Consider the following 72,089-nt stretch of genomic DNA (forward strand, 5'->3'; position numbering starts at 1 on the left):
CCAGATCTAAGGATTGCCTCATTTTATGTCCAGGGTGACTGACATGCCATTTAGCAGAAACTCCAATGGATACATTGCAGATATTAATTAATGTAATTCACTGGACATATAAATAAGCTAGTTCAAGGTGTCATATCTCTGAAATATTTTTCAACAAATGATTTTTAAAATTATTTTAAAAATATTTCAAACAGCCCTATGTCCCAAACTTTAGTCCCTACAGTATATTCTAAATTAGGCCATTCACAAGTATCTGTTATCATTTTATTTGCTGTGTGCTTATTTATTTCTATGCCAACCCTCAATCAAATGTGAACTTTATGAGACCGGAGACCTAGCTGACCTACACAACAGACCTGCCCTCTATTGTGTACTCAAGCCTAGGACAGTGCCAGATACCTAAAGTGTGTTCAATAAATATGTGTTAAGTGTACAAATCACCTCCAGTCCATAACAATCTTGAAGTTTGGATAGTATTATCTTTTCTCTTAAGTTGGGACAATTGAGTTTCAGAGAAGTGACATCTCTAAAGTAGTGAAACTGAGATATAACTTTAAATCTTGTATTATTTTTATCCTAGGTAATCACATTGTACCCATCTCTCTACCAAAACTTGGTGACCATTCAATGATTGCAAAATTTTATTTCTTTGGCTATTTTCTCACAGGGATTAGACATATAACATTTTAGGGTGAAAAAATCATGCTTACTTTTTTAGGGCGCAAGACTTCAGGCAGTAGGGAGGAAATTCAAGCAATGGGTAGATGGTGGGTGATATAAACAAGAAACACTGAAACAAGAAATATTGGAAGAAAAAGTAGAACACAGACTATTTAAGTTAAATTACTATGGATACCTAACGAACAGAAGGATATGGTATTTCCTCACATTTATAGCTAGTTTCTTTTGATTTGTAGTGTGGTCTCTAAAAAGAGATTCTAGGCCTACATTCTCATAACACTGTAGACAGGAATTATGTTTAAAAAGAGGATGTTAAATATTAGAAGACGTTTCTATGGAGATCTGTCAGGAAAACGGAATTTGAAGACATGTCTTCTATCCAAGTTTATCAAGACTATTGGTATAGCCCTGTTTTAATCAATGGAACTCTAAGCTGAAAAACAGAAGTTTTCTCAAATGTGCACTCTGGAATATATTCCATATGCTATGTGATTTTAGAGACACTCTTTTTGGTACCTCAGCTGTTACATCAGCAAAAGGAAGCCAACATATAAAGAAAATTTCTGAATAGGAGTAAACCATACTATCAAAATTAGGTCTATGCCTATTAAGAGCCTAAAACTTCAACAGATTGAAAGCAGATTGCATATGAACCACGTAATGTAATGATGTCAAAGAGGAAGATTTTTCTGAAAAGAATAGACCAACTTTTTCTTGTAACTATAAAATTTAAAGCCAAGACACAGATGGCAAATTTTGGTTTTATTTATTCCCAGCAGATATGTTGGCACATTTGTTCAAAATTGTTAAGAAATGTTGGTATGTCTGACTAAAGGTGATTACTTCACCATTTAGCTATTTTTCTAAAACACAGTTAGGTTTTATGGTCTTTGGGGTCTAAAATTCTTTGATCTTGTGACTTGGGTTCTTGTAGTTGGTGAAAAAGCTTCCATAGAGTTCAAAAAGGAAGTCAAATATGGTGGATATTAAAGCAAACTGCAAGGAGATGACTAATGAAACTTCTATGATCCTTTTCTTTGTTCTAGCCAAGAATCTCAAAGTCCTTATTTCTTCATAGATGGTGTGGGCAGGAAGTATGGGTTTAAATGTTTGTGCTATGGAAGTAAGAATGAAAAGTATGACTATCCCACTTCCTGGAAGACATGAACACATGATGAGAATACATTCATGCCAACATATCATCTCCCTGGCAAGATGGGTTCTCCAGAGCTATACTGGATCAGGAGGCAATTTAGACATGAACAGTGAAAGAAAGAATTCCATGGGCGTGGGCACTTAAAATAAAATTCATCTTTGTGGATGTGAATGTTTAGCTGTGTTTCTATGAATCCAAGTGTGAGTAGGTCTTTAATTGATTAGAATTCACTGCCATGGCTGCAAGGTAGACTTTTTCTTATAAATAAAGAGGTGATATAAAGCCTTTCGTTGTGGCAGTGCCATTCAGTTCTTACTACAAATGTCCTCCTGATTTAAATTTATTAATCCAATATTCACTGAGGGCCCACAATGTAATGAGCAGCCTTCTAAGAGCTGAGAAGTCATAGATTAATACAATATAGTCTCTGACCTCAAAGAACATTCAACCTGATGCGAGAAACAGAAAGAGAACAGATTACTAAAGCATTTGAGCAATGCAATGGTAGAGGTAAAAGTTGAATGCCAAGGGCCTGGAGGAGGAAGTTCTCTTAAAAGCCATAAGAAGCCCGGCCGTTGTGGTTCAGCAGTTGAGAATTGACCTATGATCCAGGAGATCATGGTTTGATTCTCAGTAAGGGCACGTGCCCGGGGTTTGGGCTCAATCACCAGTGGAAGGCATGCAGGAGGCAATTGATCTATGGCACTCTCTTGTCACTGATGTTTCTATCGCTCCCTCTCCCTCTCCCTTCCTCTCTCTGAAATCAATAAAAAAATATTTTTTTAAAAAAACCATACGAAGCTTTAAGAAGTTTGGAGGAGTCTGAGCAAAGTCTAGAGGAAGAATGGGTGTTAGCTAAAGAAGAAAGGCAGATGATCCCAAAGGAAGTGGCAGGTAAAGGTCCAGAATGTCATAAGAGTGTGGTATAGTGAGACATCCATTAGCCACAGGAATGTCGTGATTCGTCATGGTCTGTTTCCAGAGCATGGACAAGAGTATGGGCAGAGAATTTAATTTCACCAAAGTAGGGTTTTGTTACATAAGTGCTGTGGTAGGCAGAATAATGGCCCTACAAAGATGTCTTTGCCCTAATCTCAGTAGCCTGTGATTAGGTTAGGTTATATGGCAAAGGGGAAATTAAGATTGCAGATGAAATTGTGTTTCAATTAGGTAACCTTGAGTTGGAGATTATTGTGGATTACCCAGGTGGACCAATATCATCAAAAGGATTCTTATATTTAAATGAGAGTGACAGAAGAATGTAAATATCAGAGTGATGTGGTATGAGAAGGGCTTGATCAGCCATTGCTGACTGCAGAGGTTGAGGCTTGCCCCAAGTACAAAACTGGACTCTAGAAGCTGGAACTGATTCTCCCATAGGACTCCTTAAAATAAACACAGCCCCATGACACCTTGATTTTAGCCTGTGAGACCCACTTCTTATTTTTTACTGCTAATCTACAGAACTGTAAGATAATGAATTTATGTTGTTTCAAGACACTGAATTTGTGGTAATTTGTTACAGCGGGTATAGGAAACTGATGTAAGTACCCTGGTAAATGAGAGGCAAGTGTGTGATTATAATGACGCAACATGGAATATAAATGGTATATGAAGGGAGATGAAACTAGAAGAATGATGAAAGAAGAAGAGTGAGGGATAGGGTCTCCACCTACCACACAGCAGAGCTCTCAGGGAGGTGAAAGCACTCTTAGAAAAGGGGCTTAGAGAGAGAAGAGGAGAGAGAGGGAAAAAGAAAGAAACATAGGAGGTGCTGGCCAGAGAAGAAGAGGCTTAGAGTTGGGCTTTTGGGAGGCAGGCAATTAGTATTGATGGTCGGGTTTAACCTATGACAATGGGGCTGGGTGAGCTGAGGTGATGAGGATTATGAGAGCATGAAAAGAAGACATGTTTTCTTCTATATGAAAATCACCAACAGGGATGACAACAGTAGCTGTGGAGGGAAAATTCATGAGGCAGGTGCTAAAAGATGCCATAAGTGAGGGAGGGAAAAGCCCAGGAGCACTGTATTTGAGGTGTAAAGTAACAGACGATGTAGTCTGGTGGTGACTTTTTCAAAAGATGTGGGGTATTTTACAGAGAAAGGATGAAGAGTTGGGAAGTGCCAAAACAGAGGAAGGAGTACATCTACCCCACCTATAGACCCGCAGACAAGGTGGGAAGTAAGATCATCTCCAACTGACAGAGCTTCCGGGGAAGCAATATCCTCAGGTTTAGTTTATAGGGGGTTTGCTAATGCAGACTGTGAGGTCTTTGGTACATTTTGTAAGAGTTTGGGGATCAGAGGTGGTGTCAGATTAGGGAAAATACGTTCTGATGGGGCTGATGTGTCGTTCTTTCAAATTAGTCTATATACTCAATGACATTCCAACCAATGTACCAATAGCATTTTTTTTTTTTTTTTGTATTTTGACAAAATGGTACTGATAATTTACATGAAAGATTTGTTGTCCAAGAATAGCTAAGTCTGCCAAAGAACAAAGATGTTATACTTGCCTTAGCAAATGTAAAGATTTACTCTTAAACCAGACTAATGAAAACAGTTTAAGATTGATCAGCAGAGCTAAATGCACTATCTGGAGACAGACCCTTGGATAAAAGGGAATTGTTGAGGAGACATTACCAATTAATGGGGAAAATGGGCTTTTCAAAAATGAGAGTGTGGGCAGTGAGATTTACATATTTGAGAGAAAAAAATCACAAACTCATGCCATATTAAAAATGTATTCTAGGTGACTTGAAAATTGAAGACACAAATAATTGACAAAAATGGAAAGCTTTTGGAAAAGAATGAGCATATGAAGTGGTGGGTGGGTGTATGTGTATTTTATTATTAGAAGTAATTCTTAAATAAGACACAACATCTTGCCTTTTCAATAAGGTGATCCTGCTCAGCAGAGGGATAAAGGCACAATTTTCTGGTCGATCAAAACCCTGGCTCCTTGACAAGGAAATAGCTCTGTGCCTGGGAGGGGTGCAGCAAAGCATGTCCCCCTCTCCTTTTAACCAGTGGGTCTCCTCCATTTCACAGAACAAGGAATGTGACAGCCACACTTGCAATTCTTCACTGAATTTCTAAAGTACAATAACATGTGAAATTTCGTCTCAAATTCTTGCAAGAGTTTGAGAGTGCGGATTTCACTGTTAGGAGCTTTGGATTTTTGTCTCATTATGCATCATCAGGATAATCTCAGGAGAAGATCGAGGAAAATATGTCGAGGTCTCATATCATGATATTATTTTAAAGCAGATGTTCACTGAATTGAATATCAAGATGATCTAGGGATACCTAGGTGAAGCAGGGGACTTAGGTGGGATAAAGGTATCTGTGACTTGTCCACCTGAAAAGGAATGTGACGCAATGGGGAGGGGCTGGCCCTCAGACACAGTCCATTACTTCTCTTGGCCTCTGGTAATTAAGTGTCAATATTTCTTGCTTTATCCAGCACACAAGGTTGTTTGGGGAATCAAAATCATTTTGGAAAACACTTCTTAAATCCTACTTATTGTTTGCAAAATTAGGCACTGGGGAAGAAACCCTGATGCACAAGATCTACCTCTTCCTTCAGCAGTGGTCCAGTAGGAAAGCCAGACCTGATAAATGCAGCCAGGTAGCAATAGGTGAAGGAAGAAACGAGGGTGGGGGTAAGAGCACCAGTAATTTGAATAATGAATCTGGAAGGTCTTTTAAAACCACAATTATTTTCCAGATTAAGAGACGGCTCTGTGTCAAGCAGCCGTGACATGGATAGAATCTATAGCCACTTTCTGTATTCCAAAATGTCAAAAGTCAGTTTCTTTGGTAGGCTATAGGACATCTTGTCTGTTACCTTTGGAAGAATCAGACTCCTTGCCCAATAAAGCAGTTTACTAAGCCCCCATGAAGAGAAGGGTGCTGAGATGCTCCCATGCAGGTCTACTTTACCAAATTTTCCTCTTGAGACACTGCACTACTAGAGACAGTGGTCCCACTTGATTGAAAGCACATTTGCAAATTTACAAGCCAAAACAATAGTTCTTTAAAATGCCTCAGTCATCCTATTCAAACCACTGACGTTGAAGTGAAAATATCATGTCTGTGTGCTTCAGACATGTTTCTTACCCAGCAGTCAGTGTCTCACCACCTTCCACTAGGGCCAAAGGGAAAATCTGTTCTCACCAGCATGAGAAGCCTCTTTGTGATTTTGCAAACTTGCAACAACAAAAAATAGACACCAAGTGGTTGGCTTTGCAGGAAAAAATGATTATGGCAAAAATTTTCACACATGTTCCTCTCCTTGCCTGAGTTTTCAGTGTTGCACTCTCCCAGGGCGGGGTGGGAATTTGAGTTGAAACTCTGGTTCTTTATTGGCTTGGTAATTCGAGCCAGATTACCTACCTTCGTTTGGTTTTAGTTTATTATAAACTCAACATGTCTATGAAACACTGTTTCAAGTGTTACACCTTCCCAACCTGACTGGTAACCTTTTAAAGGGAAAATTCTGTAGTTTTTACTTATTTGTGTTCCTCTCATTGCTCTTGCAAATTATCTACGTGTTCATTGCATTCATTGGCAGCATTTAACAAAGTCAATGGGCTGGTAGATTTGTGCAATGTGATTCAAACAATAGGGCATATCACCTAATTCGATACTGGGTCTGACCCCCTCTAAGATAAGTTGACTTGATAACTCCATATAGTAAATGAGAAAACTGAGGCTATCCCCTGTCTAGCAAGCAGTTTTCAACCTTTTTCAACTCATGGCACACATAAACTAATTACTACAATTCTACAGGCAACACAAAAGTATATATTTTTGCTGCTCTGACACTGGACAGCTATTGTGTTGGCTTTTGTCTTTTTTTTATTGGACAATCTAAGGGAAAAGTGGTCAGTGCTCCTGACTAAATAGTCAAGTATTGCATGTTTCACAAATTCCTGTGGCTCACTGGTTGGAAATCGCTGGTCTAGAGTCTTGTCTATGACCAGTTGCCCAGGTTGAGACACAGATCTAGTTTCCTTCCTGGTCATCTTTTTGCTTTACTTATCCAAATCCTGAACATCAAGGACAAACATATTTCATTAACTCATAGACTAATCTTATTTGCTACCCTTGATTTTCTTTCAATTCCTTTGATCTCCTTTGGTACATAGCTTCTTTTTTTGAATTTTAATAATGCATTTAATTTAACACAATATATTTAGAATATTATCGTTTGAATACTTGATCAATATAAAAATTATTCGTAAGATATTTTATATCCTATCATTCATACTAAGACTTCAAAGTCAAATATGCATTTTTATTGAAACTATCTGATCTGTATTTTTAAAAAATTTATCTTGATTGTTGAAAGTATTACATATTTTTGTAGAAATTGTACGGTAACGAATCACGCTCTGCCTTTCAGACCTTTTGTAGTATTGCCTTGACATTATTCAAGAACTTTTAAAGTGTTAATTCCTATCTACCCCTTGAAGGAATTATGCTTTTCTTTTTTTTATTCTATAGAATTTTGCAAAGTGGTGGGCACGCAATAAATGTTCAAAAGTATTTATTGCTTAATAGTCCTTTTCTTACTAATTTGTGCTAAAAATATAAGTATTCAGAGATCAGAAGGGCCTTCGAGATGGTGTTTCAGGGGACGAGACTGAGGCCCAGAGGAACCAAGCAGCTTTCTGCAACTCTCTCCGCCATGGGTAACAACATATAAGGACTGGAACCTCCCTTTCCACTGTCGATCCCACGCTTTTGCCATTGCTTTCTATTGCCTCTGCTGTGAATGAACTCACTAAGGGTAAAGAACACTTGCAATTCTCCACTCATTTTCTGTACCTTCTGTCTTATTCAACAAACATGAGAGATTTTTGATCAATGGACTTGTCATCAGGAATGTAGCTCTGACAACACCCATCAAAAAGCTAAAGAAAATTGTCTGTGTCTCAAGACGGCTCTTAGTGTCAGAGAGCTGATCCCCTTGTCTGTCTGAACGCTTAGAGGAGACTGATGGGCTCAACTAGGGGCTCGTCATTAGCTCGTGATGGTGTCTGGCAAGGCCTTCTCTCTCTTTTTCAGCAACTCTGGTCCCAGAACTGCCATACACAAGAAGGGCAAGAAGAGACGGAACAGTCAGAGCTGGGGAATCAGCAGCCAGTGGGCCATATGGAAATGTTTGGGGCTTAGGAACAGGACCACATGTGTTCAGCTCATTCTGGGTGAGGCATTTATCCCCCGCAGTGAAGAGGAAATCACTTGCAGTGACTCACTTGGGAGGAAGCAAGCATGGCCTGAGTCAAACCAGCCCCATCTCCATCACTTTCTGGAAGTGGGCCATTGTGACCACTCATGACCCATTAACCATGAAGCACATATCAAACACCATTTCTTCTAATAAAGCTGCTTTGGGTGGAAGGGAGAGAAGTTACCCTAAGTCAATAAAGAACAAGGCACTTTCTTTCCTCCATCATGATTGACCATCTGCTACGAGCTAGGTGCTATGCATATTTATTTGGTCCTCACAACAACCCTATAAGGTAGGCATTCTCCTTGTGTTATGAGATAACCTGAGGCTCGTCAAGATGAGAATCTACATGGAAGTTTGAAAACAAGGAGTGGCAAGAGTGACATTTGAACTCAGTGAATCTCTCTGCTTCAAAGCTCATGCTCTTTGCATTCTGTTGAAAATGTATGGGTCGATCTGTGTTCAATCAGAGAAGCAGAACCACTAGGCAGTGTAAATATATGTATAAAATAAGGAATTTGTTAGAGGGATTTATCCTTGCTCAATTGTGAGGCTGGTTAAATAATTTCTGTAAGGCTACTGTCTTTGTATTTTATACTGGACCTTGAAGTCCACAGGCAGAAAATGTGGCTGTAAAATGAATTTGAAGTTGGGGAGAACAAGGGCAAGCTGACAGCCAATAGCACCAGTTGGAACCCAAGAAAAATGGGTTGAAATCCATGTCAGTTCTTGCTGCCTCTAACTTGGCAGTTGTAGATGTCCTGCAGAAAATACTGGCATATTTCATCACAGAGCTAAACATGCACAACTGGCCTAGGAGATAGATAGATGAGTTTAGGAAGGAATCGGAGAACCCTGAAGCAATGGTCAGCCCAACCACTGCGTCATGTTGACATGGTGAGCCTGCAGATAAGGGACATCTGTAATCTACACTATAGCTCTGGCTCCCTTAGAATCTTGCACAAGAATCTCTGCTGGGCCCACACTGACCAGAAACATTCTGGAAAAGGAATTCTGGGAAAACTCAGTTTAGCCTAGCCAAGTTAACAGACTATAAAGCCACCATAATGTTTTCTGTGGTGACAGGGCTCTTGACCTAAATATCTTAACCAGACCACATTGGAATCCAATAAACTTGACCTCCTGGTAGCCGTTTCTGAATCCTGAAATAGGTCCTGATTCTTTTTCTTTTTGTTACAACCCTTTGCTTTCCAGCCCTGTCTGTTTTCAATGTCCCTGCCTCCTGTCTACTGCCTAGAACATTGCCCTTAAAATGCCCTGTTGTGCCTCTGGTGTTATGACTCATTCTCCCAAGTCCCCATTTGCTCTTACCTCTTGGATGACAGCTGCTTTGGGATGTTATTATTACTGTCATTATTGTTATTTTTTATTGTTAGAGGGCTTTTATTGTTATGACCAACTTGTATTGGGCTGTTGGGTTTCTCTTCCCATCCCACCAAATAGAGAAGCCCTCAAGGAGCAGAATATAATGTGGCTCCGGGGGACCAATTTACACAGAGCAGCACAAATCCCTCTTGTATCTCACAGAGGAGCAAGTTTAAGATACAGTTTTTGTAAACAGACCCTTGGATCTCAGTGAGAGGATTTGAAAAGTCAAACATGCTGGGGCCATGACGATAAACTTAAAATTACAAGGCTCAGGAACCTTTCCAGAGACAGGCTGGTTTCAAACATTGCTATCTCACAGGTGTTATTCTTAGCAGAGCGCAGGCTCATGTTGGCTCTCATTTCCACACCCAGCTGGGGCGGAGTCAAGCAGGAGTTTCATTAGCTGCTGAGGAGTTTATTACAATACAACCCTGGCTTTCCCTTGAGTCTTATCAGGACTTGTGGGCCCACCCCCTTCGTCTCCCTAAAGGGCCCTCCTTCATTTCTTCGTGGATTTGTTTATTCAATCAGTAGAAATAGATCAGGTGCTTATACCGTGCCAGGTACTGTGCTGGGTCGGGGAAAATACAAACACAGATAAGATAGAGTCCCCACCCTCAAGGACTTGGTGGTAAGATAGAGTATGCAATCTGACACACTTAATAATGTGCTAGGGAGGCTGTCACAGAAGTCCGGGCAAGGGAGCAATGGGAACAGGCATCAGAGAGAGAGAAATTCACCAGGGATGAGAAGGGGGGTAGGTCAGCCTTCATTGGGAAAGTGAACATTAGGCAAATGCTCGAGGGTGGCGCAACCTGACTGAATCAGGCACATCTCCCACTCCAAGGCCTCTGACGAGGAGCTGGGGCCCTGTGCCCAGTTCTCAGACCTGTGGAGCTGTTATCCACCCACACATTCACATCAGCCCTTTCTCATGACCTCTACTACTCTTCTACCTGACCTTGAGAAGGTCTGAGAGGCAGTACAGCAAAGTGTCCGTGTTCAAATCCCAGCTCTGCCGTGCCACCCTGAGAAAGGTAGCTAACCTATGTGGGCTTTGATCTTTGAGGCAGCAAATGTAAACGTGAAGCGCTCAGAATGTTGGTGGCATGTGGCAGGCACTATAGAAATGGTCATCATTAAAAAGATGCTTTCTTATTTAATTTGATGGTGACAAGAACAGTATTTTAGCATGAAATGCTCTACCATTCCCTCACTTCCAAGATCGGAAGATTTCCAAGAAGCAGTGTGACTTTGGACAAGTCCCTTAATCTTCTGAGCCTCAGTTTGCCCATCTATAGAAAGTTTAAGCTTAAAGAATTCCAACTAAGTGTCAGGCACTCTTTAATCTCTTCATAAGCATGATTTCATTTTATCCTTGCAATAGCCCAGTGGGTTGTGTTTTGTTTTTTACCCATTATTTTTGCAAATAAAGAAAATGAGATACAAGCGTCTGTCTTCAGAGCCATTAGCTTGACCCCTTGAGTACACTCTCTCCATGAAGACTAGACCTTGCATTCATTCTTATTTTACTTGGGGGGCTCTGGGCACAATGATTTATATCTATCAACTCTCTCTATTCTCAGAGCAACAGCCCCCAACATGTTGGTATTATTTTTGTCCCATTTTATAGGTGTGAACACTAAGAGTGAGTAAGCAACATGCTCTATGAAGCAGAGTTAATAGCCAGAAGATCTCTATTTGCACCCCAGTCTATCTGAGTCCAACTCTGGTGTCTTCACTCACTGAGTTATGCTGTTTCTCTTCAGGTGGGACCAAGTAGGGGAGTGATCACACACATGCACATCTCCAAATGATTCTGCAAATAATCACGGGAGACCTACAGGTTTTCTGAAGGTTACTCATCTAACCATGGAGGCTCCTTACAATGTGCTTTCATTCCAACCTTTACATAACTCTTCTTCCAAGAACATTCATTAGTTTTTACTTTGTTGCTTCTTCTAGGAAAGCAGACTTTTTCAAAGTTCACCCATTTTCTCTAAGAGATGTTGACTTAAGTCCTATGGCCCCATCACCTTCAGCCCTTCCTGAATATATGTGGTCTTCAGTCCATCTAGAGTTCTCAGACTAGATGAATTCTAAGGTTCTTTCTAGATCTAAATTACTGTCTCTTAGACTATACGATCCCTAATTCACTAACTCATCACTTTAGCTATTCAATTTTTACACCTAAAGAGCTCCTTCCTGTACTTTTTATTCTAAATCAGGGGATGGCAGGCTAAAGCTCACAGGGCAGATGTGGTCTGCTGCCTACTTTTTTTCATAATTAAAGTTTTATTGGAACACAGCCACACTCATTTGTTTATATATTGTCTATGGGTGTTTTCACAATCCCATGGCAAAGTATCCATGACACTCACTGCCTGGCCCACAAAACCCAAAATATTTCCTGTGGCCCCTCATAGAAAAAATTTGCTAACCCACCCCTGCCTTAGTTTTGTGTGGCCTAGATATGTACCTCACCTCACTTTGCATGGAATTTGGGAGGCAACGTGATAAAATGGTTAAGAACCAAAAATCGGGAATCACAGTACTTTGAATTTAAACTACAAAGCCATACTTTGCCAATCCTATCAGCTGGGCAATCATAGTAACATCCCGGAGTGGATGTTTTCATCTATAAAGTGGGACTTGATGACGACCCGGTGTGGGGACAGTGACAGTGACAGTGACTGATGTGCCCTAGAGGACACACGTGGGGCAATTATCACGGAACCTGGTGCATAAAAGTCTTCCCTTTTGTCTTAGCTGCTGTCATGGTAACTGAATCATTGCTGAGACAGGCCTCGCGTTGGCGTCATTAGGGTCAGTCGTGTCCTTTTCAGATCCTTCTTCCCTCCTACCCATGGGTCCAATCCACTCCGCAAGCCAGGGAGTGTCACTCTTAAAGTGCAACCGGTCGTTCTACTTCTGGTGTCAGCACCTTCCTCCATGGCCTGGAGGACAGGCTGCATGGTCCTCAATGCACAGAACCCCCAGCAGCTCCCCCGGGCTGCTCCCTCTCCCCCCCTCTGTGCACAGCTCCCCCCCTCCAACCACGCAAAGCGCTCACCATTCCCCACCTCGGGCCTGTCTGGGTCTGGGAGCCCCCTTCCCTGCCTGGAGTGCCCTGCTCAACCCCTCTGGACAGTCCCAGTACTGGTCATATGTGGAGGAGAGCAGAAGATCGATGTGTGAAATTCAGTAAAAACTCAATTTGCATACAGTTAGGGTCTAAGGCATGTTTTATATATACAATTTGAGATGAAAAAAACCATCGTAAAATTCAGGGACCCAGGATTCCCTGGGAATCTCCTCCTGGGTGAAAACCATCATCCCCTGTCTTTTCCCACTAAGTTTCCATGATTCCGTCAAAGTGGGCACTGCCTTTTTTACTTCTGGAAATTCTTTCCACTGCCTGAGTCCCTCTCCTCCCCAAACCCTTGCAGGGCAGCGTGGAAGGTCCTGCCCCCCTGCAGGATGCTGGGAGCCGGGAGCAAGTTTCTTGCAGCAAAGATAAGAACTGAATTGTCCACGGGTCTCCTCAGAAAAGACCCTGCGAGGAGAAGGTGAGGTGGGACCGGGCCCTGTGCTCAGCGGGTGGACATCTGGGCGAAGGAGAGGGGAATAATCATCTTTGTTGGAAAATCAAAATAGGGGGAATGGGTCAAAGGTGCGGAGCCCCTGGTCTGTTGCCTGAGTCTCGAGCCTCCCCCCTCTTTCGCCTATCAGAGCTAGGGGATCTGCCTGGCAAGTAATCGCTACCCATCCACCAGCTGCTGCCTTGGCCAGAGGCGCATCGCCATTGCCATGGCAACGCACAGGCTGGCAAAGGGCAGGCAGCCCTGGCTCCAGGCCAAGGCAATCCGATGGCACCGGGCTTTGTTAATAGAAAGAGGAAAGCGGGCCAGAGCCGCTCGCCTGGCCTTGGCCGGCGTAGGCTGGACGGAGCAGAGTGCAGGCTAATTAACCGCCGGACCAGCTGTTGGCCACCGCTTGCCAAATCCGACAAGTGGCCCGGGCTTTCTCTATCCCAAACCCTTGTCATAGTCGAGGGAGGCTGGGTCCTGGGGGAACAAGGGCTTTTTCTCGATGACTTCATCTGAGTATTTGTAGAATTTCCTCTTTGTGGGAAAGTTCTCTGGCAAAGTAGAAAGGGGTTTGACTTTCTTCTGAAAGCAGCTTGGCCTTTTGAATTTTGAAGGAAGATTTTTGTAGATGAGAAAGGAGTCTGGGGCTAAGGAGGAGGCAGGGTGGAGAGGGGATGGGTTAGTTGTATTTTAGGTCATGCGTTAGGTGTTTAATCTGAAGCAGCTTTCAGGGAAGAACATTAACATGCAAACTCCTTCATCAAATGGAACAAGGCAAGAATTACCTTCAGTTAGAAAGCATGGATGGTCTTGGAGGGACTCGTTGTGGAGGGAGGGGAGCTAACATATTGAGTACCTGGTACATGACAGATGGCTCATGTATACAAAATGCCTGCAAGGTAGGTTCTACTGTCACAATTGTGTGGGCGAGGAAACTAAATGTGCAAAAGCTTGCCAAGGTCCCGCAGGTGACCTTGTAGCCATGTATTACCACATGGCCAAGCTGGGCTTACACCTAGGATGGTCCAAGGCGCACATCCTATATTTCAGTCCACACTGCAGTACCACAGCTACCTTCACAGGATTACTGACACCCTGAAGAATATGAGCGTTTGTAGAAATACATAATGTGACAAAGGATTTTAAAAACCTATTAATATTTGCATAGCAAAAACTTGACAAAGATAAACAACAATGTAGCTTTTCACGACCATTATTTAAGGTAATAACAATTCCTACCTTGAGTGTCTGTGTACTAGGCATTTTATGTACATTATCGGTATGCTCCAAAAAAGGGATTCTAAACTCATTTTACAGATGAAGGTACTAAGGCTTAGAGAGCCTGGGGGAGAAGGGAAAAATATTCCATGAGAACAGGGTTGATCAGAGTGGAGAATCTGGGAAATTTGGTGGCTCTATATGCCTGGTGCCTTGAAATCTCAACAAGCAGTTACCTGGAGTAAAGCTAGGAGGGAAGGGAAAGGTTCCCGTGATGGAGGGCTGGAGGCGGGATGTGAGGGAGGTTGGCTTTTGCCCCAGATGCATGATCTATATCCAGAAAACTTCCAGGACTGATCTCTCTGAAGTTGGCTAATTTTTTCCCCAAATAGAAATAGCACTTCCAGTGGGAAGGAAGTCAGGGCAGACCAGGGGAAGAGGTCATGGCCAAGAGGGAGTGATATTCTAGTCCTTCTCAAGGCCTCTGCTTGAAGTATTTACAGCCAGAGTCATGCAATGTCAGAGCTGAGGAATGGGCGGGGGGAGACTAGCACTCATCGAGTACTCCAGTGTGCCAATCACTCTGTCTTCCTCCTCTCACTTAACACTTATGCTGTTATTAGATATTAGATATTACATTTATATATTATTTACGTCATATTATAATAATGTATGTATTAGGTGATATTATACTCCCATACCACAAATGGTAGACTGGGCTGCAGAAAATGGTAACTTGACTTACGTTAAGGTAGAGCTGGAGCAAGAGGGACAGATCTCTGCATCCTTAATCAGTCTTCTTTCTGGCTTTCCAGGTGGCCACATGCAGATCTCATACAGTTCCAAACTCAGGAATGGGGCCCAGTGAAACTGGGCATGAATTAACCTGGGCACAGGGAGCCAGAAGCCAAGAATAAACAGGAGCCAAAGAAAGGATGCTGAGCAGTGAAGTGGAAATGCTGGTTGCCTATATGGTCCAAGGTTATGTTGCATTTGGCAACTGAAGATGACACAGAGTCAGGAGCAGGGTACAGATGCAGCAGGAGGCGAGGAACAAAATTCTAAATGATTTGCGAAGTAGGCATCAAAAATAAGACGCTTATCATAGACATTCCAGAACACACTTTCAAACAAATACTCTCACTTTCCCTTCTCTGTCTTCTGCCTTTCGTCCCACTGCCTCACAAAGTTGCAGGAAGGTAATACACGCCCCTGCCTGTCTTCCAACCTGCCTTGAAGCTGTTCCCCTACAGCATGACCAAGGCACCTGCCACTGTCCTGGGTAAAAGTCTTGGACAAAGTTTGGCACCTGTAGAAACTTTTGCCCACCACCGCTCTGCTGCAGACATTGTGTTTTGTTGTTTCCCTAGAGTGAAAACAGTTGGTGTTTAGTATTTTTCTGTTGCCCAGGCCTCCACACTCTTCTGTTAGAGGGAGGAAAGAAAATCTCTAGGCTGTAGAGAGAAACATCCTGTGAGGTGATACAGGTGACAAAACCAGAGTAATACTATTTTTAGTATCTGCACTGGGAATTGGGACAATAGAGTTGAAAATGAAAGCATGCAGCTCCAGGCTCCACAGAGGACATTATTGCTTAGCTTCTATCTCATGCCTAATAGTGACAAGACCCCTGGATTCCAGTCCTGGTTCTTAAGTCACTAGTTCAGGACATGGCTTTGAGTAAAACTTCTTCCCTCCCCGGGAATCAGTTTCCTGATCTATCAGGTAGGAGGCTTTACTTGCTCTCTGAGCATCCCAGGATTGGGCTGCGAGATCGATTCTTTCTTTGCATCTGTCACTGACTTTTCAGTGCAAAATGTAACCGTAGAAAAATCCTGTGAATCTGCACCCCGAGCTCTTCGAAATGTGGCAAAGCCCAGCCATTTCCTGTGAAGTTTCCCTGGAAGCATAAAAAAGCAGAGACTGTGACTTCTCAGCTAAGTACATTTTTCCCCAGACCGACTTGAGAGAGGATGGGATGGGAACACTGTGTCAGGCAGAATCAAAACGTACCACACAAGTGGAGCGCCTGGCTAATCCAAACAAAATGATGGGGGCGGATGGTCAGAGCCCGAGCAGTTTAACGCAGGCATGAAGATAGGCCACACAGTTAGATCAGAATTCAAATAACCTCACTTCACATGCTGCATTTTAAAGCCCTCCCCACCCCCCCACCCCCAAGCACTCAAAAAACTTCCAAATGTTTCACTTTGGGAAGCAGATGCCCCTGGAAATGAAGACCATTCCTCCATTGTCTCCTCCTTTCTCCCTTCCGCAGAGTTAACTGCTTGCTCCCCAGGACTGGGAATCCCGGCAGCCGGGGCTTCCTCTGCAGAGAGGCACAGGGGCTCCTTGACTTGGCCTGGCTCTCACAGGATACAGGCTTGGTAAGCGACATGCTGCTGGGAGGGGCTGAGACACAGTGTCCCAAGTAGAGGACAGAAGACGCACATGTTTGCTGGCAGCTGCCTGAGGGGCCGCCCAATCTGCCACAGCTCGCTGACCATCCCCTTGGTGTCTGACACCAGGCACCAGGCATCTCCTGGTGTCTGTCTGTCCTAGGCACCAGGGAGGAAGTGCTGAGTCAAGCAGTGTAGTCCCTGCCCTCATGGCACTTTTTCTCTCTTAAGTAATATAACCAGAGGGAAGATGAAATTACCCGTGAGGAAAGTGAAATGGGGCCAGTTCGCTTGTCCAGAGGGCGAGGTGAGATCATCAGTGGACAAGGAGTCTGAAGATCAGAAGTGAGCATCTTGATGTGAGAGAGGATAATACAGGAGAGCGAGCTGCCCAGGACCAGGATCCAGAAGAGGCTGAGCGTACCGGAGGCCGGCTTCCTGCGGAGCGAGCCGAGCCGTGAAAACCAGGCCGTGTCCTTGGAAGGGCCCCGTGGGCTAGAAGAGTGGGCAGGCAACGAAGACGCCCTCCTTGCTTCGTCTATTATTCTGCCAAACCAGGTATCCTGGAATCTTAAAAGTATGCACTTGTTAATATTTTTCTCTCGATCTAGTCGTATTTACCCCCCTTTCTTTTTATTAGTCATTCTTTGGTGTTCTCCTGCCCAGACACCACTCGAATGAACGTCAAGATACTTGTCCAGCTCCTGAAATGTGTGCCCAGTAACGCAGTGACTGTATTGTCACACACCCCGTTCCAGCTAACAGAGGGGGAGTAAGGTAAAGGGTGACTGCGGGATTGTCGTCATTTCAAGAAACTTTTCTAGAGCCAAGGCTGGCGCACCAGGGAAAGGAAAGGCGTGGACGGCGGTGAACGTGGCAGCTGCCCTCCCTGGCTGATGGGCCGAAACGTGAACAAGGAACAGGAAGGCTGGGAATTACAGGAGGAAGCCGCTGGCTCGGCCTGGCGGAGACGTTCGTAGACAGATGCACAGAACGGCCACGAGTTCACTTAGGAGGCATGACGCGCACCCCTGAAGTAAGGTGAGGGCCAGCGCGGCAGCCACCCCGCGGCAGACGTTGCGATGGGCCGCCCAGGCCTGTCGGCGATGAAGGGCCTGTAGGCCCGGCTCCCAGCCCTTTCAGGGGCGGCTTCAGTCCTGGACAGCCACCCCCCCCAAGGCCATGCGCCTTCTCAAGACAATGAGGATTCGATGACTGAGCAATGTGGGGAAATAGAGGCCCGATTCAGCTTTAAATAACTTTGGAGGGCTAGTCCCGCCCCAGCCCTTCCCCTGGGATAAGCTGAGGGTTCGGAGGCTGCATTCTAGGCCGGCTCCTTCCTCTTCCCAAACCTACCTCTTCCCCTTTCCATCAGCAGGTTTTGAGTCCAAGGACATGGCTTTAATATCCTGCATGCTTATCCTGGCTCTGTCTCAGAGTCTGCGTCCCAGAAAACCCAACATGCATCGTCACCCAGCATATTAATGTACAAGGTATTTTTTTTTTTTTAATAATTACACTCATTTGCACATGAGAAATTAAGGACTCTCATTTCTTTGTCCCTGGCACTCTTTAAGGGCTATGCCCCTTGGTCCACCCCTCTATCTTCTCTCTCATTTTTCACTTCTCCTTTCTCTTTTTCCTCCCACCACTGACTGTTCCCCATTTAGTTCAAGATTATTGGGAATGAACCATATTGTAACAAAAGCTCTTTTCAGGACCTTGGGCAGCAGCACATAGGCTACCGGCACCCACCACCCACCACACACACAGACACACACAGACACTCCACACACACACACACACACACACACACACACACACACACACACACACACTCCAACATTTTTATTCTCTCAGCAACTATTCCCAGCAGACTCCAGGGTATCCTTGTTAGTGAGGTTGATATTATTAATGTGATTTCTGCAACTGGATGGGCAAATTAGACCTCTGAGCTGGTATCCAATTTTGAAAGTTTATGATTTTTGCTTGAATTTCTCATGTATTCCCCAGCCTTAGAAATATCATTACCTCTCCTTAGCAGCATACTTTGAACCTTCCTAAATATTAAATTTACATATTGATAAAACTGGGCATATGAGTGTTTCTGTTGGACAAATTTTACTAAATCATTGCAAAGCATTTTTGATCCTGTATGTACTTGGCTGTCAGGCTTGTCTAACCAATGAAGACAGCTAAAGAGTAAATAAATACACTTACATATATTATAGGAAGTAATTACATTTCTTACTCTGATTAATGTTAAATTGTATTATTTGCTCTATGCCAAAAAAAATCATCTATGGCACATATTTGGTACTTTTTTGTCCCTATACATCTTTCAAGCAAATACTGTCTTTTTTATTTAAAATGTCAATATAGAAACCATTTGTAGAACTACTCCCATTGTCTTTGTTTATCTTTAGGTAAAATACATGGAAAGAGAATAAGAGGTCTTGAAATTACTAATCTACATATTAAAAACACATATGTAAACTTAAGCTGAACCAGGCTGAATAAAAGGCCCTCACTGTGGGAAATAAAGCAAAAACACTCACTTCAAGGGGAGCTCCTTTCTGCTTAGAGGAAAGAAATTAAAGTTCTGTGCTACTGACATGAAGACAGAGTTTCCATGAGTTCTGCAAACTCAGAGCAAAGAACAAAATCACTCTGTCCTGCACCGGGAGCTTTTTTGCTTTCCCTGACAGAGTGCTGCCTCAGGCGTCAGAGACGAGATATACTCCTGTCCAGGGGACTCGAAACTGTCCTTGGGGGGAAAGAAAGCTAATGTGAGGGACTGCTCTCATGGATTCTCTTTTCAAATGAGTTGAGAAATGACCTGCCTCAAGTAGATGGACAACCCTGGCTGGCTCTATGCTTTTAGATCATAAAGACCCCCAAAATGGTAAAGGCCCTGTAAACAATCTATCCTTTTACTACTACTACTATTAATAATAATAGCATAAGAAGAAAAATAAGAATTATAATAATGGCTTCCATGTAGGGGTCTATGTTATATGCCAATCACTACTCAAAGCAATTTACAACACCCAGGTCTCCTAACTCCTATGATGTACGATTAGCCCCATTTTACAAATGTGACAACTCAGACTTGGATCAATTAAGTTACTTTTCCCAAGTAAAGAAGTAAAAAAAACAAAAACAAAATGTGTTGAATGCATAAATTCCATAACCTGATAAACTATATAGAGCAATTGTCTAAAATTAATTCCTCAGATAAATGCTTGATTTGATATAGAATTTTGGAAATTAAAGCAATGACTCTTTTTAGACTGATAATGTTGAACTTTGGTCAAAAAGCTCAGAAAACCTAGGAACTAGCCCCTCCCCTGCCATTAATGGTTGCAAAAATGTGGAGAATTTCCTCTTTCTCTGGATCACTGTAAAGTAATCTCTGAGGTATTTTCAGGTATTTGAAAAATAATAGTGTCTGAACATCACTGTCAGACAGGAAACAATGTGTACGCCAGCTAAATAAAGTGAAAAGAGGCAATTCTTCATCCAGGTTTGATGAAAACCAGAATGAGGAAATGGGTGAAAAATGTGCTTTAGGTACATTCCTTGACCACGCTGATTTCCTACCTGGGTGAAATGAATTTGAAATTCTTCCTCACACCGTCTTGGCTCTCCTGTGCCCAAGTCTCTGTTCAGACACAAATGGGGTTCCCAGCTTTGTGATCGAGAAACACTGCACTCGCTGCCCAGAATCTGGCAGTGGGGTGATGGACAAGTCCTTTTGCTTCGGTGGCTCCAGTCCCTCCTTTTGAATCAGGCAACAACCTATGTGACACCCAAGGCTTCTTCGAGTCACATAGTCTTTGATTCGGAATCACAGAATAGAGAGATCATCAATTCTTTAAAAATACGTTTCATTGACTGTTCTTTAGAAACATCTTAGATTATTTAGAATACAGCCAAGACCAAATAAATGCACTAATTCATTTATTTTTTCAACAAGTCTTTCTTGAGGGTCTGCTGTGCACAGCGTGTTGCTATAGGTAAGCTCAGGCGCTAACACAGGGACTGTGCATCTTAAGGCTAAAGAGGAGAAAAACCTGGCACAAAAATTAGTAGTATGTATGATAATAGTACCATTATTAATAGCACTATGAGGATATATTAGTATTTATTAGGTTTTCAGTATACATATTAGCAGTGAGTTTATTTTCACAAAGATATAGGTAGGTTAATGACATTGAAACTTTATGTGTATTAGAAGAGTAGGCAAGCAGGTAAATATGTTGTGGGTAACGAGAGCCTAAGGGGAGCCAGGTTTTTTGTTGTTAGAGAAAGAATTTCCAAAACAGAAAGGGGGATAAAAATGAACCTTGTGGTGTTGAATTGGAATAAAAAATATCATTATGGTCTCATCATTTTTAACCTAAATACAGATGGATAGATAAATAGATACAAATGTGTATACAGATATATGCACAAAAATTCTTCTTAACTCATTCTGAGTGAGCTTGGGTGCAAATGACATCTTAGTAGTTATTAGCACACCTAGCATCCAGAAACTGGTTTCTATATACTATTATCCAATAAAAATAATCAGGGCTCCTTGGAGAAACAGCTGATTCCAGGGCCAAGGCAGGGAAAGTACAAGATAAAGTTTATTAGCTTAAGTGGTAGCTTAAAATTGGACATAAGAGGAATTTCACACCATGGAAATCAGGAATCCAACAAGAAGATCACAGATTTCATTTTCCTTTTTCTTTTTTTGAGAACCAGTTTACCATCATATCCTTATTTTGTGGTACCAGAGTAATAATGTCCTTTAAAAATTATGGCGTCACTTCCAAAGGATCCAGGAGCCCATTTGAAGGAGTTCCTAATGGCCCAATCAGGATCAATATATGCAATAAAATAAATACTGACAGGAATGGATTCTAACTCTCATAGGCTAAAATAAATATCCATGAGTTCATACTGATATAATTTTTTTTAAAAGAATGAAAAAATAAATGGGGGAGAAGGGAAAACTCTTTTTTACAGTAGACTCTTAATTAATAAATGTACAAGGAATAATAAAATAGGGAATCACCATTTGGGGACCACCACGGTAATGACTGTTGCAGGGAAGAACCATTAATGGATCATAAAATTAATGGATGAAAGTATGATGAGAAACAGGTTATTTGCATACTCAAACCATCACCCCACAAGGTAATTGTTAAATATGAAAGGGGAAATTGTAGCTCTGCAGGGAAGAAACCTGGCAAACACAACCTTATGCAAGTGTTTTTATTAAATCATTAATAACAAGACATCGACGTTGTGGATCTCCTCTAAGTGCACTGTGAAGGGTATAACATTGCTTTGGCAATGCTGTTTTATACCAAAAATGCATAACTGAATTTAATTATGGGGGAAGTCATGCAAACCTAAGTGAGGGAAGTTTTACAAAATGACCAGCCAAGATTCTTCCAAAGTGTCAACTCATGAAGGGCAAAGAATGGCCGAGAGGCCAGGCTGAAGGAGAATAAGAAGACGTGGCATCCAAACGCCATTTGGAATCTGGATTGGCTCACAGACTAGAACAAGGACATCAGTGGGACGATTGGTGACATTTGCGTGAGGTCTGTAATTTAGATGATGCTGTTGTGTCAGCGTTAACTTCCTGGTTTTGATCATTTGCCATGGTTACACGGGACACCGACATTTGGGGAAGCTGGGTGAAGAGCCTATGGAAATTCTGCCACATTTTCATAAGTCTAAAGTCATTTTAAAATTAAAAGTTAGTAATTTAAAAATAAAGTAAAAAATATATAAAAATAAAGCCATCAGTACTCTTCCGTGCCCATATATCCCATTGCAGATTCCCTTTGAGATGACTTACTATCAATTTGGTGTATTTGAGAGAGTCCAATTTGGTGTCCTTTAGTAGGTGCACATATTTAATATTATTTTTTGTTGCATCTAAAGTTCAGGATGGCAAGATTATCTTTGTTTTATTCACCGCTAAATCCTCGGTGCCTAAAAAATTAATCTTTGGCACATAAGTTCTCAATATACATTCATTAAAAATTTATCAGTAAATATGGGATTACATTTTAGTTCTGTCATTGACTAGCTTTGTGCCTTTTCAAAAATTGTTTAATTTCTGAATCTCGGATTTCTCATCAGCCAAATGGGCATGTCCTTGCCTATCCCATGAGGTTATGGTGAGGGTTAAAGGAAGTGTCAGTCAAAAGCATGTGGCCTTGTGCCTGGTACACAGTTCACAGTCCACAGGCCGCAGGTGCTGAGTCTCCTCCATCCCTGCAAAATCTGTCTAGTTATTTCAAAGGGATCCCAGTAGATCCCACATCTAGTATGCCGTTTCTATTTTTCCCAGTTTAACCCTGAGTCTGAGTTCATCACATTACTTTTAAAATAACGACTTCTCTGCTTCAGGTATGGTTCTTATAATATTAGATTTATTTTAACTCTCCCACCCCACAGGTTAAAATGGCTAGATCAGCCTTTGATGTCACAGCCCTACGACTATATAGTTTCTGGCTTATAAATTTCCTTAGGTCCAAGACTGTTTGGGGAGAACTGGGAGCTAAAACAGGGAACCATCCCATGTCAGGGCCTCCCTCTAGATGAAGCTGAGTGATTCATGCTGCTCTTTCAGTTAATGCTGGGAGGTGGGAATGATGCCCATTTTACAGAGTTCGGGAAACTGAATGTCATAGAGGTTGTGTCCTAGCTGCATCTCATCAGACTAGAAGATAGAGTCAATGAATTGGTAATTAAAAAATGAAACTATAGACACACAAAATGAAGTCCTTGAATAGACACCATTATCAATCACAGCCGATATTCCTCACATCGATAAAGACAGGAAATTTGACTTTTCCCTCCCACATCCCACTTTGCATAACTCGCATGCTCTCTTATTTATTGACAGGAACATTTATTGTGGTCCTACTATGTGTGTGTATTTGGAGGAGTACTATGTTTCTTAAAAGTGTGGTAGTGATTTCCTTCATTCAATGCACTGTGGAGGAGACCCATGAAAGCAGCTTTTGACTCGGGCACTAGGTGTAAAATATATATATTTCAAAGACGGTGAAAAAATGTTTTCTCTTTCTTCATCTTCTCTTTCATTTCTCTTTCTTCTTGTTTGTAAAATCGTTCGGCCCAGGACTCAGCAGTAAGAGCCAGCAGAGATGGCTGGGGTTGAGGATCCAGGGCTGCACCTGTAGCCTGCAGCCTGAGCAAGGAGGTGGCGTGTCCCCAGAGGCTGCTCACCCGGCTGGCCTTCTCGGTCCTCGCTTCATGCTCGGCGTTACTGCTCTGAGGCTGCTTCTCTTACTGTTTGCCTTGAACATGCAGTTGCTGTTTGTAGCCATCACTTACATTGCACAAGGTCCTTTCCGGGTACTAACCCATTCCATCTGCACAAACAACCCGTGAGCCTCAGAAGGGCGATGGTTTGCCTCAAGATCAACGGTTTCCAAGTGGACAGTCGAGACTTGAACTTGAGAGTATCGCTCCTTTGAACACACCGCGGCCCTCTGAACATAGCTACCTGACAAGTGCCCACAGCTCACATCGCAAACTCACCTGAATGGCAGGGCTGGCCCCAGAAGGCACGTGAGTTTCCGACTCCGAACGCTTTGTCTGGCAGTCTCTGATGGTACAGGCTTCCAGCTACAGAACATTTGAAGCTAAGATAGACGCTTTCTTGAGCAACTGCAGTCACTTCACCTCCAGTTGACATCTTGGTTTTGAGAGTAGCTCCAAATTGTTTGTCCTGGGCTTTACTCAGTTTTTATCTGTCCATTTCTTGCAAGAGGAAAGGTGAGAAAACTCTTGTACAAACAGACTGGAAGGGAAGTAACGCATGAAACATAGCTACGGGTGCTGCCATCTGTATCTTTGCCATTCTCACCAAGGAGAGGACAGAAGAAAACTGCTGGAAATAGAAAAGAGCCCAGATGAAAGAGGAACTATTCAGCATGAAGGGCTGTTTTGTACTCAAAGAATATCTAAGGCAACTCTGATATCCTTGCCTGGTGACCGTCAAAGAAAAAGACAGTTCAGCTGTTGGGATAACTATTCATGCTTTGGCTATGTTTTCCACACTAAATAATTAGTTCTAATGAGTTTTCCGAAGGAATTTTTCTTTTTCATCAAGAAAGGAAATGGGGGGGGGCAGCAAAAAAACCTGAGCAGAAGTTGAAAAGAGGACTATTAAAAAACTTAAATGGAAGAAACCTCGACTTTGTGATTGACTGGCATTTGGAGACAGGTTGGCCTTTTGATATGACGACGCTGTCACCAAGCTCCAGCATGCCCAAGCGCCTCAGAGACTGGATATGAAGAAAGACATACTTTATCTTACCTACCCTCATTTCACTTGACAACTTGGCCACCCATCACTGTTGGAACAATTAGCAAGAATAACAGTTGCCATGAAACCCTCGGAGAAGATATTAGTTGGAGGAGCAGATTGTGATGAGTAATCCAGCCTTTGTTAGCGCAGCCCTGGGGAGCACTGTGCACACTGGCTCTTGATCATCCTGGAGATAAGAATTTGTATTTAATGGTCTTGTTAGAGAAAGCAGATCATCCACATAGCATTTTGAGTTGGGCTGATTGAGCTGAGCACTGCCTTTGGAAGCAGGGTAGCTCTGGGTCAGATGACTGGTGGATTCTACACAGGCCTTCCGAGCATGAAACAGAAAGCCCCCGAAAGCCCTTTACGCCAGGCGGTGCTTGTGCCGATGCTGCAGCTGCCGCTGGTTCCTGAGTCCGGAGAAATGAGACCAGCGGTACCTATGGGACTTTCTGACTCTTTCAATTCAGCTCTCGATTTTTGTTTTCATTTTTCAGTTAGTGGAAGTGTGTCCCTGGAGAAGGTATAAATCGGGCTCACAGATGAAAGCAGCGCAGAGGCGTGGGAACACAGAGAAAGCAGCAAGCATGTGAGCACCAGAGTGAGCAAGGACCAGGCTTACTCCCTTGTGCTTCCTTATAAGGACAAGGCCGACCTGGGAACGACTGACGCTCAGCTCCGCTCAACACACACTCATTGAGATGTGCTATCTGCTGGGATCCAGCAGTTGTGGTGTGAGAAACCATGATAATAATAATTAAAAGTTATGTTTTAGCACATTCTACATGTAAGACAAGGCTAAGAACCTTAAATGTGCTATCTCATTTAATCTTTACAACAGCCCTGTATGTTATATACTATTGATAACAGAGAATGAAGGGTATAGCTATTAAGTGCTTGTTTATGTGCCTATGCCTAGAGAAAGGGGAAAGTAGGATTCCAGTCTGGGTCTGATTTCCCAACATTGCACATGCTGCTTCTGGCAAATTTGCTAGATGTTCACCAAAATCCACTTGTACATCTTCCTGAGTTGTTGGGGTTGTTTTTTTGTGTGTGCCATCGAGTCTAGCTATATGAGCCTTCTCACCGACAGATAGTAAATAGAAATGATCTATACATAGCATTAAGGCTTTAAAGAAGAGGTATGCTTCTTGCAAGACTTCTTTCTCATTCCATAGTCTAAATGCCAATAAAACACAGTAGTGCTATGAAATAATAGATCACCAGGTAGAAGGAGCCTGAGTCCCCAAATCACTGCATGAAGAAAAAACAACAACCCATGTTGACCAGGAATATCCACTTTGGATTGTTATATGACCAAGAAAGAATTTTACCCTACTTAGTACACTGTCTAATGCAAATATAAATAAGTGATAGATTTTCGAGTTAAGGTAGGCAATCAGATTTTAAAGAGCATATTCTTATGTTTTGTATATTTTTGACTCCCAACATTTTTTTCTCTCAGATTGTTTTCTTCTACCAAAGCTCTCAGCACTTAGAAAGACTTTTATATAAGAGAAAATATTTGAAGGAATAAGAATGTTAATTTTGATAAGAGAAAATAGAAATAAGAAGGGATAGTCATTATTTTCAAATGAAGTGTGCAAGATGCATTAGCCTTAGTCTCTGTGTCCCTAAGAAGCAAAATTGGGAGAAGTAGATAAAAAATCTAGGGAGTCCACTTGTAGTTCATTATATAAACACCTCTTGTATTTGGCCAAAGTAGAAAAAGATAAAAAAGTTTATCTTCAGAAAATAATGAGCTCCTGATCTCTAGGTGTCTAAAAGATAATGAGGTTGGATGACAATTTAGTACAAATATTGTAGAGAAAGTGTGGGCAGTGAATGGGGACATTCAGGCCAGTGTCTCCTGTAACCAGGAGACCCATGGCTCTGGAAGTCTTTGGTTTCCTGAGTCTCTGAATCAGATTCCATGTTCCTGAATCTGCAGTTTGCCTCCTGATGTAACGTCCTAATGTGTGTGTCCTCCTGGAACAGAAGACAAGTCTAGTGGGTGGAGTCTCTCCATTGGAGGGCTATTCTGTTTTTAATTCTGGTTCTGTTTCTTTCTAGATGGTGTGCCTTGAAACAGTTATGTAATCTTCCTGAACCTCAGTTTCTTCATCTGCAAGTGCAGACTGTTATCACCATCATCATCATTATAATACCTACCAGATTAGGTTTTTGGAAGGATTAAATGAGCACCTATAACTGTTCTTGACACATTTTTAGTGCTCAGTAAATGTGAGAAATAATTATCACTGGGGAGTGCCACTTAACCTAGATGCTTCCTTGTCTCATCTTCAGTTTACCAGTCCATTGCCCTGTTCTCCCAGAATCCCCCAATCTCTGCACCAGAAAAGTGATCATAGATGTATTCCTCTGCTTGAAAAAACTTCCTCATTCTAACAGCTGGTCATGTTATATCAAAGTCAGTGACCATAAAAAATAACTGATATAATTTCAGATACGATGCCCTTAGCAGATAAAGAGAAAACTTTTTTGGCAAGGGATGTTTTTGGAATTAATTTGAAAGAACCATCATCTGAGAGATTAAGTCAATTGGGAATTATGGAAATGACCATGTGTCCATTTCCCTGAACCTCAGACATCTCATCCATAAAACAGATCCTCTGGGCTCGACCATTTCTTTGATTCCTTCCCTCTCTCCTTAAGCTAGGGCGTAGTCCTGTCCTTGACATGGCTGATTCTGTTACAGACATTTTGCCAAGTGTGAGGACTGAGGAAATCACTGGGGATGGTGACCCATTTTGCTGACCCAGATACGTGGCCTGTTTATGTGTACTGAAATGAAAACCTAGGAAAAACCACAATTGATCAAAAAAGAGAAACTGTCAGAATGAGAGCAGGGCTAAAGTAGTTCCATGTCCTTCAGAAACATCTAGCTTACTTTTTAAGAGGTGTTTACAAATTTCTTACAAAATGTTTCATTGACCTAAATAGCTTATCTTCCAAGATTTTCAAGCAACATCTACATTCTTTGCTTTATATAGAATTTATTTCATTAAACTTCCAAACCTATGTTTTCATGAAGTTTTATTTCCTAGACAGTGACTCATTACATTTCCTAGCACATTTTAGATTTCTTTTCCTCCCTCCCTGCCCACTCTCATCTTCTCTCTCTCTCCCTTTCTCTCCCTCTGTCCCTCCTGCCCCACTGAGTGTCACAAATTAGCTCTCAGATTCTAGAACTAGAATATTCAAAGTATCCAAAGTAGCCTGGAGTCAGAGGATAAGTATGACACCAAGAGATCAGTTTAGACATTAACCTCAAAGGTCCAGAGGGGAAATGGAATAAAGAGAGAGAGAAATTCAATAAGAGTAAATAGAGGGTTCTAGTTATTAATATAAGAGATATAGAATTTTTGACATTCATTGTATTGGCCTCTAGCTGCTTGAGTTATGAACAGGTCAGCGTTGGTGAAAAGTAGAATGTTATGGTAATGTATTATTCATTTATTTATTCGTTCAATGCATATCCTCACTCCCTATGCGCCATCTAACTACTTATCACATTACTATAATTGTTTGTTTATCTCCCTTCCTCTTACAATTAGTCTCTAGCCTGTGCTGAACAATGGTAGGCACTAGCCTCATGTGGCTCTAAAGTACTTGCAATGTAGTTAGTATGACTGAGGAGATGAATTTTAATTTTATTAAATTTTTTTGATTAATATACATTTAAAAATTAAAGCTTTGCTTGATTTTATGCCTTCTGCTGCTGGCATGGCATGGACCAGATGCAGACTGTTCCCTTCATCACCATTCCAAAGTGAGAAAATACCTGGAGCACAAGCAAACAGAGGTGGGGTGGTAACTGACACATAATCTTGTTTTTGAAAAGTAAATGTTGTTCTAAGTCATTAAGATTTGGGGATTGTTGTTAGGCAGCAAAACTGACTCATACAGCCCACATATCATAGACCAAGCAGACCTTCAAACTAAGTTATCTATGTGAAACTGGATATTTTTTTAAATACCTACTTTCCATATGACTTTAGGAAAGACTCATAACTATTTAGAACTCTCATTTAAATGTTAAACTATTTGGTTATGGACAAGAGGAATAAAAAGAGCAAACTGCATACTCCTTCTAGTTGTTAATAAATGTTAATTAGACTCCTTGATGGCAAAGTAAGTACTGTGCAATATGAAGCTTCCATAAGAGTGATAAAGTTGAAAACATTACCATCATAACCAGAGCACTTTGAGGCCAAACTCAGTAGAAGATTAAAATTTGCTTTTAAATCATTCTACATTTTAAAATTGTATCATTAGCACAGTATTATCCATATGCTTTCCTGGATTGTTTAATTACAGAGGAGGCAGTTAAGCAGATCAAGAGACTCTATTAACAGACAAACCCAAAAGCAAATATGATGAAATGTAATTACAGGGAGTAAATGATGTGGAATTTCCCAGAGCCTCCCAGAACTCAAGGAAGGTTCTAAACATGATTTATGCTCCATACTTGAAATGGTACTTACCATTCCCTGTACTGGAAAGAGATAGCATGTTCAGATAAAATAGCTGCTGATTGAATGAACTACTTGCAAGTCAGAAAGTTAGACTTTTTCCAATGAAAATTATATTTTTATACACTTCCTTTCAACATGAAGTAAATTTCTAAAATAGTATTAATTCTAGAGTTTCCAGGCTAAGAAAAAGAACATTTGGAAAATGTTAGAGGCTATACCTTCATTCTATGGTCAGAATACACTGTGGTTTTCCTGCTTTGTCTCTAACCCACCAGTGAAGTATATGAGCACATAAGCATTAAAGGGGTGGGATTAAAAAACCTTTGAAGCTCATTTTAGAATCAGTTTTTGATAGGTCTTTTAACATACATCTTGGTGGAATGCATTACTGCTCTAGCTAATTTTCCCAATTTGTTGTATTCCTTTATGGCAGTAGCTAATGGGCCTATGTAAGTATACATGTACATTGTTAGGTCTTCCAGACACCACAAATCCATGGTGATAAAGAGAAATAGATGGATAGATTACTGACTGGATGAATGACTAATAAACTTGTGTATATCATTTGTATTCATGTGTGTGTGTCTATCTGTCATCTATCATCTGTCTATCATCTATCTATATCTATCTATCTATCATGTATCTATCTATCATCTATCTATATCTATCTATCTATCATCTATCTATCTATCTATCTATCTATCTATCTATCTATCTATCATCTATCTATCTATCTATCATCTATCTATCTATCTATCTATCTATCTATCTATCTATCTATCATCTATCATCTATCTCTATCATCATCTATCATCTATCTATCATCTATCACCTATCTATCTTTCTATCTATATCTATCTATCTATCTATATCTATCTATCATCTCTCTCTCTCTCTCTGGCTCTCTGGCTAGATTCATGTACACTTAAAGGCAGAATACAAAAAGATGTGTGTTAATTATATTAATGCCAATAAGCTGATCTATGCTTCTATGTATGTAATTGTTATATTTCTGAAAAGTTGAACTTACATTGTTTTCACACATTAATTTTAAATGTAAAATGTAAGATTATAATATAATTGATCATAGAATCCTAAGATATTAAAATTGGAAGAGATCACCAGTTTTCCTACTTCCCCTTCTCACTTAAGAATCCTTGTAGGCCGGCAGGGAGTGGCTCAGCTGTTGAGTGTCGACCAAGGCTCCAGGCGATCAGGCTTCTATTCCTGGTCAAGGCACATGCCCTGGTGTGGGCTCGCTCCCCAGTCAGGGGCGTGCAAGAGGCAGCCGATCAATGACTCTCTCATCTTTGATGTTTCTCTCTCTCTCTCTCTCTCTCCCTCTCTCCCCCTCTCCTTTCCTCTCTCTGAAATCAATATAGATATATTAAAAAAAAGAAAAGAAAAGAATCCTTGTAATATATCCCTAGGAAAAAGCTCTTTGTTCCTTATTTAAATAATTGTTTACCACCTCCACAGACAGCATTTTCACTGTAGGTCATTAGAAAGTTCTTACTTTGAGCCAGATCTGTCTCTCAGTAATTCCCATCCAGTAGTGTGGTTCTCCATTCAAAAGTTGTGCAACTTTTTTCTCCACATTTTGTATAATGGATGCCATTATGGCTCTCCTGAATTCTTTGCTCCAAGATGAAGACACTAAATAAGGGGACTTAACTTATATTCAGATCCTGAGCTTCAAGAGCCTGTGGAAAAAGTAGTTTTTAGCCTGCTGTACTTGGCAACATAGGCTGATACACTAGGAGGTAGTGGCCATATTCTAAGCAGTACCTAGGTAGTCGGTCTTGCTGGAAAAAAATGAAATTAGTACTTATCGAATACATAATATGTTCAAGGCATCCTGTTAGCCACTTTGTACACCCAAGTTCATTCAATTGTCAAAATCCTTCATTTTGTAAATCAGGAACAGGCTCAAAGACACTAAGTAATTTTAATTTGTTCATCTCCACTGGTTACTAAGTGATGATCCCATATTTCCATTTGTTTTTTTTGTCTTCAAGCTCAGAAATCTTTCTCTTCCGCCATGTCTTTTGCTCTGAGAAAGAACTTAGAACTCTGTAAAGCAACCCTTTCCATCACTGGGTAGTTTTGACTGCTGTAATGTTTTTCATTATTGCTGAACCTAAATCTCATTTGTCTACACTCCACTTCTTGGGCACAAATTCAATGATTTCATCGTATCTTTTACAGAGCAAAACTGTGTGTGTGTGCGTGTGTGTGTGTGTGTGTGTGTGTGCGCTATCAATTTTATTGCTCCTTTTTATTTCCTTGTTTGGGTGTTCTTTCAGCCTACTTTGAGCTAAGATCACAATTAATGCTATAAATAAATGAGCCCCCACCAAAGTTGCTAGCCCAAGCCTATGTTTATGAGCCAGCATTTTATCATGAAATATGGTTGCTCTTAGGTTACCCAAGCCAGGCGAGGCAAATGTATGAAGGACTTTGGGGAGACAATGGGTATAAAACAAACCATTGATTTCTTTCGTAAGCTCTTCAGAGAAGATGTATTGTATCTATTAGGGGTTATAGCCCATCGCACTGTAAGCTTCTCCAGAAGGGCAAAAAACAGTGATTTGTTCCCTGGAGAGAAATATACCAGCCAATGACTGGTGGAAAGAGCCACGTGGATTGCGAGCTTTTGCTCCCTGCAATTACAGCGCAACAAATGCTCTAAACTAATAAGCAGACAAACGACTGTTTCAATCTGCTTCAGCGGTCTACATTTTAGAGAGAATATTTAAAGCCCTGGGTCTTTCCTAGGAAAATTCTTTTTAACTTGAGTCCCAAGCATGAAGCTATTACAGTCCATCCAGATAAATAAGTTCCTGATATGATGGTGATGCCATCACTACGACATATTTATCTGTGAATTTTCCTAAACCATTTCAGGCAATGAGCCTAGAGAGCAGTCACATTATTGCTTATGTGTAATAGGTTAGCATAAGTTCTTTACATGCTTGTCACCAACAACAAGGTACTATTTCATTCCTTTGCACCAGAAAATGCTGTTTCCCTTAAATTGGGAAAATGGATACAAACTAAAGACAAAAAGAGCTCTTGATTTTGTAGAGGAAACTTTCTCAAATCAATATGTTCTTTAGCTTTACAACTCATTTAAATTCTCCTCTATGGACCATTACAAGTATAGAGGTGGGTAATATATCTCAGTGATATTAAAATAAATAACTAAAATCTGCACTGCCTGATACTGAGATAGCCATGCTTGTATAGAGAAGCTGGAGTTCAATGGCGTCTTTGCTTATCCTCAAAAGGAGGTATGGATGTCACAGCTGGATTTGCATAGGTTCAAATTTTGGTGAGGACTTCCATGAATCAGTGCTTACATCAATATTATTCATTTCTTTGACTGAAAAAACAGAGCCTTGGTGAGCATGAGTACCTCACTGATGGGCACACAGAAGAGCTGGCAGAGTTGATTCAAAACCAACAGTTTTTCTGTTGCAGAAGTTTCCCTTTATAATTGTCCTTTTGCTCACAAACCCTGAAAGATCTTTTCCAGGCCCTCAAATATTTTGATGATCAAACCGAGTTACCCATTTTTTATAGAAATTGGGTACTAACTGGAAGGAGACCACCTTAGCCAAAACCCAACTCAATCCAATTCTCTATTAAGGGACAAGCACTATGCTAGTGAATTCCAGAGGCAGGCACGTGAGATGTGAAACAAGGAAGAACTGGAGAGGACCAGTGCAATAGAATCAGAAGACTGGGTTTCTTGGGGGACAGCCAGCAGAAACTGGCCCTGGCTAACTTAGGTAAAGTTACAGCCCTGAGGGATGCATAGCAGAGGTTAACTCGCATGCATGTCATAGGTTATGGGTATTAATTGGTGGTTTGGAACCATGAACAAAACTGAAGATGCTTAATGTGTGTGCATATGGGAGAATGCTAAAGACATCATTAGATACTGGATGAAATAATCAGAAAACCTAAGACTTCAACCCCTTCAAACAAATGGGCCAAATATAACAAGGAAACGTGGAGTAGGATCATCAGTCAAGCCTTACAATGAGGTCTCCCATTTAAGGGTCTTCAAGAAATTCAAGTTCCATATGTACCAATGGAGTATTGTTGCTCCCATACAATTAATATAAACTTGACATTCAATTAAAGAAAACAAATGTCTACAATTAGGGAAGAGAGAATCCTGCTTTATTCTGTGCTGTTTGTTCCACCCTTACCAGAGTCCTGTTAATGAGCCACGGTTAAGTCCCCTAGAATGTTTTCAACAGTCACATCCTATCAATGTCACAGCACTTTATCTCTTTACAGCATAATTTCCAACTAAGTTTCTGGAATGGGATGAGCTCCCCATTAGGAAGAGCAGCACAGAAGAGCCCACCATGACTGTAAATTCAGTGCAGAGGAAACTACTTTGTTTTATTTTCTCAGGGTAACAGTTGGTCTACAAGCCCCCAAGATGATTGAATCTGGTGCTCTCTGTGAAGACACAGTCCCGCTTCCTGCCGGTGTTGAGGGACAACCCATATGTATTTAGAAGAAAAGGGGAACCAGTCATCAAACCCCATCTTTTCTGAGGGCATAGAGAATCAGGGAGAAGTTGCTTCCAACCACTGTTTAAACAGAGGCTGGAATTTTGATGTAACTTGAAGTCCATTGTTCTTTCCATAACTTGGTTTTTAGCACCACCCTCTCTCCTTAATGTACAGCCAGCTCCCTGGATTGTACTCTCTCTGAGTACAGCCCAACATACCCATGTCACTCTTCACAGATCAACGGAACAGCAGTCAGTTTACCAGGCTTCTAGGTTACATACTAGGAATTCCTCTTGTCCAGGTTAGCATATAAAGACACTTTCTCTACTTGACCAGACTATACTGACTACAGAGTTTCTCTAAGAGCTCAGGGCTTCAAATAAATCTGATTATATCCAATGGAGTATAAGTAGTTCGTCTAATGAAAAGCATGTGGGAAAACTAATGGGAATCAGGAAGCAATGCTAAAAGAAGTGAAATGGTTTTGTTTCTTTGGGTTTGGATTTCAGTAGGGCTAGTGTGTGGGAAGCCACCTTGATCTCTCTAAGGCTGCTTCCTGCTGTAAAGTAGAAACATGTCCCCATCTCTCACTGCCGCCCTCCCCCATTCACCTGCCTGGATCCCTCTCAGTCTCCAGCACTCCCCTGAACTGCTGTTCCTACTCCACGGAAGTCTCATGCCCTCCTTGAGCAAGGTAGGGCTTCATTTCGGACTCTTCCATTTTCCTTCAAAGCATTTACCTCAGTTTGATTTTTATAGTACAGTGATTTTTGGTAATTAATCACAGTTTCTTATCTGTTTCCCTGAGATTTTAGGATGAGGAAGGGAGAAGATTGTGCCTCTGTCTCTTCCACATCACTATCCCCCATCACTTAGGCCAGTCAATGCCAGGCACAGGACTAGTTACCAATAAATCCATGGGCTGAGTGAATTAACAACTGAATAAATTAATATATATGCTTGGATATTTAATTTAAGTAATAGAAAACTGTCTCACAGCAAACTCATTGTTGTCATTTAAATTTTAAGAAGAAATTAGTTCATTTTGTCTATACCATGAAGACATGAATAAACTCATTGTAGATAAGTAGATAGATTCGGTCATAAAATTTTTAGAGAGCTGTACATTTTAAGATATTTTTATACTATATATCAATCCTTACAGGTTGCATTTGTATGTAAGGGATATTAATAAGAGTTATTTCAGAAAGACTCACTTATTCAATCAGTCATTCAGCATTTATTTTGTTCCTAATCGTGTCAGACCCAATACTGGAGGCTAAGAATACTAAGATTAAAAGACGTGTGTTCCATCCTTGGGAGCTCTCTGCTCTTGCTGTAGATGAGTAGATCAATAATGATGACAGTGGTTGATGAAAGATACTGTAGAGGAACGTCCTGCAGTTATGGGAGGACAGGAGAGAAATGTGGATGAGGGGGTCTCAATTCAGTCCAGATGGGAAAGTGAAATGTCAGATACTTTCAGGGACAGATGATACATAAAAGGGGTCTTGAAATAAAAAGGAGAGTCATTCAGGAAACTGAGAAGGTAAGGGCGTTCTAGACATGATGAAAGGCATGACAGATGGGGGAAACTTCCAGAATTCTAAAATCTGTAAGTTTGTTGGTATGGACTCCTTCCAAGGAAGTGTGTGATGTGGAGAGAGAAGAGAGTGGAAAGGGGACCAGATCTGGCAGGGGTTTGTGCGCCAAGACGACAATGATATTTAATGTATACTTGCCTGTGGGTCTGGCACTTGGTTTGTTCCATTCATTTTTTTCCCGAGCATACAGTACAGAAGCCAGCATCACTTTTTATTGATGTGTCTAGTGAGCAAAATTGTCACAGAAAACTAGACATAATGGCTAGAACCCATTTATTGAGCACCTACACTGTGGGCATTATCGAATTTAATACTCACAACAGCAGCAAGGTGGCTACTACATATCTTATTTGACCAAAACAGAAACCAATATTTCAATAAGTTGTACAAGTTTCTCAAGGTCACACAGTGAGTTGGGGGCAGGACCAGAATCAAGTCCTAGGTCTGTGATGCTTCCAGAACTCATGCTCACCTTGAGGTTCCCTAATGGTGATGACTCAGGGTTACACTAAGGATGGTCCTGATTACTCTGCTCTAAATCCGAGTACATATTTGCTTCATTTAATCACCCTACACAGAGGTTTCTTTCCAGCTCAAAAGAGAAGTGCCGTTTAAAACACCCAGAAATAGTTGTTTTATTGAGAACTAAGTTACTGGATTACCCCCATAGCAGCAGAAATAAAAAGATGTTCAGATTTTTCTCTGTGGAAACTGGGACCAAACAGTATAAATAATTCATGGCAGGTGTAGGATCCAAGTTGACCCTCTTTCTTTCTAAGCATGTTCACTTTCTCTTGTTAATTATATTTGTCCAATATAGCCAAGGGCTATGAATAAAACTTGTAGTATTTAGAGCTAGGGAAAGATTTGATGTCTCCTACAAAAGAAGGCTCCCTGACAGGGCAACCAAACCCAGTGAACTTTCCTTAGATTGCTTAGTTGTCACTTTTGACCTTATTTTCATTTATGGCGTTGTGTGCAGGCTTAGCAAACTGCTGTGGCATACGGTGTACTAACATAGTGTTTCAACCTCTGTGAGCAAGACTTACATCTCAGTTGGTGGAGTTTCCTAAATCACCCCCTCGGACTCCTGAAATAGTCAGCCAATAACTCTTGTTATGTTTTATTTATCTTATTTTATTTTACATTTTATTTTCTCATTTATTACTCCTGCACCCTGAATTCCATAGAACTTAATGGGGCTTGGATCTAGCAAACCTGAGCAAAGGTTTTTCTTGTTTCTTACCCGTTAACATCGTACAGACATGCCCTGGTTGTTCCCCACTCCAGAACTGACTGATCAACACTAAATATGTACTTGTGGCCTTTTCAGAGTTGCGACGTATGAAAATCAAATCAACTGAACAGGTGTCTGCAGTTGACTTTGTAACATGTATCAGACAATGATGAAGTTAAAAAAAGCAAAACACAGGCACCCAGAAAAAGACAAGGCACTTGTGCTCAAGAGGTTTTCAGATATAACAAGCCTTTTCCAAGATAGCAATCATTTATCAAAAGCTTACTATGTATCAAACACTATACTCAATTCTTTATATTCAGAGTCAGCAGAGTATAGATATTTCTTTGAGTTTGTCAGGATGCCAGACAATGTTTTTTCTTCATATTAGGTGAGTGATTTTAGGCCCGGTTCTTAACCTTCTTGGATATTTTTCTTAACATTTAAGAGAGGAATTTAATTGTATGTACTTCACAGAGCTTACTTCATGAAACAGCTTCTGAAGTACTGATCACAGCATCTAGCACAGAGCAAGAGCTTTATAATGCAGTACTTAAAGCTATTGCAATTTAGCATCTAATTAAGACTAAGATGTGTTATTGGTGAAGGGGTCAGAAGACGCTATTCCTACAAGCCCCTTTCTGGAGTAAAAAACTCTATGACCTTAAAAATTCATAAAGCAGGGGTCCTGACTGGGTCAGAACCCAAATTCTGATGTGACCTGTAAGTGAGTCTGGCAGACTGAACACACTTTCCGCCTCCCTCAGCGTATCTACTGACATCTACTGCTTGGCATTTGAGTTGAAGTCTCCAGAGGCTGAGGATTGGGATAGTGACCTGAACTACATTCAGTTTTGGAGATTCAAACCGTTACAAATATGTCTACCAACCTCAAAATCATGGCTCAAAGTGCAGTCAGTAACACTTGGGGAACACTCATACTATGAGTACATCTTGCCCACTTTGCGAGATGGCTGGGTGGGCGATCAGAGGCATGGAGGCCAAGTCAGACATTGCCTCTGCTTGGGCAGGAATCTCTGCAGAGCTGATGCCATCATCGGCCAGGTGTTCTCCACAGGGCAGATGACAGAGACTCTGCAAGAAGGATCTGAGAAGTGAAGTCATTGCTGAGCCCCAGAGGCCAGCAGAGGAGGGCAGCCCACACCTCACATTTTGGTGCTGGAATTACACACATCTGGTTGGAGGAAAAGTGCCACCTTGGTACCGCTGTGGAAAATAAGGTATCTAACTAACCATAATAATAGCAGCTGTGACTTACTGAGCTTGTGCTGTGTGGCAAATGTCTTGTGAGACATTTCATCTAAAGCATTTCTAATTCTCATAACTCAGGTGTTGCTAACCCATTTTAAAGATGAGGAAACTAAAATGAAAGGACAAGATGTAACTCTCTATCCCTCATACAGATAAGACTCAAACACAGATCCAGTCACCTCCCAAGGTCTCGTCCTTCCCACTATGATATGGCAGCTGGCAGGAGATGATAACCGACTGCTTGGGAAAACACCCAGGCATCAGACAGATTGTGGCTGCCATGGTTACTCCACGGCCCCATTCTGTGGTCCAGGGGGTGTTCCTACCACATGCCTGCAAGGGAGGAATATCATCTGAGTCGATGAGACCATTCAGCATTGGAGAGTCTGTGTGCTTTGGCCTGTAATAGTGGAAATGAAACGGTGGTCTGGATAAACAAATGACTGCTGTTGCTTATTTGAATAGGAGGGAGGCTGTGACTTATGAGCAAGATTCCCCACTAAATCAGCCAACCAGACAGCAAGCTCTTCATGTTAATCATGACTAAATGGGAGTCCTGTTCATCTAATACAGATTTAGAGATATATGAATTAGAGGCAGGCTGGTTGCATTCAAAAGTAATTAATGGATGAGAAAACGGGCTATTTGTCTCAGTCTAGTATATAGCATCCCTGCCGTTTTCAAGATGGTATAATGATTAGAAACAGCTGAGAAATGTAGATTCCCTGACTCTCAGTTCAGCAAAATCCAGAAGGCAAGGTAGAGCTGGAACCAGACTTCCAAACTCTGGATGTATTAGACTGCTGTGCTATCTAGCAGTGATAATATGATACAACAACAGCGAGACAAGGGGAAGGTAAAGGAGACGGGCAGGAGGGTGGGGAGGAGAGCAGGTCTTGATGACAACTGTGTAATGAGCACCTTCTGCACGTCCCGGGCTAAGCCCTTTGCCTGGATGACCTCACTTAATCCTCGCAGGATGGGAGGCATTTTAATACTCATTCAGTGGAGGGGGCCTTGACTCTGGGAGGTCATGCAATTTCTCCAAAGTCCCCAGCACTCGAGTGGCAGAGCTAGGATTTGACACTGTCACCTAGAATACGCCGAACCTGGATTCTAATGCTAACCTTGCAAACACTGATCTGAAAAGTCAGCCCTGCCCTCTGTGGTGCTTCACTCCAGCAGGGAAAGACTTTCTATTGTGTTCTACAGGGTTTCCCTGGAAAATGTCTTTAGCTTCTGAGGACTGTTTTTCGTGTATAAAATGGAAATGATAATACACGATCTGTGCATCACATGGAGATGCTGGTAACATCCGTTACGTTCCACGCACGTGAGGTTATTTCATTACTATTATGTGCCACCCTGGGCATTCTATTTCTACAGGTCCCTACTGAATCGAGACGAGTTCTTAGGCAGTGTAAACATACCCCCCCTATTTTCCCCTTCTCGGGGGGCTAGCATGCTCCTGTCACTTACCGTGTCGCCGTTTCTGTAGCCGAGCAGTGTGGTGCTGTCACAGATGTGTTTCCTGTGGCGCCCCTGCCTCGCTCCCTGAGGAGGCTCATTCACACGCTGGTGCGGAGCGGGCGCGCGGGCCTGTCTGGCCGCATCCCCACCCTGGGTCACACCACGCTGCATTGGGACTTTTGCAAACGATCTCCCGGGGACCCAGACCAATAACAAGTGCCCAGTCAGTGCGCCAGGGTCTCCCCTTCTCTTTGCTCCCCTCAAATGGGCAGCAGCAGTGGGACTGAGGGGATAGACAGGCACGAGAGATGCGAGGAAAGTATAATTGACTGGACTAGAGGAAGGTTTTGGCTTGTCCGTCACTAAAGGAACTATAATTGTCCAGCGAGCAGGGACTGTGACAGCCTTGCTCACCAGTGTATATGTAGTGTCTGCATAGGAGCGAGGGAGGGAGTCATTAATAAACACCGGATGAACCCATGGATCAAAATAAGAGTATTTAACACTTAGGGAGTATGTTCAATGGGCAAGGCACTGTGCTAAGCAGTTTACATATGTTTCTTATATAATCCTTTTGATTAATTTTTTCCATTTTACAGATCAAGAGATGGAAATTTAGAAGGGCCAGAAAACTTTGTCAAGGTTATATGTCAGATAGAGATTTAAACTGTGGTTGAGTGACTCCAGTTTGGGGCTTTTGACTGCTCAAAGCTATACCGCCTCTCCAGTCCAGCTGTCTGTAACTTTACAGAGCAAACGGGAGACTGAAAATGCACTGTCACTCCCCCAGGAACTTCACGGCTTCAGGCGATGCCTATGTGTAGGCGTTCGCTGGATTTGCAAAAATATATGCCATGAGAAGGGATATGGAAGGAGAGCACAGCTTCTTAGAAAAATCGGTAGGAAAAACTTCTCCTTGAAATGAATGGGTGCATTGCTGAATTCCCTAAGTTATCAGAGGCTTTGGCAAGTGGAAAGGAAAGTCTGCAAGGAGCCTTGGAGGAGAAGGCAGAGCTCAGACATTTCAAAGATGAATCATTACTTGTACAACCCAACAGCAATGTCAGAAGGTGCCCACAGGGATCAGGCTGTGGCAACCCCAACTCGGAGAGCACCGGGCTGGCTCTGAGAGAGACGCGTTTGCAGCTCTTCTGGGCTACGGATGAGCGAGTGCAGTGAACGCTGGGTGAACAGGGCCGTCCATGATGCGTTGAGGAGGAAAGAAGCCAAGAACAGCAAGTTTCCTTTGGTTATAATCCCACTCGATAGGCCAGGGAGAAAGGCTGTTTCCATATTATTTGGAAAGAAAATAGATGCCAGAGACAGTATAGCTGGAGGAGCATGTAGTTTGCCCACAGAACAAACTACACACAGGGACTAGAGAACTACAGCCGTGGTGGGTGCGGCTGAGAGCAGAGAACAGAGTTGCCTGAGTCATTCGTTCCCAATTTGTACCTAGAGCGCCACTTCCTCAGGGCTCAGTTCAAACCACTGAGCCCTTCCTCCGTGAAGCCTCTTCTGTTCTACTCGATTTGTCAAGATGCCAGGCTCCTCTGACATGAGTCACTCTAAGGGCCTGTGCTCCGAGCAGTCACTGGGTGCTGCATTGCATTGTACATTAATTTTTGGCACAGGCACAGCTCTCCTCCCCCTTCCCCCACCAGTCAGATGCTTCGAAGATGTGAGCTGTCTTGTAAGTCTTTTGATTCCTTATTACACAGGGAGGGAAGCATGGTGTTGTTAAATAAGCATATAATCTAGATTCGCACAGAGCAGGTCTCAAAAGTTGCCATATTGTTGCATAATTTTAAGCAAGAAAGAGAACTGGCACCTGTAGATTCCCGGCTAGGTGTCTATGCCCAGTATCACCTTGAAAACTGGGCGTTCGAGCCACTAAGTCGAGGGCGAGGCACTATGCAACGTCTCTGATCTCAAACGGGTGTCATTTTTATGTCGGATATATGATTTCAAATTGAGAAGACCATTATAGAAGTAGCATGCTCTGGAAAAGTCCAGTCAAAACTTAGGAAGATTATAAAAGCTAATCAAAATTCAAAGGACATAGGTCAGAGAGAAAGGGATCTTAGCTAAACAAGGGCAGCAAAGAGCCTGGGACAGTTCCCTGAACCTAAGAGTTTTGTGAGAGTGATTTCCAGGAAGAGTAAAATGAGCTTTCCACTCTGGGTGTATAGCATTTGTGTTCTCACTTACAGGGGAGCTCAACGTCCTGCTCTGCAAAATAGAATCCCTGGGCTGCTGTGGGAATGGAGAGAATTCATGTAAGTGGTGGCAGTGAGTTCACACTGTGAGTCTCTTTCTTTTACTCACCACCTAGTAAATTGTTTACGTTCAAAGCATGTTCACTGATATATGAATAAGTGAGTCCTTGCTGGGGTCTTGGGCACTATCTCCTGACTTCCACCTTAAAATTTCTTGTCCCAGATTTTACATCTAGAATTGGCGCATTTGTTTTTGGCTTGTCAGGAACAGAAAGGTTAAGTTTTGTCCCCTGCAGTTCCTGGTGACTGAGACTTAGGAGAAGGTGGCACAGAGCATCTTCAGGGAGGAGGGCTTGGAGGATCACTACTCTCTTTTTAGCTACAATGAGTATTTCTTTGGCAGGAACTACCTGACAGGCCGCTGGTAAAGAGGGAGATGATGTCAGTAATGTGTAAAAGTTGTGTTGGTTGGTACACCATTTTTTCAATATGTGAATATTTTGAAGCGATCAAGGGCAACTGATCTCACAATTAAAGGGACAGATGTGAAGTGAAAATTGAAAATCTATAGAAGGGACTTCCTTTAGTGCCAAGGGTGGCTAATTGAATAGCTTCCAGAACTGAAAGCTTTTCTAGTGTTTACCCAACAGGAGAGGACAGGTGCCCAGGTGAAGAATTGCAGAGGCATTTCCTTCCATATTGAACTAAATAGAAATGAAAATACAAGTTATCAAAACCTCTTAGATGGGAAGAAATTTAACTGTGCGTTTTTCCCATTAGTATAGTTACTGTTTTTATTAGTGTTCTGGCCACATACTGTATGATTCTAACTATATGATACTCTGAAAAAGGCAAAACTATGGACATAGTACAAAGATCAGTGGCTGCCAGGGGCAGGATGGGGCCGCAGCAGCAGCAAGTGAGTGAGAAGAACAGGTGGTGCACAGAGGGGTTCCAGGGCAGTGAAAATACTCTGTATGGCACCACAGTGATGGATGAACGGCATTATGCGTTTACCCAAACCCACAGAACCTGCAGCACTAAGAGTGAGCTCTAACGTAACTGTGGACTCCAGGTGATAATGCTGTGTCAGTGTAGGTGCATCGGCTGTAACCAAGGACCCCTCAGGTAGGGGGTGTAGATAAGGGGCAAGACTGTGCCTCTGTAGGGGCGGGGGGAGTGGGAATTCCTTGTACTTTTTTCTCAATTTTGCTGAACCTAAAACTGCTCTAAAAAAATAAATTTGTTTTGAATAATGAATATTTAGCAATTTGTCACATTTCTTATGGATAATGCTATATACTGACTTTTTCAAGCATTTATATGATTCATCTTTTCCTGGTGTACCTGTCTTGGGGATACCTTACGGATATCTTCAGGCTAGTTTGTCAAAGGATATTTAAACTTTTAAAGTACTTTATGACATTCAAAAGTCATTCAAAAAGTCATCCTTGAAATTTTCTGCAACCTGAAAAATTCTTAGAAGAAGCTTTAGCCTGTATGTGTGGAGCACTATACGTGTACTATATACGAATTTTAGGTAAAGGTAGTGTTACGTGAATTGATCACTTGCTAGGTCTTCAATATTCAAATGTATAGAAGGCCAAGCACAGTGTTCGGCACTTAGTAGGGCAATGCGCTCAGTAACTGCGTGCTGGATGAGTTAGCTTCAGGTATGTTGCTTTCAGGCAGGGCAGTGCCCCTGGAAGTGAGACGGTTTTCAATGGACTTGAGCGGGAGGGGTTAAATGAAAGTGCTCTGTTGAAAGGCTGCATTTTCCATTTTGGCCTCCCAAGTGTCTCAGTAGATAAATACTAGCTGATTACAAATGAGTGGAGTGGCGCCCTGGATGGAGTTTGGAGGATTGATTAATATGTCTCAGAAAGCCAAATCAAATAGCATATAAATGGCTCCTGGAGAAAAAAATTCTCCTGGGCCAACTTTCCATGAGTTCCTAAGTCGCCGTTGCCTCTCTATGGCCTCACCCGGACATGAGTTTTTCTGTAGGCTGGTGCAATAAGACAACCACGCAGTGTCCTCACTCAATCACACTTTCATAAAATAAGCAAACATTGCTGAACCCTGACTACACACCAGCCACAAGGCTGAGTGCTGGACACAGATGAAAAAGATGTGGCTCCGATCCCCCGAGCTCACATTCTGGTCCGAAAGACAGGGCTGTCCAGTGACAGCAGAGGCTTGGAGGAGACGGTGATTTGACTCCTGACTCTGCTACTTATTAGGTGGGTGTCCTTAGGCAAGTTACTTAGTCCCTTTAAAATTTATTCTTATTTGCTGCACGATGATGCTGATGATGCTTAGAGATGCTGCCTACAAAGGCCCTGGCGCAGGGGAGGCAACTGGTACACTGTGGTTCATATTTTCATGTGCAGCGAGATGATTCGGGGCTGGCCTGTCTTGCACAGCCCAGGGCCACCGCTTGTTTCTCTGTCAGGGTGAGCTTCACAGCTGCTAAATCTCCCAACATTTTTATTTCACAATGAACTTTCCTAGCTTTCCAGGAAATTGAATGTGGGGCTTTGAAGGATGCTGTAAACACTGGACCTTCTTAGGTGGTTTTCAGGGAAAAAGGAAAATACAGGAAACCAGAGAGGAAAAAAAAAGAAGAAAAGATTTGAACTTTAAACTGTCATTAATTCCTGCTGTCGCCTCAAACTGTGCTGGATTTCCTGATCTCACATGACTGTCCCAGAAACAAGGATTGTTTTGTGGGCTGGGTATGTCTGAAGCTCCACGCTGATAGGAAAACAACCGTGTGAAAATAGGATCCGCAGGACCATAGGAGGTGTCAGTTCAACACCAAAATCAGAATCAAAAGCTGCCTCTTTTCTAAGTTTAGATTTAGAGATCTGTACTTCTAGCCCAGTGTTATTTGGAGCTATGTACCAACAAGAGTAATGACCCCACAAATATGTCCATGTCCTAATCCTTGGAACTTGCAAATATATTGGAGAAAATAAATACAGGTGGGCTTGGGTTGCTAATAAACTGACCTTAAAATAGGGAGATTATTCTGGATTAAGTGGCTCTAACTGATGTAATAACCACAGGGTGTGCAAAGTGGAAGAGAGAGACAGAAAAGAGAACCAGAGGGAGTGTGGCTATGGAGGAAAGACACAGAGAGACACAGCGCGGATGGTTTTGAAGACAGAAGGGGGCCATGAGCCAAGGAACCCAGGCAGCATCTTGGAGTTCAAAAGGCAAGGAAACAGATTTTGCCCTGGAGCCTCCAGAAAGGGACGCAGGCCTGTGTAACCTTGATTTTAGCCCAATGAGACCTATTTTAGGCTTCCGACTCCAGAACTATAAGATACTACACTGTGTTGTCTTTAGCCACTGTATTTTTGTGATGGTTTGTTATGACAGACATAGGAAATAAATACAAACTGGAACCACAGAATGGAGCATAAGGTCATAAGAGAAATAAGAAATGGATGCAAGTATGTTTAAAAACAACAACAAATAACTGTATCTATTTTCAAAATTACTAACCCAGAAAATGTACTATATTTGAAGTGTCTCTTTAATGCAGACTATATATATATATATATATATATATATATATATATATATACACACATATATTCCACATTTAGACCCAGGTAAATGAAGCTTCAGTAGGCAAATGTTCAAACTTTATAAAAGAAAAACAGATTATTGTATGAGGCAAGATTTGCTATAAAATTCATTTGAGAGTAAATGTCCCTAAATGAATATAAAACATATTTTTATTTCCAAAATGTTGATTTAACTGAAACTTCTGAGAAACTGGTATAATGATGCCTTCCTTAATTAGCCAAGACTAAATTAAGCACTGGTTCTGAAAAAGGCTTCATCAACTATAAAGTGTTTTATATATGTATTGGTTGCTTGCTACTTTTTTGTATGAAACTGTCTGTGACAAGACACATTTTTGTAGCCCTTGGAATGTTTACAGATCTTCAGTGCGTGCTCTCTCCCTTAACGCAATCCCTAAAAATGAGCTGGGCAGGCATTCTTCAGAAGTGAAGAACGGAGACTCTAAGGTAAGTGTCCTTTGCAACGTCTTCCAAAGGCAGCAATGTGCCACTACCATGTGAAACACAGGCCACAGAAGATGGATGAGACATGAATTCTTCCTCGAGGAGCTCACCGTCTATTGGGAACAAATAGAGCATAAATAATCCCAACACGACTGAGTAAATGGTAGTATTAAATGGCTTTGCCCAATGCCACACAGACAGAATTAACCCCAATTTCCTGGCTTCTAATCCAATTTCTCTCTCTCTCTGACACACACACACACACACACACACACACACACACACACACACACTCACTCATAGTCACCCTTCAAGCCTTTCTTCCTTCCTCCTGATCATCTTGCTCCTGTGTTAGAAAACAGCTAGCATCTGTCCATGTCTTCTCACAACAATCCAGAGTGAAGTCCACTCTGGGCAAGGTCCACTCAGAAGCCCTCAGATCCTATTATTTAAAGCATTCATAAGGAGTGATAAAATGGGTTGAGATGAAATTGAATCATATTCCTCTATACACCGACCAGTATGCTGCACACTTCATAAGCACTGTGTCTATATAGGCTCCTTCATTCCTTCCTTCATTCTTTCATTTACAAAACACTCACTTAGCATCTACTATGTTCTCCATAATATGCTAAATGCATATGCTGATAACGCAGAAACAATATCACCAATTATAATAGCTATTGTACATGGTGCATTTATTGTGGACCAAGAGTTCTGGTAAATATTTTACTTGAATTTATTTAATTCTAATGAGAAACATAATTTTATTATTATCAGTTTTCAGATGTGGGAACTGAGGGAAAGGTTAGGTTATTTGCACGAGGCACAGTTAGTAAGTAGACGAAACATGATGCAAACTTGGGAGCCCGGCTTGGCCCAACAGTTAACCACTTTACTAATTCCTGGCCGTGAGAAGAAACTCTCTTATGTTCTTAGATTCTGAGAATATTTTTCTTGAAATAGAGTCAAATTTTATAAAATACATTTTTTGTGTGTGTAATCATATCTTAGGTTTTTTCACCTTCATATTGATAATGTCATTATCTTGATTAATTTTTTGAAAGATAATCTACATTATATAATCCCAAAATAAATCCCACTTAGCCATGATATAATACCTTTTTACTATATTTCTAAATGAGATCTGCTAAAATTTTGTTTAGAATTTTGAATATATGAGAGATATAGTTTTATAATTTTATTTTTTTCAAATGTCCTTTTCTGCTTTCCATTTCAGAGTTATGCTGTCTTCATAACATGAGTCAGGAAATGTTCCTGTTCTCACTACCTGAAAGAATTTGTGTAAGACTGCTGTTATTTCTCTTGTAAATGCTTGTAAGAAATGCCAATGAAATAATTTGGGTCTGAAGCTGCTCTCTCCCACTGTAGTAAATTAGTTTGCGTGTTTGGAGGATGATTCCATTTCTTTAGGAGGGAGTGCCCTTCAGAGACCTGGGAATTTTCTGGTTATATTGTTCTTTATTTCTTTTTTTCAGGCTTATAATGCATTTATTTTAAATAATTTTTCAATTACAGTTTGTATTCAATATTATTTTGTATCAGTGTCAGGTGTACAGCATAGTGGTTAGACAATCATATACTTTACATTCATCCCACTGAGAACAGTAACATCTCCTGTGTGAATTCAATTCTTTGAAATTTACGTAGAATTGCTTTTTTTGTTTAGTATAATGTTTGTTTTGGCAAATGTTCCAAAAACACTTGAAAACCCTGTATTCTGTTGTTCTTTTCTGGTGTAGTTTTTGGCATAAATGTCAATTAGTTCAAATTAATAGGGTTGTCAAATAAATTTTATATTCTATTTGATGTTTGGGGTGCTTTAAAAATATATTTTAGGACTTGTAACTATACTAGATATGTTGTCTGTTTTTCCCATTCATTCTGCCAGTTTAATGTATGTATATATCTTGAAACTATGTTCATAGGTGTGTATATATTTTGCTTTGTTATGACTTCCTGTTGACTATCTTTTACCTCTATGAAAGATTCCTATTTCTTTCTTTAATGATTCCATCAATGCCTACTTTTCTGATATTAATATGGTCATACCAACTTTCTTTTGGTAGTTTGCATGATATAACAATTATGATTATTATATTATTATTATTTTACTTTACAATTAATCTTTGTTCTTAAAGGGAAAATCTACTTTTCTCCTAAACAGCATATTCAGCACTTGGGTCTTGGTTTGTATATTTTCTTTTCTTAATCTGACAAATGTGTCTTTCTACTGGATGATTAGACAACACACAGTTAGTGTAATTAGTGATACAGATCGATTCAAGTCTGCCACTTTTGTACTTGCTTTCTAGTTGTGCAAGCTCTTGTTCCCTTGTTCCTCCTTTCCTAACTTTCTTTGGATTAATCAAGAAATATTAGTATTCAGCTTTCTTTTCCTTATTCACGTTTTACTTATACATTCTATATTATTTATAGTTGTACTTTGATTATAATACACATTTTTAACTTGTTGCAATCCATCTTAAATTAGCACTCTACTAATTCCTGAACCATGCAACACCCTTGCAACAGGTTAATCCACTGACTCCCTTCTATTGCTGTCATTTATTTTATTTCTACATAGTTATAACATCTACAGTGCATTGTTATTGACTTAAAAACTCTGTAATATTTGTAATATTTTATACGCATCCATATATTCACCCCTTCTATAATGTTTTCATTTTTTTCTGATATTCTATGTTTTTATATAGGGTCATTTCCATTCAATGTGAAATTTTTTCTTTAGTATTTCTTATAGTGTGGACCTGCTGGCAACAAGTTCCCAGAAACTTGTCTGCAAGCATTTTTATTTCATCTTCGTTTTTAAAGAATATTCAAAAATGGGTGTTAAAAATCTAGGTAGTTAGTTTTTGTTTTTCATTTCAGCACTTTGAAGATGCTGTTCCAGTATCTTCTGGTTTTCATAGTTTCTATTGAAAAGTCTTCTGCCAGTTTAAGACAATATGTCTTTTTCTGTGGTTACTTTTAAGAATTCCTCTATGTTTGGTCTTCAGAAACTTTATGTGTCAATGCCTGATTTTTCTTTGTATGTATCTTGCTTAGCGTTCATTTATCTTCTTGAATCTCTACAGTATCTTTTATCACTTCTGCACACTTATTCATCAATATCTTTTCAATATTGCTTCTTTCTTCTTCTCTCTCTCCTTTCCTTCTGAGATTCCAATTATATGCATGTTAGACAATTTACAGTCTCCCATAATACTATTATAACCTCTTCTGTTTTCTTCATTCTTTTCTCTCTTTAGTTTGAATAATTTCTACTGATCTGTCTATATATTAACTATCCTTTTTTGTTGTTAAGAACAATGAGTTCTTAATTTATGGTATTATATTTTTTAGTTTTAGACTATCCATTTTAGATATTCTCTTAGTTGGAATTACCTATTGTTTCATATTTCCCTCACTTCAATGCATGCGTATTTATTTTAAGCATGTCTAATGAGGTGTTATGATGAGAGAAATGTTCTGCCACAAGATGTTAACATTTAACTGGAAACGGAAGTCTTTATATTGGTTATGTAAACAGAAAACTCAACATTATTATTTTTTAAAGGCATTTATAGAGAATAAAATTGTAAATTTTACATGCATTTTTAAAATCCTATCAATTTCCGTATTTGTAAAACTTCCTAACATGGCTTTGCAATAAGTAAGCTGAAGAAGTTTCAGGCCATTTTGGTAAATGGGTTTGTTTTACAAAACTGCAAGCTGAGTCATAGTCATGAGCTCTGTGTCTCCTCATGAGTCTTCCAATAAATTTTTGCTAAACATCTATTATGTACAATGCACTACATGGTGGGTCTGCATTGAATCTAAAAGTAACAAATTCTAGGTTTAGCAGGAGGTAGATAGCCTCATAAATGTCACTCTTGCAGAGGTTATGTTTTGCTGAAGTAATAACCTAGTGCAAAGGAATAAAATTTACTGTCATTGTCTTGTGACAGTGACTCACCTGGGTATGTCAACATACCTCAAGAGGAAACCCAGAAGCTTTTAAGAGGAAACCTAGGCCTGAAAGACATGTCTTTATGGTTGCTCACAATGAGAAACATTTATTTTTAACAAATATAAAAAGATATCTTAAAGAGTTAGGATAGCATAAAATTATAAAATAGAAAACTGTTATAAAGGCTAATTATTCAGGAAATTGTGCAGAATGTTAGCAAGTTTCATAACTGACTTATAAAAGCAGAATGCTTATATATAAAATAAGGCAAACAAATTATCAAATAGCAAAAGAGAAGCTAGGAAAACTTCCAACAAAGGAACTAAAATGATCTAGATATGACAAGCTTACTTGTGTAAATTGATGCTCATCATTTTATTTTTTTAAATTTTTATTTATTTATTTTTTAAATATATCTTTATTGATTTCAGAGAGAGGAAAGTAGAGGGAGAGAGATAGAAACATCAATGATGAGAGGGTCATTGATGGGCCACCTAGCCAGCAACCCAGCATGTGCTCTGACCAGGAATCAAACCACAATCACCCGGATCCTAGGTAGATGCTCAACTGCTGAGCCACACCTGGCTGGGCCTTCATCATTTTAAAGATAAAAAGACAAAACCTAAAATAAATCAAAACTGAACACCCTAAAATCGAAATTCTGAGAATATAGAAATATCCTGCTTGAAATATATCTTTCTTGTGTTACTTCCCAGTTTCCTTGATAGGAAGATATTGGTAATAAAAGTATTTCTTTTTGTAGAGGAGTTTATAACAGCTGGAAATTGGTATATTTGAGGATATATTAATAATAGTAATAATTTAATATTCGTTGTGCACTTATTAAATATTAATGTGATTTATGTTTCAGGTTATATAATTTATATGTGATTTATGTTTTAGATCATGTGATTTAATTCTTACACCTGTCTTAAATGTTTTAGCCTATTCTCGCTATAGATGAAGAGAGAGACCATTTTATTCCTCTTTAATCCTCTTCAGTATTTTCTTTCCTCCTCATAATAACCTCTATTTTATAGATGAGGAACTGTAGTGATAGAATGTTTAAGTAACTTAACCAGTGTCACAATAGGAAATCGTGGTGCCCGTTTAACTCAGATATTCTAGGTCCAGAGCCCTTGTTTTTAGTCACTAACACCAAACTACGTCCAATTTAAAAGGAGTATCATAACAGAGTAGCATGTTTACATCAGTCAACTTATACCATTACAGGTTATCTATGGAAACAGGGGTGCTTTCAGGATTCCCTAAGCTTTTAAAGATATCTATCAGAATTTAAACTATTGACCTAAAATGGTTTACTTTTGTTCTTAAAAAACCTTCTTAAAGCTCCCTTATTGACCCCAGTCTTTATGTTCTTTCTCTCTTCACCAGCATATCAGAGGATGAGCGTCCTTTTGTTTATTATTTGTTAACCCTTTCCACTTGCTCCAAGACTTTGTTCCATCAAACATCTCTCTCACTTCCTGGTGTATTCTACCAGTGCCATTGTATTAGTTTTCATGGGCTGCTGTAACAAAGTAACACAAAATGGGTGGCTAAAACAATAGGAATGTATTGTCTCACAGTTCTGGAGGCCCAGAAATCCAAGATCAAGGAGTTGGCTGGGTCATTTTCTGCTGAAGGCTGTTCCATGCCTCTCTCCTAGTTACTGGTGGCTTGCTGCCAGTCATGAGCATTCCTTGACTTCTGCTACATTTCCCCAATCTCTGCCTGCACCATATTCCCCGTTGTTTTTCTGCATCCAATTTCCCCTTTTACAAGGACACCAGTCACACTGGATTAGGAACCCACCTAATGAATTAGCTAAGGACTTCATCTTAACTAATTACATCTACAACAATTTTATTTCCAAATAAGGTCACATGCTGAGATACTGGGGATTAAGACAACATAAAAATAATCAGAGTACATAATACAACACATAAGAGCCACTATCATGATTTTTTTTTATCACAGCCAGTAAAACTAACATTTCTCCCACCTTATAAAGATAACAACATCTTCTCTAACACTATTACTGATCAATCTCTTATCTTCCTTTCTCATCCAGCCTCATTCAAAGAGGAGTTTATGCTAAGTCTTCCTATGTCAGAAGAAATTGTTTCCTTGCAAGTAAAAGACTTTAACTCTGGTTTAGTTAAATAGAAATATATCAGGAAAGTATATAATAGCCAATAGGACAGAATCGGAAAGTGCATGGTGCCCAACAGAGTGATGCTTTCCAAAAATTCAATTCTAAATTCCATGATGCCATTGGACTAGCTCTGGCCAACAGTCTGTTGATGTTAAAAATATATTTCATTCCCAGTGGAGGCATGGAATCACCAACGCATTACTCTCCTGCTGTCTCTATTTCCCTGCTACAGTAACTTATAGGTTGGGTTCTCTAAAAGCACACACTGAGACAGAGTTGGGTCAAGGTATTTATTAAGAATTAGTACCTGTTAAGGGAAGGGGGAGCAAGCAGAATTCAGCAGAAGAAAAACTGATTTGCAATGCAGATTCAACAAAACCTCAGCCAATTCTCAGGGGGAATTTGGGAGCAAGTACTGCCCATCACCATGTCCCTAACTGAGTGGAAATAGCCATGTCTTTGCAATTCCACCTTCTCCATGTATAGGCTGTGCAGGGAAGGGCATAACCTTAAGCATGGGAGCTCTCTGCAGGTAAACCCTGAAGAAGCCGGCAAGTAGAAGTTGTCTGCTGACATCATTTCCCATGGTTGGGAAGCAAGTGCTTTCTTAAAGGGGGATCTGGGTGGTGCATCTCTGTGTCTACCTCAAATGTCCAAGATAATTGAGTTTGATTGGCTACCATGATTCCTATGTCCTATGGATATATGGCGTCACACTAACACCAGAACTGCCAATGAGGAAAAGAAATAGATTTCAAATGAAAAATCAGATTATTTTATGACATGGAAGGTAGAATGAATATTGGGCAGGCAAAAACAATGGAATTTTTACATTTTTTTACCATTTTCTTATATCTCTTTCACTTTCTAATTGAGGGGAGGCTGATTCCTCCTTTGTGACACCACTTTCCTTTTGCTAAGCTCACAAACATTTTTACTGACTAGATTAATTACATATTGTTTAAAATATTCACTACCCTTCCTTGTGGAAGAACTATATTTTTTCCCTCTTAGGAAGTAGGCTCAGACATATGATGTACTCTTGGAGGGGTTCAGAACAGGCCTCCCTAAGATGTGCCCTTTTGGCATGAGAACTAGCTTGAGCAGAAGGCAATGAGACCCTAAGGCTTAAAAGAAACTTTTACCTCTCCCTTAAAAAATTTAAATTAGGGGACATGCCCATAATAATAGCTATCAGAAATAATTTTTAGGCCCTATCTATAGGCATAGTAAACTTCTAATTACTGGGCATCTGCTCTTTCTGTCATACCACAAATGACCTTTCTCCCCAAGCTCAGAATGCCCTATAGGCCTAATTTTTCCTTTCTGTCCCTGAACCTCTCAAGTATATAGAGTCTCTCTCATGTATGTGGGGATCCCATATCATACATAATTAAACTTGGTCATTTTCTCTTGTTAATCTGTCTCATGTCTGTTTTATTATTAGACCAGCCAAAAGAACCTAGAAGGGTAGAGGAAAGTTTCTTTCTCTCCACACTTTGGCCAATGAAATCTAACTGGAAGTGACACATGTTACTTCTGAGCAGAAGTTTTAAGAGAATCTGGTGGTTCTTCTGCTCTGCATTGAACCTGGCTATGTCCAGATAGGGGTCATTGAGCCTGGATCCCACAGAGAAGACACAGAGCAAAGTAGCAAGCAACCTACAGTAGAGAAACAGAGACTGAGAGTGGTATGACTTGTTGTTCAAGTTTACCTTGACAACTGTCAGGACTTGGTGGACTTTGAACAAGAATTCACATCCTACTCACATCTTGTTAGATGTCCCCTCCAGTCCCAGGGTCTCAGACTCAAGTGCCTCTGGGAACTGGGCAAGTCATTTCATATTATGCCAAAACCAATGGTAATTTTATAAGAGAGAGCTAGTGTCGGAGGAGAAAAGGAGGGTGCAGGCTCCAGTTAAAGGCATTCCAATTCAAATGCTTTTGAAAAACTCTGCTTAACCAAACCCACCTCTGGATGAAAATCAACCATGGGACCACCAGTCAATCCCTTCAACTATATCAAGCAGGCCTCTCAGTGTGGCCCAGGGTAGCAATTCCTACAAGCTTATGGGGATTAGTTCTTAATAGACTGAAGACTGAATTCCAAGCAACCAGGCAGGTTCTTTCTATAGGGAGATCAATGCTAATGAAGGGCATTGTACCTCCCTACAAAGAATGGAATTTAAGCCATCCCAATACAGTTTCATGAATAAACTTTAATTTTTTTCATTATTTTTTCTAAGAAAAGAAAAAAACAAATAGATTTTCTCAAGGAGAGAACGTGCCCAAATATCTGACTGCCTTTCATCTATCCCACCCTGAAATCCTTGTTTAAAACAACTTAAGCCACCAGAGAAGCACTAACCTCTGCTTCGGAGCTAATCTGCTCAGCAATGCCACAGAAGAATGCAGACTGAATAGCACGTCTAAGCAGATTCCCGGGGCCTGGAGCTCTTGAAAGGACAGAGGACTGTTTTCTTCAACATAAAAGGGAATGGAATACATTTGTTCTATTTTCTACTTTTCTGTTCTGAAATATGAGAAACACTTCCAATGAGTTCCTTAGGAATCCCTAAGAATAAACTATGTCTGGCCCCACACACCCATTTCTCTTTGTGGAAATCAGATTACACCCTCCCAGCAATTTCTCAGAGGAAAATCAAAGCATGCTAGCCCGGAAACATTCAGAATGGTCCCCTTCCTCAGAGAACACTGGTAGCTGTGTAGATCCCACTGTGGGAGTGTGAGTTCATATCCTGGTATTGCTCGGCAGATGACATCACTCTTATTTTCCATAAAGAGTCGTTCCATATGTGCTGCTTGCTGAGCAAAACACACATATGCGGGGACTGGAGATGAAATATGCATGCAATGTGAGCCCAATCCCATTTCATCTCTTAAAGGAAACAATGATAGTATTTAACCCACACTGATAAAATAACATTTTCTCTTCTGAATTTGAAAACAATTCCCAAGCCTGCCTGGAATCAATTTTCCCCACTAGTTCATAAAGCCTTTGTTAAGTCCTCTTAACATAATAGTTTGGCTTTGTGTTTGGGAGTTACTAGACAGAACAGAAAGAATAGAGACTGTTTTCTAAATGCTCATAACACGCTGGGTGCCCATTGTGTTTAATTCTCACAATCAGCCTCCTCAAATGGTGGCAGGCTTCCCACTTCTTAGGTGATAAAAACCCGTGGCTCAGAGAGGTTAAGTAAATTGTTTGGTCACAGTGTTAATACCTGAACTGGGTTTTCATTCCTGGCAAATCTGATAGCAAACCTGGATCTCTTTCCACCCCTGCTCATCAGAAAACAATGAATAGGTGAAAGGCAAAAGATAGCTTTTGATAACATGGCTTTGAAATAGGATTATTGCCAAAGCTCTTCTCTGGAATGCTTCACAGTCAATCTGTTCCCTAGATTTCCCCCCTTCTTGAAGGCAGGCTAGAGCACTAGAAGCCTGCGACTGGAGGCCTTTGGAAGGAGAACAGCATGTAAAGTGAGGGAGTTAAGGGGACTGCAGTCCTGGAAGCTCAGGGTGAATTTCCAGCAGGGTTTGATCACATCTGAGTTTAAACTGCAAGATAACAGATTAGTGTCGCTGGCGACGCCATGAATTCCTGGATAGGTTTACAAATATCTTTCTTCGTTCTTCTCTGCTTCGGGCTTTCTCCGAGGTGTTGAGTGACAAAAATCATTTTTCCTTGATATTGCTGGGATTTCCAAATGATCTTCTTACCCCAGCCCTCCCCCATCTTTCTAAATCTTCTTAGGTAGCAAATTGAAGGATTGGTCCCTGGGGCCTAATTTGGTCCTTAGCAACTGAATAGCAATCGTTTCCTGTCTCTCTTTTCTCTCCGACTGGTCCCTTGATCACCATCTTGGGAAGCTAAGCTCCTGCCAGTGAGGTCCTTCCCCAGTAATCCCAGGGGCCTCTTCTCAGTCCATCGACAGTCATCATCAAATTGAGCATGTCTCTAGAGCTTAAAATCAAGCTTCAGAATTTGACTCTTTGGGGCTGGGAACAGATAGTGCCGATGATAAAAATAAAACCAAACACTACTCTTTCCCATCCAGAGAGTTGTCACCCAATCACACTCTTCAATCCCCAGGGGCATCTGGCAATATTACCATAAGGGATCGATATGGAGTTGCCCAGGCAACAGTCATCAGCCAGGAAAACATCTTCCCTGGCTGTTTGGATGCATTGGGAGGGCAGGGGGACCAGGAGTGGGGGAGTGAGGTTTGTCTTTCCATTTCTGAGGAGTCTCCACGTACGAGTTCACTGTCCCAACCTCCTGTGAGCTCACAGCCTGAAGAAGATCCGAGGAGCCCGATTTTATTTGAGGTTTCTTGAGGGTGCCCTTGAAATACCTTAAAAGTTTTCAAGAACATTTGTCAGGAGACAAACTTTCAGGGTGAGTCGGACATTTATATTTATCAACAAACTCCTTGCTTTTCAGTTGCTAAGATCTATACAACTCATCCTGGTATAAAGAATGAAAGAATTCACCGACATTGGAGCTGTGCAGACTCAGAAGGCTGGGCTGGTGGTTCCCCCACAGAAACACATGCATTCATTGATTTCAGCTTTAGCCTTGCACAATTTATTTTTAAAAATCTGGATGTTCCATTTTCGGAGTCATCCAAAAATATATGCCTGCTTGCCTGTGGCTGTAATGTATATATAAATCCACAGTCACAAAAGAAAGCCATTATCCTCAGGAGCTCAGAAGTAACAAAGGGCAGAGCGGGAGGACCCTTTTCTACCTGCCCTATCAGGAGGTGGCATACGCACACGTGAAGCACAGGTAAGTGTCGTCGTCGGAGTTGGTTTCATGAGTGAGCAGAAGGGGATTTCTGTGCAGAGGAATTTAAAGAACATCCAGGAAGGCTGCCTATTGCCTTCCACGCTGCCTACAATGGCATCTTTGACAAAGCTCAAACTATAAGGATAAAAGCAAACACTAATTAGGGATGTTATTCCCCTGTACCAGGCAGCACACATAGCCTTTTACAGGTGTTAATCCCTTTACCACACTTAAGGACCATATAAATCAGGCACAGTTATTATTAAGATTTAATAGATGGAGAAAATGATGATAATGGAGATTTAGTAACTTCCCCAAAGGCACACCCAGGGAAGGGAGATGTTATCTGATTCCACAATCTATGTTCTCACCTTTCACACTATGAGAGGCAGTGTGCAGAGTGGTTAAAAGCGTGGATAGCTTCTAGAGCTAGACTGCCTGGGTTTCAAATTGAGCTATGCCCATTACCAGCTTTTTTTTTTTTTTAATCACAAACAAGCTATTTAACCTCTCTGTGCCTCAGTTTCCTCCTCTGCATAAATAAGGACAGTAATTATACCTACCTCATAAGAGTGCTGAAAGGAATCAATGGTTAATCGGTGTGAAGTACTTAAAATAATATAAGACTTCAGCTTGTGTTAGTGACTTACTTTTGTATTGTGCTGCTTTTCAAAGTCTTAAGGTAAATGCATGTTCTTTTACAAATAAGGAGAGTGCTACAAGTTACATGCTTAACCAACCAGCCATTCACATGATTATGGGTTGTTTCATTTAAGCAGACTCTAAGAGCAGGAACGAGACAAGGCTGCCCACTCTACTCACTTCTATTCAACATGAGACTGAAAGTCCTAGCCAGAGAAATTAGGCAAAAAGAATAAAAGTGTCTTTGCTTGCAGATTACATGATCTTACCAAATATAAAAAGCCCTAACGACTGTTGCAACTGATAAATAAATTCAGTAAAGTTGCAGGATAGAAAATCAACATACAAAAATCAATTGCATTTTTATACACTAACAACAAAATTATCCAACAGAGAAATTAAGAAAACAATCTTACTTACAATAGTATCAAAAACAATTAAATACTTAGAAATAAATTTAACCAAGAAGATAAAAAGTCTGCATACTGAAAAGTTTAAAAAAGTGATGAAAGATGCTGAAGGAGACACAAAGGTAAATATATCCTGTGTTCATGGATCAGAAGAATTAATATTGTTAAGATGTCCACAGTACCCAAAGTGATCTAGAGATTCAATGCAATTTCTACCAAAATTCCAATGTCATTTTTCAAAGAAATAGAAAAAATATCATAAAATTTATATGAAATCACAAAAGATCCCAAATAGCTAACACAACCTTGAACAAGAAGAACGAAGCTTGAGGTATCACAGTGCCTGGTTTCCAAATATACTACAAAGCTAGAGAAATCAAAGCAGTATGGTTCTGGCATGAAAACATATACTCCAGTGGAACAGAATAAAAGGCCCAGAAGTAAATCTGCAATTTTATGGTCAATTAATCTTTAGCAAAAGTGCCAAGAACACACAATGGGTAAAGGACAGTTTCTTTGATAAGTGCTGCTGGAGACACTGGATATGCACATGCAGAAAAAGAATTTTGAACACTTACCTCACACCTTATACAAATAAGCAACTCGAAATGGGTGAAAGACTTAAACCTAAGATCTGAAACTGTGAAATGATTAGGAAAAAAGCCACAGGAAAAAACCTGACTGGGCAACAATTTTTTGGATTTAACTCCAAAGCATACGCAACAAAGGAAAAAACAAACGGGATTACATCAAACTCAGAAGCTCCTGCACAGCAAAGGATGAAGTCACCAGACGGAAGAGATGACCTACAAAACAGGAGAAAATATTTGCAAAATATACTCAAAATATATTTTTATTTAATACCCAAATATATAAGAAACTCAAGTCAGTAGCAAAATACCCAAATAACCCAATAAAAATGGATGAAAGAACTGAATAGACATTTTCCAAAGAAGACACACAATACGAATGGCCAACTGGTGTAGGCAAATGTTCTCCACATCACTGGTCATTAGGGAAATGCAAATCAAAACCACATAGAGGTAACCTTAGACCTATACTATATTGTGTACTTCTAATTTGGTATGGAAGAACATCTTAAGTGCTCTCACCATACACACAAAATAATGGCGGTAACTATGTGAGGTGATGGATATGTTAATTAGCTTGAATGTGGTAATCATTTCACAATGCATAGGTATATCATCAACTCATCACACTGTCTGATATATATATACACATATGTATATATATATAGAGAGTCTATTTCATCTTTTTTTTTACAGTAGCCCCACCTTGGCTCATTTCTTTTTTCTTTCTTATCTTTATTGTTGGAAATATTACGGATGTCCCCTTTTTCTCCCCATTAACCCCTTCTACTCTCCACCAACTCCTCACCCCAGGTCTTCACCACACTGTTGTCTACATCCATGGGTTATGTATATATGCATATGAATCCTTTGATTAATCTCTCTCCACCCACCCCCACTTTCTCTGTAAGCTTGGGGAAAAAGATTGGTGGGGTATGAGTTGGGATTGGGGAAATTAGTTCTGGTACTTGGGTTAATAATAAAGATAGATAGGGAAAAGCAGGGTTATATGGTTAATAAAAGGACAGTCTGAAGACACTGGGCTCAGAAGAGAGGAAGGAGGGAAACAAGGATTGGTACAGGGCAGAGGTTGGTAAACTTGTGTAAAGAGTCAGATAGTAAAGATTTCTCACTCTATGGCCACATGGTCTTTGTTGTAAATTTTTGGTTGTCACAAATCAGGAAGAAGGTGCTACTGGAATCTAGTAGGTAGAAGCCAGGAGTACTGCTGAATATCTTACAATGCAGAGAACAGACACCCATTAAAAAAAAATTATCTGGCTCAAATTACCCATAATGTTACTGTTGAGAAAACTCACTCTAAGGGTCCAGCATTTCTACAATTCCTCAGCTCTCATCAAACCAAATTTCTACTTAAATAAAAGACCATTAGTGGCCTATGAGAGTCCAAACTTTGTAGCATGAAATACATTTGCCCTTCCCCAGCCTGATATACACCCCAACTAATTACCAAACTCTATCTCTAACCATATCTTGACTACTTGAATTTCCCTGAAGATAACCTGCTGTGTTTCTACCTCTTTACCTTTGTGTTTTCTCTCTGCCTGGAACATCCTCTGATTCTATTCTCAGCTAATGAAAAGTTCTCATTTTCCCAAATCTAGCTCAAATTCCACCTCCTCTCTTAAGCCATCGATTTGATGCCCCTGTCTGGGTCCCCAGAGCACTTTCTATGCACTAACACTAGGGCAGTGAACAGAACCTGAATGTGTACGTTACTTACTACTTTTTCCCCCTTGACTCCCAGCACTAGTCACCTTCAGTATGTTCCTTGAGTTCGCAAGTACTTCTCATCATATCTGTTTCTCTAAGTGTTTAACACCACACCTGGCACAGGGAAGGCCCCTGATAAATCAGAACTGTTCAGTTAGATACCCTTTGTTTGGAGCAATGAAAGGGAAGTCTAAGGAAGAGGACTGTAGGTTGATTAAGAAACAAAATACCATATGCTTTAAATGTTATGAAATTTGTCCTTTGAAATAACTGCCAATCTATCACTGAAAAGGAACCACTTTTCAGCTTCATAGATTCATGTCCCCTGGGAGCTGGAAAGGAGAACCAGTGTAGACAAGGAGCCCCTAAGCTCAGCAGAGAGGAACCTGCTCTTACCCCACCCCTCGTCGCTTTTACTGACCTACACTTGCTGGGTAGGCAAGGAGGCAAGTGGTGAGATTCTTATCACCCAGAAAAGGGCAAGATTTGTCTCCACTCGCAAGCAGGTCCAGAAAAGACTTGCTTAGTGGTCATCTCCATTGGTCTATGGGGCATTATCTTTGATATGAAGAAAATATGATTAGTAGTTGTTGTTTTTTTTCCATATATATCCTAGAGTCAGATAAACTTTCACTATAGTGGCAGCTAATTCTTGGGAAAGTACTTCACCATCCTGGAGCCTCAGTTCCTTTTACTACCAAATGGAGGTACAAACAATAACAGTGTTGTGAGGGAGGAATGCATGACATTAATTTTAAAAATCTAGCATAATGTTTGATAGCAGAGACTTGATAAATGGCAGTTCTTTCCATTTTGAATAGAAGTCACTGCCTTCACTGAGAAGTTTATGGTTCAATCATCCCAATTGTTAGGCCATTATTGCCCGTATTTGTTAAGTCTCCACAGAAGGTCCAAGAATAAGATGGATCCTAAGGAAGTAGGATTTCATCTCTGCCTTTGGGGATCTGGTAGTTTGGTGGACTATGGGTCAAGCATAATGTAAGATATTGTTTGAAGTAAATGTAAAATTGCTACAAGCATCTCATACCTTAGATTTTAAGAAAGAATGAAGTCAAATGCAGCAGGGCCCAGCAGAGAAAGCTTTAGGGAAGAAATTCAAGCGCCTACGCCCTGGAGGCTGGGGCAGATCTGGATGGGTCTCCACCAGCCATTAAATGAGAAATGACTCATAGAAGACTCTCACTTCAAAGAAGGTCAAAGTCATATTCATTTTCTTAAAGAGAAAGTGGAGGTTTCCAAAGCATTTCAGAAAGAGAATTGGATGCTACACCTTTTTATGATCCAACCATTTCCGGATATGATTCCATTAAGTGCCCTTTAAAGATTTCTGCTATCACTCAGAAGCTCAGTGAAAAGATTCTGTGTGGTCTGACATCCCTTTTCATTTACTCTGGAGGAAAACTCACCATGAAAATTTCCATATGTTGATTTCCTCCTATACATATTTATGTCAACAGTTTCCTTTTCAACAACTTTCAAAACATATGCTCCCTCCCAAGTTATTTCCCCTAAAAGTAATGCAGCAAGAGCATAATTCATGGATTATGGGGACTATACAAAGTTATAGAGACAGGTGTGACATTTCTACTTAGTGAAAGTCACTGTTCCAGAACATATCAAGTGGCAGGAGTCACCCCTCGTCTGAGACAGTCACATTGTCCTATTGCAGGCTGTGATAAACTTATCTCCGCTGAGGCAGGCTGTTGGTTTTGGTGAGAGATTGTCACTATACCCATTTGTAATATGAAATTAATCCTAATAAAAAATAACAAAGCAGCAGGGATGGAAGGCAGTTGATAAATACAAAGTCACAAGATTGGAAGCTCTTAATTTCCATAACCTCCCAATAATTGTGTGGAATTAAGAATGAGAAGTAAAAATATTAAATAACATGAGAATATTTGAGGTTGCAAATAACAAGACAGGAATTTACCAAAAATTCATTGCAAGCTTTTGTAATGAGACTTTTCCCTCCTCCCAAAGGCTTAACTTGAGTTTTTGATTTTACGTACATTATATTAATAGTTTTGGATAATTTAAAAAATATGTTTAAAATGTACATGCATGATAGGCCAAAAGAGAGAGAGCATTTATCAAAAGTACTGAATTATCCATGTTCATACTTTCAAAAGCCATAATAAAATACCCTCCCCCCATTCTGTGGGCTTTTTGTACTGGTCACATACACATTTAACGGGGAGACTGTTTTGTAGGCAGTCCCCCATCTTCAAACCCTTATACCCCAAAATGTGTATATTAGAAAGAGATGAAGACTCAAGCTTATGGTCTGCCATTAGGGTATCATTTGTTCTTCTGTCTGTCACATTTCCATCCTTGAAAGAAGGGTGTGAACTAGAGAAATTTGAAGGTCTCACCATCACTGATTTCTACATTTAAAAGAATCCATGAAAATTAACAATGGCCAGCATGTAAGAAGTGTTTTTTATGTGTTAGGCACCAAGCACTTCCCAGGCAATTTCTGACCCTAAACTATTGAGCTGTTTACCAGGATAAGTTACTACATGAAAAGCAGTGAACACAGTCCCTGGCTCATATAAAAAAAGATAAAAAGATAAGACCAGAGAAAGAGACTCTTTTAAGAGGTACTATGATTTTCTCCATATTTTATTTCCTCTCCAATTCCAGGAAAGGAAGCCAAGGTTTAGAGAGGTATGATGATCTGCCCAAGGTCGCCCAAATAAGGTTGTGAAGCCATGACTCAAATCCAAAGTCCAGTTCTAATTGGTATTTATAAACCTAAAAAAAGGTAAAGTTGTGCAACCAGAGAGCAAAGAAGATGGCCACCCTTGCTTCAGCAAAATGAAGAGTTGTCCAAGTTTTTAAAAGTATTGCATTTTGGTGATGTCAGTACAAGAGAAGAGCAATGGTGAGCTAGAACCTATTGGAGATATATATGGGGTCAGGATTTATAAGACGGATGTGTGTCCTGGTTCACACATTGCTGAGCAGTTCGTTATATTCAAAGTTTGTTTCTCATTTAAGTTCACGTCACTTCCAAACCAGAAGTACATGAAATAAAAATTTGGGTTTGCTATGTTTATATTCTTATTAAAACTTCTAATAAATTTGTTTTTCACTAGTAAAAAACAGGGCGAAGGTTCTGGTCTCACAAAAGATGGGTTCCTCCCTTGCTTTATTTTTTCTTCTATTTATCATTCCATTTATTTATTCAAAAGCACATCTATTAAGCAGAGCTCCACGGATCTTCAAAGGAGGAAGGGGCACATTTTCCTGGACAATTAAGGAGGGCTTTTCAGAAGAGATGCAGGTGGAGTACAGTGTTGATGAGTGAGGAGCTCACTGGATGTCTAAGAAAGAAGGGAGTTATGGGTTGGGCATCCTGGACAAAGCATTTCTCTATGAATTACAGATGACAGAAGATGGTCTTTTTGAGATGACAGGAAATTCAGGATGTGGTTGCAGGCTATTGGAGGGGCCATGAGGGATTCTTGCTATTTAGGAGTGAGAGGGGGCATTGCTAGATGACACAAGTTTTAAACCATGTACCAATGGTTTGAATGGAGTGTAGAATTTATATTAGAGACTAAACTGAAAGGGGTTTGGAAATGAAGGGCGTAGTCACTCCACTGGGTGCCAATAAGAGGAGTTCAGACTGGCTTCCTGGTTATAAGACAAGAGTTCCAGCCTGGCCAGGCGTGGCTCAGCGGTTGAGCATCGACCTAGGTGATCGCAGTCAGATTCCCCGTCAGGGCACAGGCCTGGGTTGCAGGATCGATCCCCAGTGGGGGGCGTGCAGGAGGCGGCTGATCAATGACGACTCTCTCATCATTGATGTTTCTCTCTCTCTCTCTCCCTCTCCCTTCCTCTCTCTGAAATCAATAAAGATACATTAAAAAAAATCAATATAAAAATATTATATTCCAACATTGTAATTTATAAGATAATACTGAAGTTTTAAAAATCCACAATTATAACAATTACAGTTTTTATTTCCTGATATTCCCCTATTTTGTTCCACTCAAATACAGGGTGGGGTAAAGTAGGTTTATTCATATGGAAATAATACAATAATTAATAAATAATAATATAAGAATAAACTGTGTTTTGCTTGCTTACAACTGTATACCAACTTTTGCCCCACCCTGTATATGTTTTACATGAGTGAAATTATACTCTTTATAAAATGTTGCTTAATATATTTTCCTGGTAATTTTTACATGGTGCAGTGTTCACATTTATGACATATAGTACCGATATACTCTACTCTTTAGTAAACTGATGCATTTGGTTAGCCTCACAGTGTTGGATACTTGATGGGCATAACATTTATTGCTCCTGGAAGTAACGCTGTAGTGAAAATTTCTTACCTACTCCATTTGGTTCTGCTAAATCGTTTCTTTAAAATGGATTCCCTCACTAGACTGTAAACTTGACCAAACAGTTTTTGCATTATTAATCCTTGCATGTAAAGGGCCTGACAGAATTTTAGGTACATAATTAGGACTCTCTTTGAAAAAAAAAGAAATAAATAGAAGCAACTCCTTGATTCATAATTGGTGAAAGGGTATGACTGGCTTTTTGGTTCTACTATCCATTTCCCTGCTGCTTACCTAAGAAGCTGCACAGCTCTCGGTGGCAGCAGCGGGCAGGCCTCATCCTCACAGGGCAGCGCTGGCTGTTACAAGGCTCCTCATCTCACTCATTTCATCAGCAGTAACAAGCTGCTTTCATTTAGAAGTCTTTGATCTTAACCAGGTTAATTTTTTTCTTAAATTTTAAATTTTTCCTTGTTTACTCATTTTCTTTCTAAAAGTCATCATTTAAGCAAGAATCTCCTTAAAGCGGTTTTCTAAATGGACAAATCCTTTTGTCAGTGGGGAAGGAGAGAGGGGCAGGAGGAAGAGACTCGCCGGAGCCCAGCTTTCCCGCTTGGGAGCAGCTTTTCCATGTGTTGCATTGGGTACCTTCTTAAGCACACCCTCGGGGTAACGTGTAAGAGCGGATCACCTTCACCCTCTCAAAGGAGACGCTGCGCAATGAAGTGGGGCCATCCCTGGGCGTTCAGGGCTCTTCAGCTTTGCTGCCGAGCGCCGCACCGCGCATCCCCAGCTTTGTCCTGCGGAGAGTGACACCGCTCGGGTCAAAACGTCTCCTGCGGCAAATATTTAATTCAGGAAACTGTTGGGGGGACTAACATGGACTCGGGTTCACAGGCTACAGTGCTGTGAAAAAGCGCAGGGGTTTCCTTCGCTCCCCGCTGTGCTTAATTTTGCATTTCACTCTAGCTTCTTGCAGGCACGTCTAGAGGATGGGTTTCCACAAAGCTCTTGAATGTGTATCAGCTTTGTTATTTATGAGAATAAAGCTCCTACACGGGGGGAAGCAAGCACTTGCTGAGGAGGTCCCTGAATTGCACGTTAGGCCCTTTGGGTGCTTGGCCTTCGGGCGTCTGCAGCGTGTCGGGTCACTGCGCGCGCCAGGCCAATGGCCGAGCCCGGGCGGCCGCGGGGTGCCCGCGCCCCCTGCTCTCGGCCCCGGAGCCCGGGCGTGCCCACTGGCGGCCGCGCCACACGGGCTTGGCTTCTGAAAATTTGCAGCGGCGGCTGATTAAAAACCGTGGCCCAGGCTCGGCAGCAGCGCGAACCCTGCCACCCTCCCTGGGGACAGACTCTGCCCGAGGCCGCCCGCCAGGCCCCGCCGGACGCGCTGCTTTGTGCGGGGCGTTTTCTGCCAGCTTTCCTCCAACGGTCAGCAGCGGGGGGAATCGGGGAGCACTGGGGGCCCGACTCCAGCCTACACAGCTTAGGGATCGCGAGATGCAGGCTCCCAGGCGTGCTCAGAGCCCTCGCGTTCCTGTGATGATTAATCTGAGGAAGGGTGGGATCCGCAGAAAAATCGTATTTGTGAAATTCTTTCAACCGCAAGGCACATAACGGTTTTTCTAATGAATGAGCCAATAAAATGAAAGAATGTTTCCTTTCCCCATAATTTCCCCTCCTCCCCCTCCCCCTCCCCTCCCTCTCCCTCCCCCTCCCTCTCCCTCCCCCTCCCCCTCCCTCCCCCTCCCTCTCCCTCCCCCTCCCCCTCCCTCTCCCTCTCCCTCCCCCTCCCCTCCCCCTCCCTTTCCCCTCCCCCTCCCTCTCCCTCTCCCTCCCTCTCCCTCTCCCTCCCCCTCCCTCTCCCTCCCCCTCCCCCTCCCTCCCCCTCCCCCTCCCTCTCCCTCCCTCTCCCCCTCCCCCTCCCCCTCCCTCCCCCTCCCCCTCCCCCTCCCCCTCCCTCTCCCTCCCTCTCCCCCTCTCCCTCCCCCTCCCTCTCCCTCCCTCTCCCCCTCCCCCTCCCCCTCCCCCTCCCTCTCCCTCCCCCTCCCCCTCCCTCTCCCTCTCCCTCCCCCTCCCCCTCCCCCTCTCCCTCCCTCTCCCTCCCTCTCCCTCTCCCTCCCCCTCCCTCTCCCTCTCCCTCCCTCTCCCTCTCCCTCCCCCTCCCCCCCTCCTCCCCTCCTTCTTTAGCCCTAGGGTCAGGGCAGGGATGCCAGCAGTGTATAAAAACACCAGATACTGCCAAGAATTATGTGAGAAGAAATACCCTTTCTGTATCCTGCTTTTCCCTGCCCTGAAGGGCAGGAAACAGTGCAAAATCTTCCTCCTTTTCATAGAGAGTGTCCCTGCAGACCTGGCTCAGGTCCCAGGCACCTCTGGGGGACCCAAGAGGGACGTTTCCCTCGTCTCCACATTGAGAACAGCCGGGGTTCCCCTGGACACCTGATTTACTTTTACCAGGTGAGAGCTACGGTTTTCCCACTCGCCCTCTTTGCCAGGAAGATCCCTCAGAAACCCTTTTCCGAAATGTTTGAAATCATAGGCGCATTTTCTGTCTGTGAATTGCATTTCTAGTTCAAGAACTTACCTCATTGTTTCACCTTCGCCTCTCATTCCCCTTTGCCCCTGTTACTCATGTATTTGTAGTATTAGGTTGCTGTACACATTTTATATGCCTCCTCAAATCCCTTTTGAAGTAAGTTGAGATTCAAATAAACATATAAATCAAGACAAAAATATTCACAGACCAAGGAGAGTTGAAAATATATGTACATACAAGCATGCTTTCGGTATTTTATATGTTTTTAAAAAACTTAAAAATGAAAAGAAATCGATGATCACAATAAAATAGTGATCCCCCCCCGAGCCTACAAAAGTTTGACAGTCTGACGGTCTTGTCTTCACTGCCCCCCTCACCTGGGACAGAGCGGCCTTTCTCCCAGGACTTGAGTTCAGCTGTTTCTTACTCCAGCTTCCATTTAGTGAAATAATCCCACTCCCAGCCTGAAATGCCAGTGTCCTAGAAAGATTACTTTTAGGACTTAGCTGGCAAGGCCAACGTTCTGCAAGGACTTTTTTTTTTTTTTTTTTGTCTTGCTAATGATTTGGGAGCAAATCTGGCACCCAGCAGTGTTTCTCTGTCTTTTTCCTGGAGAGGGATTGATTCGGTCTGCAGGGGAGAAAGGCTCTCACAATGTCACCTGGGGGGACTTCTACCACAAGACACGGAGGTCATGGTCACCAGTCCACTAGCAGAGGCTGTTTTCTTAGTCCTATCTTGGGTGGGAAGGAGGGCAAGATGGGACTTCACAATGACATGAAAGGCTTCTCCCCAAAGCCCATTACACTGTGAGAAAATCGCCCTGACTAAGAACTGTTTCACACTGTGGCTTGGTGAGTACTGGGGACAGGGAAAATCATTACACACCGGGAGATATCACTGTCACCCAGTCAGATTAGCAGGTTCTTGCAAAAGCCAAATAAGCAGAGCAGCATTCCAAGAACTTCACTTATCCCAGTTCCTTCTCTGTTCTTCTTGGGCAGAAAGTCAGCTTGTGTGGGCTTTGGACCGTGTACTGAATTAATCTAATAAATGTCTAGTGTATTCAGTGTGTTTCAGAGATGCCTCTGTTTGCAGATGTTCTTTGGTTGTATTTTGGTTGCTTTTTCCCTGTAATTATATATGTCATATATATCACATACATATATACAACATTTAATTGCATTTTATACACACATATAAATGAATATTCTTTTGGAAGCATATTCTTGAGGGGCTACTATGTGCTAGGCACTGTATCAGGAAATGGAAGAGTAAAGAAAAGTAGGTTCTTGACTCCAGGAGCTCCCTGCAGAGTGGAGGACATGGGCCAGAACAGCTCAGTGACAAAATGCTAGAATAAAGGCATGAAGCCAGGAGGCCAGTGGCGGGCTGTGAGCGCAGGGGCTTGGGGGCAGGAGGGCAGCTCAGGGAAGCTTTGGAAGGCAAGGTTGCATTTCATCGAGCTCGTGAGACCACGAAGACATTTGATTGTCTGCTTTACGGTCTTCTTCTTTACCAAAGGGTGGAAGTTTGCCAGTTGTACAAAGGAAAAAAGAATATGAAAGGCGGTCTGGGCTGAGTGAGTAATACACGCAGAGGCACAGGGGCTTGACGACGTATGACCAGTTTGAAGGACCATGAGAAATTCCCTGTAACTTTCACATCATTGAGCACAAGGGCCTGAGGTCATCAGAGCAAACAGGACATTGTGTTTCATGGTCAAAGTTTTCCTGTAGGTGACTAGGAGGGTTCAAGCAGGACACATATATAATGAGATCCACATTTTCTAAAGGTTACTCGAAAAGCTTAATGGCTGTGACATCAACTCCCAACAGTTATCAACATCTCGATGTTACACATGTGTGTCAGAGCTGTTGCCACAGGCATGCTAACAACAGCGTGAATATTTCTCTGAAATACCTAACAATTTCATGCTGGACTCTTATAAGTAATGAGTAAGCATGTCCATGACCTTTTCCTCCCTTTATATATAGGGGGCACCTTTTAGTATAATACAGAATTTGTCTAGAATCAGTTAGCTAAGTCTTAAGATATGCTGAAATCACCCACAGAATAAGGGATCATCCCAGGAAAACAAATATGGAGATCTTTTAGCCTACCGCTTCACACTTATTTAGCAAATGAGTAAGCTGAGTCCTAGACATGTTAGGAGTATGTCATTGGTTGCACAGGAAGTTCTTACTTAAATCTCTCCTTTTTCTTATCAATACATCTTCTGTCTATCATTTATGTATGAATCATAAAGTAGTAAAACCATATTTGAACCATAAAGGAAAATGGTAGCATCCCCATTCTGCCACTCCAGCAGGCTGTTATTATTGTGCTTGTATATTACTTTTAATCTCCTTCCTAAGCATATTTATGTGTAGCGGAAATTAGCATATAAACAATTTTTACCTTTTTAAAAATTAAATACACATGATACACATGTTACCATAGGGAGCCAGATACTAGGAAGAAAGCAAGGGGAGTCGGACACTAACCCTACGGCATTTTCCCTCTAAGGGGATTCACAGCCCTCCTCCCGCCTTGTAAGGAGCAGCCCACCCTCTGGTACCAGATTCTCTGGGGGAGCAGGGGGAGGTGCTTGACCGCAGAGGCCTGTCATTCTAACCTGGGAAAGGGACCATTGTTCAGGGGGTGGGCCCATCAGAACCCTGGGAAAGCTTGGGAAGTTGATTGGTTGTATTGGCAAAAGCTTCTGGTTAAAACCCCAGGGGAACAAAGATCTCTCTCCCTCTCTCTCTCTCTCTCTCGCTCTGGCTCTTTGTGTGACCCACACTCACCTGGGAACACTCGACATTGCAGGTCTAGGCAACCCTGGCTCGTGGTAGAGGCCATGGGCTCCATAGGACTAAGCTTTAATATGAAGCAGAGACTCTGGACAGAGGCCTTTGTTTTGGCTTTCATGCAGACATGGTTGGAATGTTTCCATGGAGGGATGGAGGGAGATGGGACACTGGAAACCTGGGGGCAGCCTTCCCGAATAAACCTTGCCACACCACAACCTCCTGTGTGTGGGTCCGTGAAATGCTTTTCTCCCAATCCCGTGGAAGAGCCTGATTTCCACCCACAACACACACACAGCCACGTCTCCTATAATAACACTCCATACCCCTCTATTATCTCCATCTATCTGAAGTTCTTCTTCAGGCCTCATCACACTTAATGTTCAGGTTACATGCTTTCACATTATGCCTAATAAAAAATCACATACATGTCAAAACACATATACTTAAAGTGGGTAGGTGGTTACTGTTTTTACAACAATGGGGCCATACTAAACAACTTCTCTGAAACTTACTTTTCCCCCTGAATTCACTGAAGGGACCAGAATCCTGCCACCTTAAAGCTGCTTTTTGGGATATGTATTTTAAGTTCTTTATTAAGAAATGAAGGGCACAGATCCTTTGACCCTACTCCCCCTCCCCTGCCCAAGAGATTCAGACAGAGAAACCTGCTTCGGGAAGGAGATCTTAGGATGTTCCCCTGATAGCCTACCTAGAATTAAGTACGGTAAACAAGAGGGCTTCAGGCAGGTGCCTGTTGCTAGATACCCGGGGTCCCTTCGTCTCTGAGTCACCAGCAAGGATTTTCCTGAGCACATGCCACAGACTCATAGGAACTACCTGCCTCCTTGCTGTCCTCCAAGCTCTGACCAGGCTGTGACCATGGAGAGTTGGATCAAAGGCCCTTAAATAATAACGGTAGTTAATGAGGCAATAAAGCAATACCAACAGCAACAGCAATAATAATAACAGAAAATATACACTGGAAGTCCTCGTTAAGTGACTTTCTCTGAGACAGCTATATAGCTCTCTCATGTCAGCAACTGAGGGAGAAAACGCTTTGCTTTCCAGAGCCCTGGTTGGTCAACACTGATTCCAAATTAAGAAGCCCTAGTTCCTCTGGGAAGATGTACCCTGTCCCTCAAGCGTGTTCCTCCCGCAGGGGGCCAGGGAAACTATGGCCCGAGGGGCTTGTCTCTCAGGGTCTGCTGTGGCTTCTTCCTCATGAGAACAAACCCTGGGGACCTGCCATTTCCGCTGCCCTCCCGCAGAGGCGTGTGAAAATGGAGAGCACTGGAGCAGCAATAAACAACCCAAGTTGACAATCAAGCCCTCCGTGGCCTCAGGAGGCAGCGTGGCCTGGCTTTGCATGCTGGCCAGAGGACAGTGCAGGAAGGGGTGGACAGTTCTCATCTTTCCTCCTGGCTCGTAGCTCGTGTCCTTCCTCCGGATTTAGCCAATGACACAGAGCTATTAATCATTAGCCTTGGATGGTTTGTGGGCCTATGAGCATTTGGATAAAATAAAGCCTCATATATTTTATATCAAAATGTATATTTAAAAATAATTCTGAGTATCCCTTCTTTTTGAGATAAAAAATTAATTGGTAATTTTGACTATTACTCTCTCTCTTTTGTATTCTTTCGCTTCCCCCCTTCTTTTCATCTTCAGCCTGTCCTTGCTGTAGGTGCTAAGGAAGAGCAGAATGATCTCAAGCTGGGCTGTAAAAGAGAGAAACCTAGGAGGTGCAACATGGAGCAGCCAGCTCGTCAATAGCTCAGGTTTTAATTCCATCAAATTTGAATCGATCTACACTCATCGGGTGTCCATCTCTCCCCGGTGCTACCCCAGGCACTGATGAGTGCAGATGAAAGACCTTGGAGGAAGGAGCCCACAGGTACATGGACACCCTCTGAGCGGGAACCAAAGCGCCGTTTGATTGGGATTATAAACTAGGAACGTGCACTGTGCTGCAGGGATACACACGGAAGCAATTTATTCTGCCTGGAGCCTCCCAGGAAGCTCAGTGCCCAAGGACTGGGCTGGCCCCGGCAGCACAGAGTAGTAGGCTGGTAGCTTTCAGACTTTTCTAATTGAGGCTCACAGTACAGAACTCTCTTTTACATAGCTATCTTGAACACGCAAGACATGCGTGTTTAGACAAGCTTTA

Source organism: Miniopterus schreibersii, assembly GCF_964146895.1.
Source record: "Miniopterus schreibersii genome assembly, chromosome: 17".
Classification (NCBI taxonomy): Eukaryota; Metazoa; Chordata; class Mammalia; order Chiroptera; family Miniopteridae; genus Miniopterus; species Miniopterus schreibersii.